Here is a 72089-nt window from a genome sequence, read left to right on the forward strand (position 1 = left end):
TGACACGTCTTCACAGCTAATCGCGATAATATTTAGCAGATGTGCTTGGTCGTAAAAGATGATTATGAGACTTGACTCTAACTACATTTCAGACATGGACGGGCACCATGGCAAACACATTACGAGAGTAATTGTAGTTTGCAGTATTTGGTATGACCTCATTTTCAAAATTAACGTTTTCCAAGGCATATACGTTGACATCTATTACGTCTCAGTTCCATCGAAGTTTCCTTTTACTCACAGATAGTATTTTTTAATATGGAATACTCTTCATTTATCCTAGATTCATAGAGTTTTGATTGCCTCTTGTCGCCTTCGTTTTATCTCTGCTCGTACAGGCCATGGTATCTGAACCAGGGGCAGATAATCCCACCAAGCTACATGATATAGTTTTGTGTTACAATATTTGAACTTGTAAATTGGGCTTTTGTATACAAAAAAATGAAACAACGGGCTTTCCCTTTACATGAGTACAAAATATGATTGTAAGCCTAGATAGAATTAACTTAAAGTAGGTCTCAGAGAATATGAATTCAAATGATCCATCACTGAGTATCACACCAACCTGAATAAGACCAGGCTTTGTACGTTTGAATCCAACAATATAAAACGACGTGGAATGTTTGTATATCTCAGCTATGGTTTTTGCTCTGTTAGACTTAGAAGTGGCTTCCAAAATTTCTCTCACTGGCTTTGTTGTTTCGCTTCTGCACGACATTATACAATGACGTTTCACGCTTTGTTTGTCATATTTTCACCCCAAACAAACGTTCTCAAGAACTCCAAACATAATTGAAAAAGTATACATCGTCTCTGACACTCATTGACAAATTGATAAAGATTGGTTCAAACTAAACGGCGATTAATCTTTTCTGTGACAATTTAGACACACCATTGGTCGGGAAATTTAATTTCCATATTAGATACATCTTTTAAAATTTTGGACATATCCGAGACCTTCAGGTATGATAAATGATAGGTATTTTAGGTGACCCGTTTTGAGTCGAAAAATAAAGGTATTTCATAAGTGTATGTCCTCTTCCCCTCCATACGATCTGTCGTTGTGGGATTTCTGAGAAGAAAACAGAAATAATTTAGATTAAGAACATTTGTTTTATATTGTTATGGATGTGGGTTCTTCTTTTTCTTTTCCATGTGCACGCACTTGTTTGGTTTATTGGTACTAGGTTTCCCTTTGTTCAGGCTCCCTATCCAACAGTTTTTCCATAAACACTAGCGAGTACTCCCCTCAGTAGGAATTATGCATTTTGGTTGGTTTCATTGCTTGTTTTAGTGATTTTGATATCTATGCCAGGGATAGTGCTTGTGTCCATTTTGTGTGTGTACAGAGACTAGTGATGCATTGTTGTGTTTCCTGCTCTTAACCCATACCTGTCTTGTATGGACTGGCTTGAAGGTTGTAATAGCTGTGGCGCTTTTTAATTGTAGTACTGAACTGTACAGGGTAGTACTGAATTGTACATGTAGAACTGAACTGTACAGATAGTACTGAATGATACAGGTAGTACTGAATGATACACATAGTACTGAATGGTACAGGTAGTACTGAATTGTACAGGGAGGTCCTGAATTGTACAGGTTAGTAGTGAATTGTACTAGGTAATACTAAATGGTACATGTAGTACTGAATTGTACAGGAAGTACTGAATAGCACAGTGTAGTACTGAATTGTACAGGGTAGTACTGAATGATACAGGTAGTACTGAATTGTACAGGCAGTGCTGAATTGTACATGTAGAACTGAATTGTACAGGTAGTTCTGATTTGTACAGGTATTACTGAGTTGTACAGGTAGTACTGGATCGTACATCCAGAACTGAAATGTATAGGTAGTTCTGTATTATACTGAATTGTACAGTTTGTACATTCCTGAATTTTAAAATACTTCTGGTAGCACGCTTCATTTTCAAATGCTCTTACTTTTTTAAAACTTTTTTTTGGGAGGGTGCTCTCCCCGGTTGATCTTTTCAGACCATTTGGGGAGGCACTCCCGTCTTACTTGCAATTGTGTATATGCTATATTTTTTAATGCTATCGTTTTTATTAGTTATGCCTTTCATAAGTGCAATGTTATATATATATATATATATATATATATATATATATATATATATATATATATATATATATATATATATATGGGTTATTTGTGTATTTTGTTTTGTTAAAACATGTTTTGTTTTTGTTTTTTAAGGGATGAAATGGTATTTATTCCAGGCATTCATCATCATACAGTAAAAACGTTTTGCTCATTTTTACATCTTTTATTCGCTTTTGTCTCTTATGGGCTCTTCTTCGTGTATCTATGTCTACTTTTTCTGTCGAAGTTGGTGGGTTTGGTTCAGTTGTTATTGTCTCTGTAGTTGTAGTTGACATCGTGAATTCTGAGCAATCGTCATAATCTTAAAAGTACTTATTTACCATGTCGTCTGTCCATTGGGCTGGTTGTGGTTTTAATTTTGGTTTTCCAGCTGTTTTGGTTTCTGTTGTAAATTTTGCTTTCTCTTTGCTTCGCTGCTTTTCTTCTGTTTCGTTTTTTCCCCTGGTTCCCTTGTTGTGTTTTTCCTTCTTCAAAACTGGCTGTGTTTGTTTCTTTTGTTTTTGTTGGATTGCGTCTGCTTTTGTTTTCTGTAATCCTGCTACTTGTTGTTGTGCTTTCTTCTGTTGATGTTGTTGCTGGATGTGTTTTTGTACTAAGTGATGTTGTTGTTTCTCTCCTTGTTGTTGTTTGGAGTTTGTAGTTTCTTGTTTTTTGTTTTGTTTTTGTCGCTCTGTCTCTTGTTTCTGTTTGTCTTGCTGTTGTTGGAGTTTATTTTGTCCATTTTGTTGCCTTTGTTGTTGCCCTTGTTCTACGTTTTTTTTTTCTTTCTACATGGTGTTGACGTTTCTGATCACCTTGCAGATGGTGTTGTTGTTATATTTGTCCTAGTGGTTGTTGTTGTTCTTCTTGTTGCCTTATAGTCGGGAAGATTTCAAGCGTAGCTGTGTAGGTTTGTTCTGTTCTCCTTTAGTGGGTTTCCGCCGAGGTTTTGGGGCATTTATGTGGGGTGTGCCCTGTCTCCCCGCATCTGCTTCACTTTCGGTGGTATATACATCCCGTGTACCAAGCTTTTGTCAGAAAACCGTGTAAGAAGAAAGCTCTTTTGATCCGTCTTAGGTTTGTTTTTTCGATTTCCAGTATTCTGATACCGTTGTATATGGACAATCCTGGAACCGTCGCCAATCTAGATTTTTCTACCGTTATTCCGAATTTATTTTCGAAACGGTTGTTGTTGTTGTTGTAGGTTTAACGCCATTTTTCAGCACAAGATAGGCTATACATGCCAGTATTAATGGTGGAGGAAGAACCCGGAAAAACCATGGAAAGAACCAACTCACGAGAAGCTACTGGCAAGCTTTCTGACATAACCACATTAGCCGAATCCGAGACTCGAACCAAAGCAGACAGAGGTGAGATAGCAGTGATCCGTAACGGTGAGCGCTTTAGACCACTCGGCCACTCGGGGCCCCTTTGAAACCGGCGACCGTTTCTTCTAGGGGTGTTGCCATGGGGATATCTGATAAATGGAGTTCCCCTGTCTGTTTCTTGATATTTTTAGAAGTAGTACTGGGTTTTTAACTTTTACCGTCTCTCCCTAAATATTTAGTTCTTCAAACTCTAATACCGGCAAGTTCCCTCTTGATCTTGTTATATATCCCTCTTCCTTTTCTGTTGACTGAGTAAATTTGTTGTAGAATGTCTGAGTTCCTGGTTTTTAGGGCTATAAGTACTGTGTACGTAACAGGTACTCTTTCTCTCGGTATGTGTCTCATATCCAATTCCTGGGTACCTTCCTGATAATAGCATTCAAGGTATAGGCCTTCTTCAGTCGCAATTCTTCTTGTTTTAAAATACTTTTCCAGTTTCCTTACTGCATTATGAGCCTCCGCCATGTTTTCTCGTTTTCCTTGCTCGTGAGTAGTATTCACTCCATGTTTTCTTGTTCTGTAGATTTGCATAAATTTTTGTATACATTTTATACTTTCGTATAAAATTCCATCGATTCTGAAATTCTGTCTTAAAAGTTACTTTCCTCCTGTTGACTTTCTGGCTGTCTGTTTTGTTCATGACATGGCAAGAAGTTGAGTAAAATCAATTATTTAAAATCGCGCTACTTTGCTTCTCAGTAATGAGTTGTTACCGGCAGTTACATTACCTGTTTTAGTGAGGAAGTGTCAACAGGAATAGTTCCGAGTCTCTTTCAGAGGTGTATTTTGAGTGGAAAGAGACAATAACTGTTCTGAATCAATGCTCTTTCTGTGTTCATTTTCTGTTGTTGTTTTGAAAACGTTACCGATTAGAAAAAGTCTTTATAAATAGAATATAAGGAATGAGCTTCTTAAATACGAAAAATGTATGGTTTCTGCAGATTTCGTTTGAAATATGTTTTCAACACCTTTCTGATCCAAGAAAAAATTGGTTTGCTGTAACATTATCACTGGCGTACAACCAATCGCAAACGGCCATTACGAATCGCATGTTTTCTATGATTATTTCCCTTTAGGTATTCAGACTTTGATGGTAGGCACAATCCTTCCTGGCTGTTTTTATTTTTCTTTCAAAGTGCCGGTCCGAAACCTATTTTTGTAAAATAGCTGCTCATTACACGAACTAATTGGATGTTCTTCTTAGATAAAGGCAAATGTATGTATGTATGTTATAACTCTCTATCCTTCCCTCTCTCTGTGAATATATATATATATATATATATATATATATATATATATATATATATATATATATATATATATATATAGAGAGAGAGAGAGAGAGAGAGAGAGAGAGAGAGAGAGAGAGAGGGACTTGAGAAGTTAAGAAGCTGTCGATGCATTCAGTCTTGTTTACCTGTACCATGGCATACCTGTATGTATGTATGTATGTATGTATGTATGTATGTATGTGATGTGATGTGATGTGATGTAATGTGATTTTTATTTTTAACGTAGTTTTAACATTTTTTCAGTCATATCACTACGATGTCTGCAGTGTGGCAGTTTATAGTGATATCTAACACTGGGGCATCATGCCGCAGACATGTAGCATGATGTCCCACCGAGTCAAATTATCCTGACACCAGGTCGACCAGTCCTAACACTAACCTCATAATGCTGAACGCCAAGCGAGGCAGCTGTTAGTATCATTTTTTAAGTCTCTGGTATGACTCGTCCGGGGATCGAACCCACGACCTCCCGCATCCGAGGCGGACGCTCTAACCACTAGGCCACCGGAGCGATTATGTATGTATGTATGTATGTATGTAGGTAGGTAGGTAGGTAGGTAGGTAGCTAGCTAGCTAGCTAGCTAGGTAGGTAGGTAGGTAGCTACGTAGGTAGGTAGGTAGGAAGGTAGGTAGGTGTGTGTGTGTAGGGGGTTGTGCCTGTGCATGTTTGTGTGCAAATCAACTCTTCGATGCGGTTATGAGTAATACATGTTGAACGACAATATCATAGCCAAAAATAAATATGTGCGATAAATTCTTTTTTGCTCTTCTGTAATGTAGGCATAACGGGTACATATAACAGTTTGCCAATAAACACCTTCATCAAACCTATTTTTCTATTTGAAGGAACGCCTTCTTTAAAAAAAAATTAAAAATAAATGCACCGGAGCTTAACATTTATTCTGTTAAACAGTGAACCTTCTAAAACGTATTCTTTACGACATAAGTCAAAATGGATTTTTAAAGGGGGGGGGGGGCTTAAGACATCCTTTATGACAGCAATCAAAGCAGGTTTTCAAAAGGGTGGCTTATTTATGACCTGGTACTTTTACACTGAATGCTTCTTGCTTGTGCATCATCAAAATGATTCGTATAGTTGCCTTGCATGCAAGCATCTGGCCGCATGCCTAGTAGTTGAAACAGTATAAAAAAAAACAATTACTCGATCAAACATTATTAAATTTAATAACATGTTTTGATCCCTTTTAACTGGTGGATCAGCTCTTGCAACCAAATGATTCTCAGAACTAACTTATATTCTTACTATACTCTGGTTGATTTTTATTAGTTTGGTAATAATTATAGATTTTTATTTGCCAGGTAATACTTATAGATTTTTATTAGCTTGGTCATATTTGTCTTACGTACTTTTCTGCACAACAGATACTGGATGACTCCATAACATAACAATTTGATGGATCAAATGGACATATTAGTAAGGTTTAACAGCAATAAAAATAGAAGCAAAAACGATGATTATTACAACAACAAGAAAAGTAACTACAACACCACTTACGTTTTCGCTTTTTCGCTTTATGTTTCTTACCGTATCACTTTCCACTTATTTTCTCTCGATAAGGAATTAGACCATGAAGGTTATACCAAAAGATTGTCATCTTTAAAGTGCAATTTATAGATCTGATTCTAAGAAAGAAAAGGATACCCGCATGTTTTATGAATGTATCCACGGGCGATAACCTGCTGGGTGTTTTTCAGGTAAGAAAGCAAGGATAAACATGTGTTTCTAAATCCACGAGCTACAGTCCTTTTGATCACCCATATCACTCACCTACACCTGTTGGATGATAAAAATTTGCCGCTCTCATTGGTCGCATTTAGTCAAATTTAGCCTTGACCAGACAAAATATTGTCTGTTTTACTGTTGGCCCCCGGGAGAACCCTGTCATCTCGACTCTTTGTCCCGGGCAGCACCTGGTGGATCTGAGAGAGAGAGAGAGAGAGAGAGAGAGAGAGAGAGAGAGAGAGAGATTTAAATTGACATTATTTCTGACAGTAACTGACTCTGATATAAAGGTAAAAAAATTGTAGGAAATTACAGCGTAAGATTTTCTTACTTTCTTACTTTTTTTCTTTTTATCTTACTGTGGTTTTGGTTGATCTCATTTGAATATATTTTGAATATACAGTTTAATAATAATCGGCCTAACTGTTGTTTGTCCTGAACATCTTTTTTTTTCTTCTGGAGAAATTATTTACGTATGCATCGAAAATATCAATAGCACTGATTTATGAGTTGGAAGTGTGTGTATATTTGTATGTCCCAAATTAAGTCATCGCTATGCTACATCCTATTATAGATATTATTGCTATAATAATAATAATAATAATAATAATAATAATAATAATAATAATAATAATAATAATGATAATAATAATGATGATGATAATAATAATAATAATAATAATAATAATAATAATAATAATAATATACTGCTTCATTATTACCCTTATCGGTGCAATGTTATTGATAAGTAATAGAAACAGCTGAATTATCAGGATTAGAGGTTGTAATTGCTCTTGCTGAGTGTATGATAACGGTAATGAATATAAAGACAAGAAAAAATAATGACCCTATTACCTACAAACATTGTGTTAAAGTCTGATAGTTCTGTTGATGTCATATTGACAAAGGGGGTGGGGTTGGTTTGGAGAAAAATGTTTATTATTTTTAAAGTTTCTCGTGAGAAATTGCACAATATTTGAACCAGGGAAGGTTCATATGTGTATCAAGATAAATGTATGTGTCGGATTGTTTGTTAATTTCTGTCACCTCTTTCGACTAGAAATCACAACTATTGTACGCCATAGTTAGAATTGGTCCCGACTAAATAAATTTTATTTCGCCACGTTTCTCAGCAGCGGCACAGATGCTGTTGATTTGTGTTGCGATAGGTCGTCTCTCACGTCCATTTGTCGCCGGTGCGAAACTCTGAGACACATCTCCTTGCGCATTGTCGTATCAGACTTAAATATGACAGGACAATAAATGAAATTTAATCTCCACGTACTTAACTGTTAGTATCCCTTAATCTACTCTTCAATCTAATGCTTGCCAATCTAAATTAAAACTGTGTCGCATTCAGACATAAGGAAGGATATTATCCAATCAAAAGACAGCAAACAGGCGCTGTCCCTTTTATCGATCGAGGGCGTGTCACGGAGGCACGCGACAAGCAAAGACGGTCACGCCTACAAAGAGAACTATTGACTCCGTAGTCTTTGTCTTCAAATCAAAGTACATGCTATTTGTCAATCTTTTATAATTGTGGATAGCTGATTGAAAAGGAAGTCGTCCCAGTTTTTCTTCATCCTCTCCAGTAGATATTACTCCTCGTGAGCGGCACTAGATAATCAGTGTTGGATAGATTACACGGAACGAAAGACTTCGCAGGTGACTTGGAAACTTACAAAACAAGAAGTGAAATTTATATATGCATAAAGACGGACACTTCGCACTGCTGTGAGTATAATTATATGATAATTCATTAAATGTCATGTAAATCATTTTTTAAGTACTTGATGGTTGCCTTTAAATAAAACAAAGAATTTATTCGTCGAAAAAATGTGGCATTTGCTTAGTATATAAATTATCTGAAGGACAACTTAAAATGATGGCCACGTCTCTTATATATTAAACTGTCAAATGTAATTTTGAAACACTGTGTCAATATTTATAAAAGAGATTTGTGTACCTCTAGTCAATGTCAACAATTGAACATACTCCCCAAAACACTCGAGTGCTTAATCCAATTCCGATGGAATACTCACTAATATGACAATGACACAGACGCTAAATGACAATCATGTTGCAATATATAGTTAGTGATTACCAATCAGCAACATCAATTAATGAAATTCGCATTTGCATATGTGTAATATCTGATTTGTTGATCAAAAACTTGTGACATTCCTGAAAGTACTCATTCAAAATCAAACGCATAATATAGTTGAATTGTTTCGTGGGATCGATACTGTATAAATCAATGTAAACTTATAACTGTCTATCCTTCCCTCTCTCTGTGAATATGAATATATGATCATATATATATATATATATATATATATATATATATATATATATATATATATATAGAGAGAGAGAGAGAGAGAGAGAGAGAGAGAGAGAGGGACTTGAGAAGTTAAGAAGCTGTCGATGCATTCAGTCTTGTGTTTACCTGTACCATGGCATACCTGTATATGAGAAGTTTCGCCCCTTTATCTCCATTTTATCAAAATGCTTACGTAGATTCGATTGAGTAAATATTTAGTCATACCGTTAAGCATAATATTTCATGCAATCAGTTTATTAAGAAATGACAGGGTAATTCATTTCGAAATTTAAGAGATTAAATATAGTTTTAACCCTTTTTTTCTCTAGGCTGGCAAATGCAACAAAAAAAGTTTGAATGACATATTTTAGATCGAAATAAAGGAGAATCTTCTCAAATATTTACTTAACGTCCAACATGAAATCTCGTACTAAATGCATAAATTTATAGGAAAAAAAATGTGCTTCCTTATCACGAAGGGATTTATAGTTTATATATTTATCTTTTATTTCCTCAAGTTATTCTCAAGCTAAAATGTAGTAGAAAATGTAACAGAAAACAAGTATTTTGTATTTTCTAGATAATAAGACGAGATAAGTTGATCAGTCATCTCGCAATTAGTAGGTTTTTTTTTTAATTGGTGCGCTTCTTCACAAATGTCTGTCAGTCTTTTTTGTTTCTCGGTAACTAAAATAATTTTAAAAAAATATAAAAAGATAAATAAGGTGGACAGAAAGAGTAAAAGTTATTTAGCAACAATACGAGATCCCAATAAAATTCTAAATGAAAAATATGAATGGTGTGTTCTATTTATGATAATATTATATATATAAAGCAAGAAACATTTGAAACATTATTTGTTTGATGACTTTTGCATTTTTTTAATAAAATTCATTTTCTACGCCTTGTTAATGCGATTTCTGAATCTACAAAATGGTTTTTTCTGATTAAGAAGGATGTTTTATGAATAATCTACTCGGTACTAATTCATTAATACACGTACGTAATGCATGGTAATTAACTAAGTAACTTTGTCACGGATATGTGTTTCTGTGTCAGTCATATAATACTTACTCACACAAGGCAGGCTGTATGAGATATTTTTTTAAATACTGAATTGTGATTATATATATATATATATATATATATATATATATATATATATATATATATATATATATATATATATATATATATATATATATATATATATATAATGGCCAACTCGGTTTGGAATTTCTTTCTGATTACCTGCATCACAAATGTTTCTCATTTATTTGCTACTCACGATTTAAAACAAAATAAATCGGTACCTTTTACTGCATTATTTTGGTCTCTGTTAGGTTTCTTAAATTGTATGCTAATCATATTAGTCAAAACACACACACACACACACACACACACACACACACACACATATATATATATATATATATATATATATATATATATATATATATATATATATATATATATATATATATATATATATATACATATATATATATATATATATATATATATATATATATATATATATATATATATATATATATATATATATATATATATATATATATATATATATATATATTGCAAGTACACCTATGTAATGTCACTCTTCATTATTGGAATAATGTAAACCATTATTAAACAGTCTTTGAGCATATAGGAAAAATACATGATATGACGATAATCTGTAAGATTCATTTCCATCTGATTTTCAATGTGGTTCAGCTATCACATATCTCACTCTTTCATTCATACGGGATTGTATACACTTCCCACGACACTTTTCATAGAAACATTCCGCAAATTGACTTGTATTTCACGGTGGATGTTGTTAAACAATAAAGTCTTTTGACTAGGTACAGCTAATGCTTAACTTTAAAGAAAGGCAGACAGTTTTCGACAAGTGTACGTGAACTTATTGAACTAGCTCTGTAAAATGTAGACATGCATGAGATTTGATCTAGCTTTATAAAATAGTACATGGCTAATTCTATCCTATCATTTTATTTTATTTGGTTTAACGATTGATTACTCGTAAAGTTCCTCTATATAAAAATCGTTCTTTTCTTATTTAGTAATTATATTCGTGTTTGTGTTTCATGCATTTAACTACAAATATTTTTCTAATTGGTAATATCACAATGTTTCTTTTTATTTTTAAACTCCGCTGTAGACACTTTACAGTTTCTCTTTGCTGTTTCTATCGTAAAGATTTTATACATTATTTTCTTGTCTTACATGTTATTATGCATTGCATCTTTATTTACCTGTTTGTTCTTCAGGTGAGGCAAAATATTGCATTTAAAGTTTGTTTTTTAGTTTTATTTCAAAATACATGTTACCGTATGTACTCGCTTATAATTCGATTTCTACTGCAAATTGCACAGACCCAGATCTGTCTGCGCATAACGCGCCGGCAGATCTCGGCCTGTGAATAATCAGTAGAACAAGTAACATAGATCCTCATCTGCAGGCGCATTGTGCTACATCAGATCAATGTCATTCTTGCATGCTGTTTGGCTCGACTTATAAGCGAGTATAACGGTATTTTCTTTCTCGTTTTCAAAATTAAGTAGACACTTCTTCATCTTGTATTAGTTATTTTCTTCAGGTTTCGTTAATTTTTAATCAAGTAATTGTATGTGTCTACTGGAGTAATAAAAACGCTAACAATAGAAACCAAAGGTAGGAACATCGAGGGCAGCGTTCGTGATAAAAAAACAACTAGGTTCCTTATCCTTTGTATAACACTATTAAAAATTGCAATTTAATACACCGACACACCAGGTGTTCCTGTACTTGAATCAGTTGCAATATGAATTAAGTGCTTGGAATGCTAATTTAATGTGCACCGTGTAATTTTTTTTTATGTTACGGATCAAAATCTTATTTTAAGTAAACCTATATAAGTCGTCTTACCAATCAAACCGTGAATATAAAAACACGCCAGGTGAAATTAGGTAGGAAAAGGTACTCTAGTACAAAAAATGATACAATTAAATTATAAACATGGCGATAAATAGATCGATATACAATTCGAATAATCTCATTTGAAATTGTTATTACTTTGTTGTTAAAGGAATTGAGCAATCATGTTGACTTTTTCTATGCATGTACTTAGTTGTCTGCAATGTAAAACTTTACAATTAACCCACAACACCGCCATCATATGCCACCGTTACCACCACTGATTTATCCTCATAATAATCACAAATATTCATGCTTCCTTTCTCCACAACAACAATAACAACAGCGAAAATTCAAAACTAAAAATATCGGCAGCATCAAGAAAAAGAACAACCACCACCACCACAACAACAACAACGACAATAATAATAATAATAATAATAATAATAATAATAATAATAATAATATTGCTCGAATAAACGGCATAACTCCAAATGGCTTTTTAAGTCTATACATGAAGGTTTCTCTAGCACGCGACCCTCAAAAGCATCAAATGACCATTTTGACCCGTAATACTTTGAGTTTTGTAAGACAACGTCAATAATAATAATAATAGTAATAATAATAATAATAATGAAGATGACGATGATGATGATAAGATACGTATGCATGTTGGTGGAGGATGATAATATAAATAACATACGTATGCATGGTCATCTGTCCGTCTGACAAGAAGGATATTCTCCTGATAACAATGTGGATGATGACAGTGATGATGAATAGGGGCCTATATTGTAAAATTAAATTTCCGTGTGTACAAAAATAATAACTTTATTATAACTGTCTCTTTATTTACAACCAATTATTATTTTAACCCGAAACAATACTGTAACAGTGAAATACATTTTATCGATCGGAAAGGCATTCTTTTTTATATAACTGTTTTACATTACTCATTTTATACAAACTAAAGTCCAACTTGGCAATGAAATGTACGATCTGATGAAGAAATATACAGATTAATCCCGACATGTACTTCGATTTTACCTTATCTAATTATAACCCATTATCTTCTACTCTACATGTAATCGGGGTACATATGATAAAATTATTTCATTTACTTGTAGTATATGGAAGTCGTTAATACCGTATAACGGTCAATCTTTGCACCTGTAGTCAGCATTTTCTTAGCAAACGCTGGGCCCGACTTGCTCATTTTGGCGGGGCTTCACTGGATTTACGCACGGGGCCCCCTGTGAGTAAGCCATTTGGAAATAAACTTTTTAACAAGTTTTGTATGATATTGAACTTAAAATTTTCTTCCATCTCTTTTGAATTACTTTCTCTTAGATACACGATTAAATAATGGCGATGACTTCAACTGCTCCAAATGTTATCGTGTGTAACTAGATTTCAAAAGTCAGATATATTCACAATTGTGTAACTCAAGCAATCCAATTTGTATACATGTTCTGATTTATTTCCATAACCAATCCAATCATATTATGATCTTACGTATGCTAGCTTGAAATATCAACTGATAATGATGGCAATTTTTGTGTCTAAAGTCTATGAAAGTGATGTACACGATTGTTAAAGTACACAGTTGTTAAATAAATCGAAAATTATTTCGTGAAATACATGTGAGAGATTTGTGTAATGTGGGAAGCAAACATAATACTATTTTCACGTCCTAAATCTTTTTGATTTTGATTGAAATGTTTAAAATGCAATCATGATTATCATCTTCGTCATTATCGCAATTCTTATTGCTGTTGCTGTTATTGTTTTTCTTCTTCTTCGTCTTCATCATCTTCTTCTTCTTATTATTATTATTATTATTATCACTATTATTACTATTATTATTATTACTATTACTATTATTATTATTATTATTATTATTATTATTATTAGCAGCAGCAGCAGCAGTAGCAGCAGCAGCAACAGCAGTAGTAGAAGTATCAATATCTTCATTAGCATCATTATCGTTATCATTATTGTCTCCGTCATCAACTTATTTGACGAACTCATTATTAACATCGAAATCTTCTTTATATTCTATTTGATGATCGCTTTGCCCTGGTGGCCGTTATTATCGTTTTGCATATTAGATGACAAGTTTGGTTGGTTAACTAAAGTTATTTATATTTGGGGAGCGCACATTTCTAGTGGGCTCCCTTTACTGTACTTGGCAATTATACCTGTTCCAGCGGACACTACTTGCCACGCGCCAATGACATCACATGACGTCACGTGATTTTCAAAATCTATTATGCCTTTATTGTTTTCTCTACTAGGAAGTGTCCTCCAGCAGTATTGTCTGGTAAAGTGAAGTGTCATCGACTTCGGTTTGGGTACATTAATCCACCATACGACATAATAATTCAACGTGTAAAAGGCAGTAATCGAATAATCATCCTTTTGAACCATCTATACGTTGTTATAGTCATCGTGATCATTGCATCCTTCATATTGTATTGTCCCCTTAATACACACGGTCTGCTGCTACTGCTGCTACTACTACTACTACCACTACACGTCATCATCATCATTCTCATTTGTTGTAATATTCGTCTTCCTATTATCATTACTGTGTAAAATAGTAGTAGTTGCTGTTATTGTTGAAATTCTTATAATTTTTGTTCCTGCTGCTTCTGGTATACTGTCACTTTGCTTATCTTATCAATGTGAACAAATTTATCAGCATTTGATAAATAAATATTACATCATTGTAACCTAAAACCAAAAGTAGGTTTTCTAACATGTAGGCTACTGAGTACATTTCAATACACAATCTTTCCGATAACCTTCTTTATAAATGGAGATACTTCACCATTAGTTTATCCGTCCTCGAGCAGAATTAGACATCAGCTGTATTTTTAGTCGTCTGCATTTTCATACTAAATCTGGCTTTGTCATATTAGTGATCACCTTACTCGCCCTTACTATCTTACCCTGATAGTAATACCAAGAATTCATACCTTTCTTGTTGCTGTGTGTTTGTTGAAGGTTTTTACGAGCACCTGTTGGGTGAAAATTACCCGGGGTACCCATTGTTCGCAATAGGTCTTCTAAGACCAGACCTTTGTCAGTATTTATCACACATTCCTCTTGAGACTCATGCAGCGGCAAGTAATAATGGCAGTTACTCTTTGTCGTTTAGATAAGTAGAAGTAAGACCTACCGGGCGGGGCCCCGAGTGGCCGAGTGGTCTAAAGCGCTCTCCGTTACGGATCACTGCCATTTCACCTCTGTCTGCGTGGGTTCGAGTCTCGGATTCGGCTAATGTGGGTATGTGAGAAAGCTTGCCAGTAGCTTCTCGTGGGTCGGTGGTTCTTTCCGGGGTTTTCCCGGGTTCTTCCTCCACCATTAATACTGGCCGCCATGTATAGCCTATCGTGTGCTGAAAAATGGCGTTAAAACCCTACAACAACTACAACAACCTACCGGGCCTTGTTGTGACTTACACTAACTTTTTTTTTCTTCTCTCCTTCCTTTCTCTCTTAAATTCACAGACCACACATACACACAAAGACACCCTCAGATATTATTGCCACCAATCAAAAGTTATACCGATATGGTAAAAAAAAGTCCTAGATTTGTACATTGTGGATTGTCAATCTTTTTTTTAAACTATTGTATTTTCATGTAACTTGTTGAAAAAACAAACAAGACAAAACATATTTATCTCCCTTGGCATATTAGTCGAAACCATTAATCCGTGCCTTAAACTCAGACTGGCAGCAAATACAGTGTTGTCTTCATTACTGGAAGAATTCCCATCTAGACGAAGCGATATCCACTAATGTGATCCAGTCAAGGAGCTTAATGTATAGCAAAAACAAAGGAGCACGGCACATGGAAAAACAAATATGTGCAAAATGAATAAAATACAACACCAAAATATATCCGATTTGCCACTTGTAATATTTGGGGGAGTTGGCAAAACCCTGGCATTTAGTTCATAAATTTGTAGAGCATCATGTATTGTGTTGGTTAACCCAAAACACTTTATTTTTGAAAGACCTTTGCTGATGTACCAAGAGCGAAAACTCGTTCTTGAACTCAATGTCAGTTTTACGATTTATTTATTCCTTAAACATTTTGACCACAAGTTGAAAGTCCCAAACTTTGACCGTCTGTAGCTATAAAAAGAATGAGTGTCATGGATTCCATTTTTGATTTTGTAGTGTTGAGACTGAGGTTGAAGTTCCTAGCTGATTGTGAGGTATTTAGGTTGAGGTTGAAGTTCCTAGCTGATTTTGAGGTGTTGTGACAGGCATAAGCTATATAGGCCGGTTGTGGGGCTATTAGTTTGTTTCGTGTATTTGTTTGCTTGCATGCCATTGCATAATTTTGAAACGAAACATCATGACCTTAACTAATAATAAAGAAGTGGACGAATGAAGGAGTGAGTACATAATGGAATAATTAATTGATGCTGCTCAATCTATTATGACAGTATTAGTATTACTAATAGTCCTTATACGATTTATACCGTGCACACACACACACACACGCACACACATACATGTATGTATACATACATACACACACACAAGCACACACACACACACACACACACACACACACACACACATATATATATATATATATATATATATATATATATATATATATATATATATATATATATATATATATATATATATATATATATATATATATATATATATATATATATATATATATATATATATATGTATGTATGTATGTATAAAGAGAGAGGGAGAATGCATAGTTTAAAATCAGCGTTCTCCACCGCATCCTGTCGTCATCCTAAAAATGAAGATTGCAGATCATTCGGTCTTTTTTGACTTGACCCAAGCGTATCTTTTGATAAAGTTAGAATCTTATAATTCTATCGCTGATCTAAGCACCATCCAGTTCTAACTATAACGTGGATCAAGGACGAATTGACAACTCATAAAATGGCAAACTCGCCGACAGAATTCGTCACAAGTCGGCGAGTTATGTCAAAAACCATAACCAAATTTAAAAGAACCCCAAAAACAACGAAATCAAACAATATTTGTTTCAATGTGTATTAATATAGTTGATCAATATGCAATAAAAACAAACATTACGAAAATAGAATGCGGATCATCACCTTGATACTCCCGCTTTATTCAATATTTCATTCATATTTCTGCTGGAAAGTGATTTCGGAAATGATCGTGTTAAAGAAAAGGAAGAACATTGTGTAAATGAATAATGATGCTGGAAAATATCTTTCGGGGAATTCGCGTGCCTCATCGTGTATAAACGGCCAAGTTGACAGTTGGCGAGTTTGTCGTTTTGCAAAATGTCACATCGTCTAGTTTGTGCGTTATCGGCAGGTTGCTTATTTGGCAACCTGTGCACATCTACAATTCTGAATGATAGACATGCCATATGAATTTACCGACTCAGCTTCAATTTCGTGCTGTGCACTTGATTTTGCAATTAAAAGCAAGAAGCGTTACCCAAGGTTTACGTTTATCGGGATTTCGACCAGTTGTTGCAGAAACTTTGCGATATCAGTAAAAGGGAAATAAATAATTGTCACAACTTAGAAAAATATAGATGCAAATTATTTAGTATAGTTGTAAAGCGCAGCTGTTGGACAAAACTTATCAACAATGTCAGATCAGTACCTGCTCCTCCCCCTTTTTCTCTCTCATATCTTTAATCTGAAATTACTATATTACAAATTAATACATTCCTGTAAGCTTCTTTCCATTCGCAATATAGATACAGTAGTACATAAATACCTAGGTACCTAAGTAAATAAATCTGTTCGAGATGGGTCATATATAAATCAAGACACAATCCAACAGCTTTTGTCATGACACTTATCAGTTAAAATTATCGCGATTATCAGTTAAATTATCGTTTCTATTTATCCTTATTGTATTGTTCAGGACACTGAACAGATGTATAATCGTGAGTAGTAAAAGGTTTAGTTACGCTGGAAGGGCTGGAAGGGGATTTACATTAGATACTAGTTTTTGGAACAATAAGCGAATTGCAGCAAAGCTGCGTGAAAAAGGTTGGTATACTTTCATATGCATACAAATAAAACATAAGATTACACTGGTAATAGTATAACAAGCTGAATTTTGGCGGAATTCGTGTGCTGTTTTGTTAACAAATGTAAAATACAACTTTCACACACGTCGGACTAAACTTTGGGTCATTAAATATACGGATAATCAATAGCAGAGACAAAAGCATGCAGAGCACAGCTGACTTACATTGTGTGACATCATACGCATGCTGTATACAGACTGGCACCGTTCGACGACACCGGGATTAGTTACACTAAAGGTAGTGCTCTTTCTAACAAAGCAAAGTTTTATTAGGGGTTACTCGACTTTCTAGGATAAACAGGATTACAATAATAAACTGTAAAAAAATTCAGTCTTTTTCACTAATTTGATATCAATATTTCAGAAGTGTTTGTTAATGTCAGCTGCTTTTTGAAGGAAAACAACAATTGGGCCTACCTTCGCTTGACCATTCTGCTTTGAATCAATGTTCTGAACTCGTATAGTCATACCTTGACCATTAAATGATCTGACTTTGCACAGTCATTTTACATGCTTTGATTTGTATATTTAAGTGTGATTTTACCCTGCACTTAATTAATGACAATCGATGACACCTGACATTTTTCTGACCTCTTCGTAGGGAAACGCGATCGGATCATCCTCGACGTTTTTCTTCATGTACAGAAAAAAACTAGGATGCAATTCACCACAATTGAGAACGATGTTCTGAACTATTTTGTCACATGAAATAATATGGCGGTGGAAAGAGAACCACAAAATCCATCGACCCGTCACATTTATGTGTTTTCCTGTAACTACATCCGAGATTATTTCACGATATGACGGAAATTACAAAGCCATGTTCCTATTGCAAAAACAAAAAGAAAAGAAACACACAAAAAACAAGAAAAACACGTCAAACGGGTATAGCATATGACATCGGGAACCGGCACCAGTTTGCTTTTAAGAAAGAAAAAAAAAAACTTATCTTAGCAAAAATATAAATCTCATTTCAAGATCCTACCCCTAATGTTTCTTTCAATCAGACGCTCGCCTAAGTCTAGAACACCGATGTATCTTTCGCCCTCTCCATCCTGGACTTACAATGGTTGTATTCAATGTACAATCGAATATCATAAAATTGTTATGTATCTTATTCTAAGTGTGAATGAAATGATCCACTCCAGATTAACTACGCTTAAGCTGACTACAACTTGTCAGTTCTGATATCCAGTAAATAATATTAACGAAACGATTTGACATTATTGTGTTCTGTGTATGCCTTCAAATGAAAAAATTCCATCGCGCTTGAAACTAAAAGAAAGACAAAAACAACTATACTAATGAAGAACTTTTACGAATATTACATAAAACGTGAAAATTATTCCCAGCCTGTAACAACATTCTCCCATTACCAGGTAACTGGCAACTTGTGTTCAGGTAATAAAATGCCTCCTAAAAGAAATTAAGACAAACTTTCCATCTTAACGTATTTTAGCAATACATCGTATATTGAACGATGTATCAAAAACGTTAATGAGGGATTGTTTTCATTCTTTGTGTAAAAAATGGTAATTTGTTCTTGTGATATCTACTAAATTAGATATTTCAGACGTCAAGGCCGACCAATGTATACTAAGAAAAATATAAAGATATATTCAATATGTGATTGTCCACTTTTTTGTCTTACCTTTGTTCACTTTCGGGCAATTACACTTTTTCGAATTTAAGTCGGTGAGCCTCAATATTTCGATGATGGATAATTTAATGTGTCTGATAAAATTTAATGTCAATCTGGGACATGTCAACGACACGTTTAGTTTCAGAGAGAGAGAAAGAGAGAGAGAATATGTGCGTATGTATATATATATATATATATATATATATATATATATATATATATATATATATATATATATATATATGTGTGTGTGTGTGTGTGTGTGTGTGAAGGGGAGGGGGCAGTGAGACTGCTGAACGAGTTCCAAACATTTATAGTGGGAAGAATTAATTCATGATGAAGGGACGATGAGGGGTTCATTCAGCCTGTGCAGTTATTTTAGTTTAGCGTAGTCAGTTAGTACCTAGATAAACATTTCAGTTCCAATCATACCAAAATATGAACATTGCGACCCGTTGAAAGGGCATGAACTAAAACGTCAGCAGAGTAAATTTACACATAAAAACCACCCACTTCTTTCATTTTTCATTCATTGATACTGTCACCCGGTACTATAAAGAAGGGGCTATGGGGAAAAATTTTCTTGCGCATATTTTCGCGATGTGTGGTGATGTTGATTAATTTGGCATTTTAATATGGTGTGTTTGCTCCTATTTCCCAAATCTTTCATCGATGCCAATCATAGCCATATAACGGGGCTTATTTCGCCTCTTAAGAAAACATATCAGCAAATGCTCTAGGAGATAGAATTACACCTAGGGTGGGCAGTATAACAATGTTCGTCAGTTGCAATCTAAGATTTGAATTCTGTTGATAAGTACGTTGTCAAATTGCTATAACATATTATGAGTTTGCTTGCTTGACCTGAGTCAATCTTTTCCACTTTTCAGATCGATTACAATAAAGGCTATTGACCGAGATGCTGTGACTCCTGCAGTTCATAAGAGAAAATCTATTTAAACTTTTCAGTTAATACTTTCGGGTCCACTGGGACTCTACAACATTTCGACGAGTGGTTAAAATGGTAAATATTGACCAGCCCCTGACTGACACATCCAATCTTCTGCGTGATATACTGAAGAGCAAGGAAAAGCGTCTACAAGACCTTTCAAACGCCAACAGCATGCCTGGCAGCACTTGTGGGCCTCCCAAAACCCCCACAGAGAACGGGTCTGAGGATATACATGGAGATGAAAAACATGATGGTGCATCTGATCACTCTGCAGATGAATTTGGTGATCAGAGTGATGGGGAGTCCAGTCTTCTGGGTCAGAGTCGGCTTGACGAGGCAGAGATGGACGAAGCAAGATCTGATGCAGAGAACGGATTCAGTGACATCAACTCTTCTCCATCATCAGATACAAAAGAGGCGAAAAGAGCGAGGGTAGAGAATATTATTACATCCATACAAGGGCAACCTTCCCAAGATACAATGGAGAGCTCATATGGATTCTCTGAGGTTAAGAGGCCTAAAAGGAAGCAATACCAACCCCAGCCTCACGTAACGAAACCGAGTGATCTTCATCAGCAGGAACAGCCGAGTCCAAAAATTAGACGCACAGACTGTAACAGCACGAGCAGCGTGGAAGACGAAATATGGCAGCTTCGCAGCCAACTTAACGCTGTCCAGAACTATATAAAACACTGCGATGAAACAACCAATAAGCAAATGAATGGCTACGGATGTATAGAAAATATTCAGAGATTACACCAGGCTTACTTTGCAAACCAGTCTCCAGGACAACCTCCAAGATTTTTGCACGACCGAATCTTTGATGACAAATCAGAATTGTATACCAAAGAAAAACACGAGTCTAGAATCAGTACTTCGAATATCAAGGTTCCAATTGTCAATGGCAAAGGGATTCATCACGAGGAGTCTGATTTACATATAGAAATCGACGACAAGGAATATGAAGAACTTACAAAATGCTTAAAAAGTCGAATTGGAGAGGCTGTGAGCTCTGCTATTGAAAAGGCGTTATCAAAATTCTTTCACAGGCGCTCTCAAAAAGTTCGTGACGAACCAAAAGTGACAGAAAACCAGAAAAGAAACGAAGACCCGAAAAAAGTTGTTATTGAAAAGAAACAGACCACTGACCATTCGTTAAAACACATTTTGCAGCTACCTGAAAGAACAAACGGTTTCAGACTTCCAGAACATCACAGTGCCTTTGATCTGCCGAAACTCGGTGGTCATGACTTCTCCCGGAATCCATTTCCACATCATCCCTCGATATCATTCCATCCCCCATTGTCCTATTACCTTCCATCTCATGTCCTAGCCCCTCCTGTGTACTCCTCTCCGGTCGAGCCTGAGCAGACGGAAGCACTAGCTTTAGTTGTGTCTCCCCCGAAGAAAAAGAGGACCAAGGTCACAGATACTCGTCTTTCTCCGCGGGCAGCGCGTGCCTTGCTTCAGGAGTCTTCTCTGGGTTCCCAGTCCGATCTAGAGAGAATGTCTAATGGAGAATATAGCTCGATGATCCCTGGGACAAGCGTCGCCATTCCGAACCCTGGTCTCCACCACTCTGATTTCATGAGCTTCTACAAGGAACAGTCGATGTTGAACCATTCCTTTGATCTGGATAGATGCACACCAAGCTCCTCCATCTCCCCTAATGAGGGCTTCCACTCGATGAAGAACGACATCTACGATGGGCTTGACGGTTTTGATTCACATCATAAACATTTGATATCCTTTTCATAAGTAGCAGTTGACCTTTGATATCGGGTATGGTACAGTGTTGTCTCAAATTTACTCCTTAGTCGATTTCTTTGATATCGGTTATGGTACAGTGTTATCTCTAATTTACTCCTTAGTCTATATCTGTGTTTCTTTCTGCACGTACATCAAGTCTCTCTCTCTCTCTCTCTCTCTCTCTCTCTCTCTCTCTCTCTCTCTCTCGTATGTATGCATGCATGCATGCATGCATGCATGTATGTATGTATGTATGTATGTATGTATGTATGTATGTATGTATGTATGTATGTATGTGCGTGCGTGCGTCCGTGTGTGTGAGTGAGTGTGTCTGTGTCTGTGTCTGTATGTGTCTGTCTGTCTCTGCATGTGTCTGTCTGTCTGTCTGTCATTCAAACCCGCCCTTCGTGTTGTATTTGACAAAGCCAGTGGTAATTGTTTTAAATTAACGGACAAAACTGGGAAAACCGTTCTTTTTTTCTGAACAAAAAATCTTTCATCGTGCCTTTGAAGATGAGGGTACTGATCAGTGTATTGCGTACCTTCGTATATTTCATGCTGATTACTCTAGTTTATTATGCGTTTCAATTACTCAGCACGATCAGCCATTATGCCTACAAATATTACGTGATAGACTCTCTTATATGAACCATAGTAAAAGCTAATTTCATTAATCTGGTTGACTAATCTACCTGACTTCTTAGAATAACAGTGGAAAATCAATGATACACGGCACGCTCTCAAGACCGGATGCCGGTTTCATATGTCACAACAATTGAATTTCTCATGGGACGCATGCCACTCGATGATACGTTTCATAAAGCAAGAGTCTCGGTTTCTCATTAGTTTCGCGTTTCATTATTCAAAAGACAACCCCACTCCCATAAAGAACACTGGGCTATTAAGAAAATTGGTTTATGAGTGATGAAAGATGGCAAGAAAAGCGACTGGAAACAATCCATAAACAGCGTTTTTCGAGTGATTGGCTCACCAGTGGGTTCCCTCTTAATGCCCAGTAGCGTTAATAGCTACTGTATAATTTAGTTCGATCGACTTTAACTAATTTATTTTCAATCTAATTCAATTTTCCCAAAAATCATCTCAAGGAAATATAATCTCTCTCTAGAATTGCTCATCTGTTTTATATGAAATCATAGACAAAGTGATTGAAAATTTTAGGAAGCAGGAATAAGAATGATTTATTTATAGATACTTATTCGGCAAAGTTTCATTCCTACAGTGTATTAATTTAATTTCTTGGATATGCCGCAGACGTACCATAGTCATATTTGTTGCTTTTCTTCATTTTTTTCAAACTTAAATATTCAGTTCAATTCTCTTATATATAATAGATACATATTTAAATTTTAGAATTTTTCATATTCTGTCAAAGAAAATGACTCAATTTGGGTTCCAAAAGGTGCCAGCGAAAGGCACGTTTTTCTTGTATTTTTAAGTTTAATAATGCAAAACCCCGCGACAAAAAGAGTAGATGAACAAATGAATTAAACAGTATTAAGGAGACCTAAATTTCGAATAGAATCAATAAAATTGTAACAAATCGAGAATTTCAGTATCAAGTGAAGAAACATTTCTTTCAGAACGTGTATCAAAGTGGTCTCGAATAGAAAATGCTTGAATGTTTTTGTTTTCTTAAACTTTGGCCCCGTTGAGGTAGCAGTTGTTTTCCTTAACCTTGTGTACACAGACACGTTGACTCCAATGCATCTGCGGAAGGCCAAGTTGATGTTCTTTTACGTGAGATATCCCAGTTCCGCCATCTTGAAAGTTTACTTCCCAGACGTCCAGTTCAACAAGAACAACACCGCGCAGCTAGTCAAATGGTTCAGCAACTTCCGGTACGTTTTAGTTTACTTGCTTCATTAGATTGCTTGATTCTTCTATAGCAGTTGTAAAAAGACTGACCTAAAATGTTTAGGATGAATTTAATAAACTTTTGCACAACATGTACATTACTTTTTGCTTCAATACTTTTTCGATATACACTAAACAACCGTAAATTGCACACTGCTGAGTCAGAACGTTTGGCTGCTCTACAGAGGTGGCGTGCATACGGAGATTTTGATTTGTATTAGAATAGTTTTTGGGACCAAAATAAATATAGCCAGGATAATGACTAAACTGGTTCCTTAAGGACTATCTAAAGGAAATTTCGTTGTATTGGTTAATTTTCATTATCTGCCATCTATCATTTCACTCTGTTGTTGAAGATAAGTAGGACAACTAACGCAAAACAGTTCAATGTCATAAAATATACAGAACGACAGACGGTTGCAGTTGACATAAATGACAAATGTCATATGGAGACTGTGTCTAGGAACCTGTTCGAGTCGTCTGCTTTCACAGAACCCGGATGTGTGACCTATGACATTCAAGGGATTCTTATCAGCCCATATTTAGGAGATGATCTTCTCACATTTAAGAGAAACCAAACCTAGTCTGAGAAAATTGCTTATTATCGATAATCATACGAGGTTAAATATCCAAATTCTAGCTATTAGAGTGTCATTGAAAGGGAAATTGGGCACTTAAGGAAACGGTATTCAGTCACTGATAAGTAAGAATTGATTCCAGACGGTTTAAAGGGATAATTAGTCTTTATTTTATGTGTAATTTTCCTGCAGTTATAAAGTTCTTCTTGTTTGGAAGAGTTTCTCGCCAATTCAGAAATTGTCCACCATTTTGAATGATAAATAGCATGTAAATTGATGCTTTCAATGTGGAAATTATAAATATTCCAACGACCATCTTCCTTTCAGCGCTATTATTGAAATTATCACAAATATAAATCATCTCTCTAGATGTCATTAAGCAGGATTGATTATCTCTGTGTGGTGAAGAAAGGGCTGATGTCATATTAAACGGGATGACAGATTTCAAGGGCGGATGTATTTTATAACGAGACGACAGAGTCAGAATAAATAGACATAACACGTCTGTACCTGTTTGGATGCTTACAGTTAAAAGATATGATTTCTCTAAGACAGGAAGAGAAGTGTGGTGGTGTGGCTATAGTCGTTCCAGACCAAATAATAGTCGTATCCCACTGAAAACACTAGGATTTTTCGGGATATAATAAAGAATTGACATTTATAGAGCTATCCATCTGATTTACCGACAGCTTGATGAATGCAGAGAGTAACAAAACTTTTACAACGCCATGTAGAGTAAAAGGACAAATAAGATAAATTTCAAAATGAGTTATACAATGTTATTCGCTTTCTAATTGGCCAAATTAATGAGTCGCGAAATGTACCATTAACTGATGCATGATATATATATATATATATATATATATATATATATATATATATATATATATATATATATATATATATATATATATATATATATATATATATATATGGTCGCACTTTATTATTTTCCCAGCTAAATGTTGCTGGAAGCAGATGTCATGTCTGTACATGCCAAAAACATATCATGATCTTTTCACGGATTGTTAGCATTCTCAACGAATGACCCCCATAGCCTGACGCATCGAGGACGTGCGAAAACCATGTTGTTTAAAGATGCAGTCAACGAAGTAGGTAAAGGTCTTGGGTTGATATTTCAGAAGGTCGTTGATGTTTAAACATTTGGCGAGAATACAATCTGAATAGTTTCTATCACTTATGATCTGTGTCAAAAGTGAGGTTTCGTTGTTGTCTAGTCCTTAAAACCTGTTACCCGCGCCGTGTATTATGGCATTCTTTTTCTATGACATCTGTTATTTAGCCCCAGTCACCAGCCGCTGCATATATAATTAGTTTTAAACCTGACATTCTTAACCATTCTCGTATATTTCGACTGAATAAATATAATTAAGACTAAAAACACCTTCTTTCTATTGTTCTGATTTTATTCAAAGTCATCTTATTGTTTCTATTTTTTTTTAAAAATTAATATTAAGCATGGATTTTATGACTCTTCTCAATGACTTTCCATTTATTTGATATGGAAGACTAACGAGAGAATTTTTTAGTTTCCACAATAATGTATATTTATATTGATTAAATGTAATGAAATTAATAGAACGAAATAAAGTGTGTTTTCACATTTCTTTTTGACATTCCTGTTTTCAAATGTTTGTAGAAAATAAACCTTCAAACAAGGAAAATTACGTTTGTGTTTAAAATCGTTTTATTTCTGCCATCCAAGAAGCCCCAAACCACAGATGTTCTTCTCAGTTTCGATATTTTTACGAGACTGTTTTATTAGTGGTGCCAATTTTTTTCTCTACGTCACATAACTAATCGTTAGAAATGTCAGATCAATTCCGAATGCGATAAAGATTTAGCAGATGTTTCACGTCTTCATTTATTCCTATTCTTTATCAGGTCAGATTAGACACAAGGTAATTAGCTTTGAATCTGTTTCATTAGCTTTACCCGTTACCAGGCGAAAGGATTTCTTGAAAGATTGTTTAATAGTGATTGATGCTACGGTGTTGTTGACTAAGCATGCGAACCTAAAAGAAGACAGGTAATTTACGCTATGGAGAACGTGTTCAAGGTGGGGTTATATAGTACTTAGTGTCAAGAGACTGAGATGGTGATATCACCGGAGAAAATTAAATCTTAATGAAAATGAGTTCGTATAGAATTCTACCTTAGACCCACGACAAGTCATGTCAGAGGAATCTGTCAGGCGAATCTCTGCAAGAAGGATTACCGAGTTTTCAGCGAATGGAGTTAAATTGTCAATAGTTCCGTCATCGTGTTCAAATATAGGTAATCGGGATAAAACAAACTGGAGAGAACGATCTCACTCTAATTAATTATCTTAGAAGCGATTCGATCTAAAAATATTTGTTTGCTCTTTGATTTAAGTTTGGCAATCTTCGCATTTCTACACTCTGCATCATGTTGTTTTTGTCAGTGTCTTTTGCCTGCAGAGACGAAATTATAAACTGGCCGATTAAAAATCCACACAGTTTCAATGGCATCATCTTTCCTTAGCGTGACATAGTACTGCTGAAAGAACTAAGACACCGCTCTCTATTATTTAATATTCTTATTGTAGACGAAACATTGTTGTGAAATATTGTATTCTTGCGGTTATGATCGTTAGGATTCGATTACTAGATGTTTCCTTCTATTCTTGAAAAATATGATTTTCCTATGATGTTTATTGTGAATTATTTCTTGGGTCACAGTGAACTATTATTAGTTTTAATTACAGAAGGTATGCTATGCTTCCTTTTCATAAAAATTGAGCCATTGTAAAAAGAAGGAACAAGACTTTTAAAAATTTAATAAACCTTTACAGCATGTGAGTATTTATCATGATCTATGATATTTGCAGAGTAAAACGTTTTGTCACGGAAATTAGCAATTTCGAGTAGCCGGATACTTCAGCAAGGCTTATACTGTATAATACGCTATATTATTTTTTAAAATTAAGAAATTGTGAAAGCGCCTGCAGCAACTTCTTCCGCCCATCTCTCTTTACTTTCACTTTAATATTAAATTCTGTTTACAGTAGTAAAGGACACAGTTCGCTATGAATTAGGTATACTTTATAATCGTCCTGGACAAGTAGTGGCTTATGCATGGGACAAAGTAGTGACTTAAAATGACTTTATGGGACAAGTATTTACTTAAAATGATTGCATGGGACAAGTATTGACTTAAAATGATTGCATGGGACAAGTATTGACTTAAAATGATTGAATATGATAAGTATTGGCTTAAAATGATTGTATGGGACAAGTATTTACTTAAAATGATTGTATAGGACAGGTATTGACTTAATATGATTGTATAGGACAAATATTGACTTAATATGATTGTATAGGACAAGTATTGACTTAATATGATTGTATGGGACAAGTATTTACTTAAAATTATTGTATAGGACAAGTATTGACTTAATATGATTGTATGGGACAAGTATTTACTTAAAATGATTGTATGGGACAAGTATTGACTTAAAATGATTGCATGGGACAAGTATTGACTTAATATAATTGTATGGGACAAGTATTTACTTAAAAGATTGCATGGGACAAGTATTGACTAACATATTACATTCATAAACTGATATTACAGTTTTTAGAATATCATTGTAATATTTTAAGAATATTACTATTTTTGCTAATACCGCCTGATTTGTATAAACCCAGAATTTACTTGATCATTGTAATATTCATTACAAGGTATAGCGTAGCAAGCTGTATCCAACTTCTGTATTTTAAAATAGGATATATATATTGTAATTAAAATGTAACCGGCTGTAAATATGACTCGGGAAAGACGGTGTTACAAAGCAACGGGCATGACTTTGTTTAATTGTAATTAATGCAAGTTCTAAGTGATATCACTAAGGCATTGATAAATCAAAGGTGTCTTGGTAGAGATTGAATAGTTGTAATGAGATGTGTAGCTATTTACTCCATCCTCAAAATCCGCTAGACGTTAACAAGGCAAGCCTGAAGAGCCTGAGGTGACCAAGCTTAGCTAACCGTTCAGTTTATTTCATTGTAGAAATGAGAACTAATTCATTCAAATGTACATGTCTAATGAAAAATGTGTCTAAACATCATGGGGTGTTATTCTAAAGTGATGTAATCTGACACAGATTTTTTTGTTGTTGCTGTCACTTCGTTATTTCTGTTCACTTTTCCATCCGACGTGTTCAAGTCTACAGTATTACGTATAGTTTGTAAAACTCTGGTCTTTGCTTTTCAGGGAATTCTTCTATATCCAGATGGAGAAGTACGCGCGACAGGCTTTGGCGGAAGGAATCAAGCACGCAGAGGAACTGGTGGTCACCCTAGATTCGGAACTATATAGAATCCTGAATCTTCATTACAATAGAAATAACCAAATAGAGGTGAGGTTTTCATTAGTAAAACGTACAATTACAAAATAAAATAAAAAATAATAAAATAAAAAATAAAATATAATTTTTTTAAAAAGAAGAAACAGAATAAATTAAACGTTTAGCAAGGTAAAAGGTTCAAAGAACATAATAGAAGGACCTAGGATAAACTTCAATATACAAAAAAATATGTTTGGTTAGATAATTCAGCTTATGAGAATGACGAACAATGGATCGCTCCAATTCAAATTTTGGGTAAAATTCTGTTGTGCATTACAGAATAGAAATATCAACAACTGAGATTATGCAAAAATTTCATGCAAATTGATTAAACAATATAGATTTATATATGGATGTATGCATCATTCAAGCACGTCAGGTATGTAACGTACGTACTCGCTTATAAGTCGAGTTTAACTGCAAACTAAACAGACCCAGATCTGCCGTCACATAATGAACCAGCAGATCTGGGTCTTTTCAGTTTGTTATGAGTAATCAGTACAACAAAACAACATAGACCCTTTAGTGCCGGTGCATTTACGAACTCAGATTCGGTCTTTGTTGCTAGCAGCTGGAGTCAAGTTATTGGCGAATTCGGTCTTTGTTGCTAGCAGCTGGAGTCAAGTTATTGGCGAACAGAATGAATTGTTTGGTATAATGCTTTCAATATATGCTGCGTTATTCTTTGCTTGTCGATTTTTTACTTGCTTAGGTATACAGTGTAAGAAACAAGGCTTAAGTATACAGAAGAGGAAACAAGGCTTAGGTGTACTGTGCTAGAGACAATGCTTGAGTGTATAGTCTTAGAGACAAGGCTTAAGTGCACATTATTATAGACAATGCTTAAGTATGCAGTGTTATGGAGACAAGTCTTGAGTGTACAGTGGTAGAGACAATTCTTAAGTGTACAGTGTTAGAGACAAGACTTAAGTATACAGTGGTAGAAACAAGGCTTAAGTGTGCAGTGCTAAAGACAATGCTTAAGTGTACATTGGAAAAGACAAGGTTTAAGTGTACAGTGGTAGAGACAATGCTTAAGTGTACAGTGTGAGAGACAAGGCTTAATTGTACAGTAGTAAAAACAAGGCTTAAGTGTACACTGCTAGAGACAATTCATAAGTGTACAGTGGTAGAGACAATAGTTAAGTGTACATTGGTAGAGGCAATTCTTAAGTGTACAGTGGTAGAAACAAGGGTTAAGTGTGCAGTGCTAAAGACAATGCTTAAGTATACAGTCTTAGAGACAAGGCTTAAGTGTTCAATGTTAGAAAAGATGGTTAAATATACAGTAGTAGATACAAGACTTAAGTGTACAGTGGTAGAGACAATGCTTAAGTGTACATTGGTAGAGGCAATTCTTAAGTGTACAGTGGTAGATACAAGGTTTAAGTGCACATTGAGAGAGATAATGTTTGAGTGTACAGTGGTAGAGAGAACGCTTAAGTGTACATTGGTAGAGATAATGCTTAAGTGTACAGTAATAGAGACAAGGCTTAAGTGTACAGTGGAAGAGACGAGGTTTAAGTGTACAAAGGTAGAGATATTGCTTAAGTGTATTCTTAGAGACAAGGCTTAAGTGTACAGTGGTAGAGACAAGGTTTAAGTGTACATTGTTAGAGATAATGCTTACGTATACAGTCGTAAATACAATACTTAAGATACAGTGTTTAAGACAATGTTTGAGTGTACAGTGTTAGAGAGAATGCTTAAGTGTACAGTGGTAGAGACAAAGTTCTTAGCATACTGGAAGTTTTCCTTTCAGTCAGTATATAGACGTTACTCATGTCATTGAAGTAATAAGCAGCTTGCAAACTCGTCAAATTATGCATCGTTCGTTTTTCTTAATCATCAAAATCAAACCAAAATGCTATAATCAAGAGATCGTTAACATTTATTTTTAATTCTAATGCATGTTTAAAAAAAGGGGGATGGGGTAGATAACTGTTGGCTTACTCTTCAGCTTATTTTTTGTTCAGCATCTATTGTTGTACGAGCTGTACGCACTCGAGGTTTCCCTCCATTACTTTTGCGAAACACTGATAAATATTTAATGATTGCACCGGAGTAGATTATCAATAATAAAAATTTCTGTTTAGATCGGAATGATGCAGAATTCTGTGTGTCAAAACAATGAGCTTTGGGTATAGATCAAAGATAAGGCATCTTCCAGAATGAGATGTGCTTTAAGATGTCTGTTCCGCTGTTATGGTTCCACCACAGTCCCAAAGATAATTTTACGACACACTTCCATAAAACATGCATCAATCATAGTTAGCGAAGAATCCATCAAACCGCTCTTTGAAAATGGTGTCTGCAAAAATCATAAATTAATTATTAATAACGTGCAACACTAAGAGATATTAAGAAACGACGTCCGCCCTTCTGATCGGCCGAGCTGTCAGGAACGACTTACGAGCGAAGAAGATACAATTAACTAATGCACATTTACTTCCAGATTATTAATATTGCCTCACATACTTCTGGGAATTGGATTTCAATTGTGAGAAAGTCGCCTAGTCGCCGTCAGAAAGGGTTTAGATATGGTGAAATCGCTTCTCTTCCTGACCAAATCTATTTTTCTTGTAGCAAGGGTCCCGTGGGACTCTGGACGATACATCAATGTTATTGTACCCAAATGAAGAAGGGCTGTTTCTCAGACATCTATTGTAGGGAGATAGGATCTCGAGGTAGCTCCATGAAAAAGCATCAAACAAGAGAAGAAAAGATTGTTCCCAACGCTAATGGGATTGGCAATTGGTACTGGAAAGATTGGGTGGTGTGCACAGGATGATGTAGTTAAAAAAAACAACTGAAATTGCGGGAATACGTACCTTGGGAATTTTAAAACAGAAAACAGAAAAGTAATGGCATCATAAATGTCACATATAGGAGACGCCTATCTTCGTCATTAGTCTTAATGCAGTCTTTAATTCAGAGATAATGTAGAGTTTCTTTTGTATCTGGAATCGAAAGCACCAGAAAAATGCAGAGTCTATCTTTTGTGCTTCAAAGAATTTTTCGATCCACACAAGTCATATCCCGTAGGAAATTAGAAGAAGAGTCAGAAAGAGCAGTGACATTATTTATCTACAATCAAACAAGAGTTAATAAGAAAATTTAATAATACAACGAGCAAAGAAGAACGAAAGCATATCGTCTTATCTCACGGGATATGGGACCAAAAGTGTTTAGATTCCTTTCGTTTCGGCAGCTTTACACTTACGTGACCGAATGCCAGTAGTGCGCTCGTATTAAAAAATGAAAAATGAAAACAGTTAGCAAGTTTTTGTCTATTTGATGTCGACATTAGCACGGTTTTAATAAAAAGGAAGGATAGTCAAAATGAGATTCCATATGAGACTGTAATGAATTGGATCTCATCGCGCTTCTTGAATTATATTTTCTGAATGTATGTTTGGCTGGAGACTTTGGAACAAAACGATTATTTGATTTTTATTGTATTTCGGGAACCACGAGAAACGAGTCAACAATAATTCCCCCGAACGAAATGTTATAAAAGCAGTTAAAAAAAAAAACTCGTATTAAAGCTAGTCAATATGTAAAATTTAGGCATAAGGAAAGAAACATCTCATAAATAAGACCTTTCAGTTTAGCATAGGTAGTAACACATATGATTACCTGTATTGAGAACCTCTTACTGAAATTCATAGACTCTATTTTTAGCATAATCAATTATACCTAAAAGTATGATAATACATATTCTTAACACTGGTCTTCTGACAAAAGTAGTTTGGACCATTCTGTTAATTTGATTCTAGCTACCGTCAAAACAGTATTGCGCCAATGCGGAAAACTATCGTCTACTGTAATCACCCGTGTAATTTGAGTATCAAGTAGTAAGAATATCAATTGACTTTCAGTTATTTTTCCAGGTACCTGACAATTTCCGTGTAGTGGTACAAACCACTCTCAGGGAATTCTTCAATGCTGTCAAGAATGGGAAAGACCAGGAACCTTCGTGGAAGAAGCCAGTTTACAAGGTGATCGCCCGTTTAGATGATGCACTTCCGGAATACTTTAAATCGCCTAACTGGATGGAGCAACTTGGAGACTCATAAATCCAAGGGTTTGCACGTCTATTTCTTGAAATGCATCAAACTGATCAAAGACTCGCGAGGAAATAATTTTTGCTTGTTAAAATTGCATTCCAATAATAGAAGACTTTTGTTTTACACGAGAAAGTGGACAATAATTGTTGAAGACGTTCGATATTATCAGATAAAGAAATACATATATAGAATATTTATCATATATAACCGTTGGTATAACATTCTTCTTATTTTGTGATTTTTTTTTGTTGTTGTTGCTGAAATTGCATGTACAGTGTACATAATATTTCTACAGTATTCTATTAGGTTCTTTGTTGCGACAGGTTTTAACTGTCTTCAGTCTCGTACTCTAGTAAAATGAGTGCAATTAATATTGTTAACTTCGAACCAGCAGCTTTAGTGGTTTTATTTTCCCCAAAGTGCAATTGACAAAATCCAGTATCAAACGAAAACCTACTGATATTTTAGCGATGTTAATAGTTTATTATTATTATTATTCAACGTATAATAGTTATGTGTACCATTTTTAATTACATGCCCTATTGCAATAGTGTTGCATTACAAACAACATCCTGTACAGATCTAATGGATGTTTAATTTGCTTTTAATTATTTTAAAAACACCCAAAGTCACGTAAAGTTTAAAAGATCTAAATGAAAACTTTGTCAGAAGTTAACTGTCTTTTTCTTTCTATGTGCCTCATTAGAGAATCCAAAAATTAGTATGTATGTATTTAGTCATAGTTTTCAAACGTTCGTTAAGGCACACATATTTTTGCAGAAATTAGTGAATGTTCGACCGATTCTTTTTTTTTTTTTGTTTTACTGTGAGATTTCAACATTTAAAGATTTCGCAGAGTAATTATCACTAGACGATGATGATGATGATGATGCTTATTATTATATTCATTATTATTATTATTATTATTATTATTATTATTATTATTATTATTATTATCCATTTTGTCTTGTCTGCGACGAATATGGGATAATAGGTCAGATAGCACAGTCTCAATGTCCCGTCAGCAAGGGACTATTTGTCGGCATTAGATTTCACTTGACAATTTTCAGAGGTTCACATTGTACAGACGTAAATTATAAGTATTTCTAAGTTCAGAGGTTAGATCTTTTGGCGTCACGAAAAGTGACATTTGAAAAGCTAAATTCCCTGCTTAATTCACATCCAGAATAGTTCACTATTTCCCTGTAATATAGATTCTTTAGGCCACTGAGTGCCTTTCGCACCCTTCCCTGTAAGACGCATTAAGTTAAGTTTTTATTTCAATTTTATTTAGTGTTGGTTCATTTTATCGTGGCCATAAGGTGACTGCCGTTCTTTCATATAACAACATCAACTACTATTACTACTACTACTACTACTACTACTGCTACTACTACTACTAATATTAAAACAGTGTCTTTTATCTTGAATAATTAATTTTTCCAGTATTTATTACTCATAACAAAAGGAAAATAATCACTCCCCTGTTCTTGAATTTTTATAACTTGTCGATATTTTTATACTCTTGATTATGCTAGAATCTACTTTCATATTCATCTACTCCATCTATTTCTTGTTTTCTTTTCATCTGTAATTTTACCATAACTCCATCACTAGGATTTTAATTAATGCAAATCACTATCGGACTCCATAGAAGGTACTTGATCAGTTCAGGTATTTGCATTGGATAGTTCACAAAGTCCTTCTAGCCTGCCTTGTTTGTTTTAGAAGTAAATTTATATTCCTAATAACTTGTATAAATTATTTCGGAAGAATTCATAAGATTAATTTTGACCATTTATATGAAAACGGATTTTGAGAAAATGACGGTAAGATAAAAGGAATGACCCGAGTAAACCAAATGTTTTTACTTACTGTCGGTCTAGCCCGGTGTAGCCTGTATGCAAGAATTATGGATACTGGTTTATTATTATCATGATCTCCATTATTATTATTATTATTATTATTACTAGTAGTAGTAGTAGTAGTAGCAGTAGTAGTAGTAGCAGTAGTAGTAGTAGTAGCAGTAGTAGTAGTCTTCGTATTAGTCCTCAAAACCAGACACTGTTTTATTTAGGCCGATTTATTAGAGGAGGGTCCGGTTTCCTGAAGTTTCACTTATTATTATTATTATTATTATGTTATCGACATTTTTCTAGTTGAGGTATATTAGTCATACAATACAATTGATTTTCAAGTGCCTTCGTATAAAACTCCCAGATAATTGTATCGCTAATTACTGATGATATTTGATGTTCTTTCTAATTTTAATGGAAAAGTGCATTATTTTGTTTAAATGTCTGTACATACTTATTTTTGTTTTTGTTGATGTATTTCATTTTCTAGTCAGTATTTGCCGGCATAAAATCGGAATGACTATTTTTAATTATTCGTAAGGAAGCTCTTTACTTGACAACATGTGTTTACGTGTGTTCATATACGGTAGACTGGCTGTCGAAATGAATGAAAGATAAACTCTATAAAGGAGGCAATAATTAAACATACATTTATCTAATAAGTAAATACATTATAAGAAAACTTCATGGATTAATGCCTCAAACTTTCCACATTCCACCTGCGGCAAAACAAATAAACAACAGTTTAAAAAATATATAAAATTGTAAACGAATATGCTTTACATAAAACGGGACAACAACGAAACATTTTGAAATTAATTCTTTCTTTTTATGATGGTATTATTTCACAGCGCTTTGTCGTTTTGTCCACGTTTTTATTTGAAGAGATGTTTCAGAAGAAAAGATAGATTGAGCGATTGATTTGTTTTTAACTGAACTTAAGTACATGAAAGGTTATTAAACACCGAGGCAAGTGGAGTAAGAGTCCTTGCCTAATATATACAAAGTTTTGTCCAAGCAAGATTCGAAGCTGCAACCGTCTGATTGTTTGCTTGGCATTCCAAACGCCGCTCCACTGTGGCTTTCAGAAGTGATGAAGTAATTTAAAACGTTTCGTTCCATTTTGTTCGTGTAGATTGAACATTCTTAATCTGTCATCGTATGTACATCTTACTGTGGACCATAGACATACACGTATCATACTTATATATCTTGACTAATTGCAATTATTTCGTGTTATATTTTTGTTTACCTTACTTTTGAAATTGATTTGTTCTATAAATGAATTATCGCAAAATAATATACACATGAAGTGAAATCCTATGTTTGACTAAGGCGATGTCCAGTCGCATTCTTTTTTAAAAAGTACAAAATATAAATATCAAAAAGTCATAACATTGTTGTTCTACAGAGTTCATATATTACACTATTTTACCTGTCTAAAACAATGTTTTTAATTATTTTAAAATAAATTGTGACCTATTCAGGACAAGAACTTAAGTTATCTTTGTAAATAAGAGAGAAGGGAGTGGGGCACCGTAACGTGCTTTTACGTTTTACTTTCTTGTTCATACTTGACGTTACCACCTGGATAGCTTAGACTGAAAGGTTGCCGTTAAAAAATCTAGTCAATGATTATCAGGTGAACACTTCAATTTTTGCACCTTATTTTTATTTTTTGTAATGTTTTCTTCATTTGTATAAAATGCTCACGATTTTTTGTTCAAATGTGCCATGATTTCATCGTTGCTGTCAGTTTCTTTCATATGATTTTAAGCCGAGTAGATTTTGCAAAAATATAAATATTTAAAAATAGTAAATATAAAATACAAAATGTAAATCAAAATATAATGTGACATAATCAAGTCTGATTTTCTTGTATCTAACTAATTTATGGATGCTAAAAAATATAAGCATTATATTATTAAGAATATTTTAAGCTAAGTTTGACCAATGATATCATCTCCTTCTGGTCAGCAACAATTATCTCTGACATGCTATCGGGGTTTCCAGGAATTTTACACATTAACTTACAGTACATGATTTTCACACAACACAACTTCTTTGTGTAATTTATTTTACACATATTATGCAGATATTATAATGTAATTTTACATTTGTAAAACATACGAAAATGTACTAACGTGATTTATTTTGACTCGGTACGGTAATTATGAAGAAAAACTTTCGACGAAGGCGACAGTTTGGAGCTGTTTGCAAATTTTTACTCATCAATGTCAGTATACTAATTTTTAAACCACATGATTCCTTTTGTATCTGTAACATAGAAATGAAACTTGTACTTGTATATTTTCTACAGGCACCTCAATTATACTGGTGTTACTTCTAGCTAAATATTGTTGCACGGTATCCATTGACCCCCATTTTAAGAAGAAGTAACGACTCAGATTTTTATACCATTTAAGTTTGTGTTGTCAATTAATTTTTAAAGACAATTGGAACATTTATTCCATGACGTACAGGGAATTTGAGTTTCTATTAATGCTAATTTCAAGTCAATTTTAAAAAGTTTACTTAAGAATAAGAATGAGAAACAGCTGAATATCCCGTGTATCGTAATACCAATTTTCACCTTCTAAAATATGTTTGAAGAGTCAGTTAAATAGCCCCAATGAATGGGTTCCTTGCTGCTCCATTGTTACCCCCCCCCCCTCCGGATTTCTAAAGCAGTGACTGGGGGCTTCAATAGGGAGTCGGACATGAAGTAGGTTCGATGGGTTTGGATACCGAACCCTGTAATATTTTTGTCCCCTTTTTAGTCCCCATGTATGACAATAGTACAATGCTGTTTAAATCTATAATTATCTTGTACAAGACATGAGATTTAGAATTGCAATGTAAATAGATTAGTTTACAATACTCATATTATTATTGGAAATCCACAACTTTTCGATTTGATTATCTTATATATTTGTCTATTTTACGTCCAGTTATATCCTAAATTAGCCGTGGTTTAGGCAACAGATTTTCGTATACATATTTTTATCAGAAAGTATTGTGTACTCCTTCTCTGGGGTATTTCTCCTTTACAGATCTGTATATGAATAGAACTTTTGAAATTTAGACGAATCACGTTATGTAAGATTTTTTCTTCAAATTTGTAAAAGCTAAGAGAAAAAAAATTATATCAGTGCAAAAGAAATAAAAAAATAAAGTATATAGTGTCGTTTGTTTTTAGACTCTTTTTGCTAAATTGAACAGGAGGTCACGCCTTAATGCATTTTCTAAATAGCAATAATGAAATCTGACAAGGCAAAAAGTCATGTTTGTTCCATCGAGAATGCACCCATTTGATTATTTAAAACACGTTTACTTCATTTTATTTTGCTGATGTATTGCAAATTAACAGGTGGCAGTTCTTTGTTTTGTTATCGTTGACCTTATATGTTTATTACACGTTTTTAATAATCGTCATCAAGTTTATATATCAATTATAACCGAGCAGCATGTCCTATTAGAGAGACAAAACAAGATTTGTTTAAAAAAAGATAATGAACAGGTGTTGTTCATATTGTATAGTAATGTCAATATTTATAACAATACGAATTTTAAAATTTTTGCAAAACATTTTTATTTCCTATTTCGGATCAGATTAACACAGGCACTCGTGACAGTTTCTTGCAGGTCAAATACGATCTGTGTCGTTCGATGCCCGATTAAAATTATGTCGTTAATTTCCATTGATACATTGCAGAGGAAGTATACAATATTTTACACCAGTCGAGTTTGTCGCACAGATTCGTAATGTAGGCCGACCGTCGTCATCTCGGTCACTTCAGCTGCACGTATATACATTTTATTTGTTGTTTACGTCCAAAATTTGTTGAAATTATTATAAAATAAGTACCATGTATAATACTGATGCGTAAATTGTATGTTACGCTGTATAAAGTAAGGTGGTGATTTTGGGTCATATGAAGCTCACGAAACTGCATTGCGTGATTATTTTTTTCTTCATTAGAGATAATTTTTTGGGGACGTGTTAGAAAGAACAGTCACCAGCCAAAGCATCATCCACTGGTACGTCTATTGAAAGAGTTCCATCTCAGGTTAGTCAAGTCAACTTTTCTTAAAATCACACACGAGAAAAACGTTAATCTAAATAAATAATGGCGTTCATTTCACCATGTTGGCCGCGTTATGCTTGCGCTGAGTAAATCGGTTTTTACACGAGTAATTAGTTTCGAAAAGTCATAACATACGATTTTGTATTAAAGTGTGAGGGGATGGGTGATCAAATCTTATGTTTTTCAACCCGAACAAAAAGAAAAATAAAGACAAAACAAAACAACCAAACAATCACCGATGAATATATTTCGAACTAATTCGATTTAAAAAAAACAGCAAATATAATTATTCTTCTATCGTGTGGATCGTATGATAATTCGCTAATTTGTTGCAGCCTCATATAGTCTAAAACCACTGGAGTTGAGTGCTATTCTTATTCTTTTAATAATGTAAAAATGTACAGTGTGGAAGAGGGAGGGGTCCAGTGCGTAAATCAGATGGTGGGGGGCTTAGTGTATTAATCATATATTTACATTCTAGTCTAAAACAAATCTTTATTCTGTTAAGTTTTGGGTTTGGAGGTGGCGGAGTCCATACATGACAAATAAACGAATAAATCGGGCTTTTCCTCGGATTGTTGTTAAATAACTGGTTGGAATTCTAACGTTAAAGGAAGGACACTTTGATGGGTAGACCTGCACTATGTCTTGTTGAGAAGCACGAGAATATTGTTTAGTTACAATGCGATGAGGAAGTTGCAGTTCATGTGGCTGTTCAAACGTACAAAGGAAATCATGTACACCGAGATCAAGTTTTCGTGTATTGATGCGTTTTTGGTTTACTTAGGCGTAAGCAAAGTAAACTTCTGTTACAGTTTTTCGTTGTGCATTTTCCCATGTCCGTCGTACTGTGTCTGTATACAGTTGCTATAAATACCACTTAATCAAATTACACACGACATGAGAACATTCCGAAATTAAGGTCTTTCCAGTTTGTTTAGTGGATACCCATACGTTATCCAATATGTCTGCCGTTACTAAAACTAGATCTTTTATTGAAACTACTTCTTCTCAAAAAGCGCTAAACAGAATATGACCAATATGGGAAAGAACCTTTTGTCACAATGGGCTTTCAAATTTGTTCAGATGCTGCCTGTACGTTGTCAAAACTTGTCGCCTCTGCAAAAATATTATTAAGGCAAACTATGAAACAACTTCTCGACGAAAACTGTTTGACAGAATTTTATAAATTGGAAAGAAATCAGCAGGATATAAAGGTCAACAAAATTGTATACAATGATGTTAATACATCGTCAAACACTGACACATTTACTAAAATATACAAGAAACATTAAGCGACTTCTTCTCAGAAGCTGTTGACCCAGTTCGATAGAGATAATGGCATTACCGATTTTCGATTTGTACAAATTGTACATACTTGCCATTAAATATAGCCGACATTACTCAATATGTAAATTCTATCCAATGACGTCTCCACGAAAACAACTCTTCATAATTCGCTCAAATTTGAAAGAACACATTCTGTGAAGAAGTATGTTTAATTTTGTACAAATGATGCTAATCTGTCATTATTTATGTCTGTCCTTACTAGAAGTAAACAAATATTTAAACAACTCTTTCTTATCTTTACAACTGCGTTACAGAATGCGAGCAACATTGTGAAAGGGCATTGTGATATGGAAGCCATTTTGTATTAGACAATTTATGCTAATATTTGAGACAATTGCATCAAATCGGCAGCTTTCGAACAGATTTCTACAAAAAGCATCCTGCTAACTCAGATTTCTTGGGAATCTATAAATAGTATTTGACTATTATGCAATTTTCCGAGATCATGACTATTTGGACCTTATGCTAAGTCGTGTACTCTAGCAAAAACGTTTTGCTCAGATGCGTGCACACCACTCGACCTGCATTCTTGCTATCGTAACAGAGGCGAAACTTACAATTTTCTTTTTTGATTGTACATTGTTGACAGGTATGTTAGGTACTTTGATATCGACGCGACTCTCCACTGTGCATGATTTATCTTTATGAAAATTTAATAAAGAAGAAAAATGAAGCACGAGCTATTTCTTTGTTTTTAAGGTTTAATATCTAGATAAAACCCATATTAGGGTCAAGACAACTTAAGACGTAGCATTTATAAAGCGCGTGCATATATTATCTTAGTATAAACACTTGTTCGAGAAGTAGTATTATGTACTAGTTAATAAAATTAATTTCCCAATGAGAACTGGACAATGGAAACAGTTGAATAAAGAGACAAGTTCAAATGTAACTTAAAGTAGATAACCGCTCTGATGGCCTAGTAGTTGGAACATCCGTCCGGATATGGGAGGTCCCGGGTTCTTACCCCGGCCCAGCCATACCAAGGACTTTCGGCTTGGTGTCTGGATAATGTGACTGGGTGGGACATCATGCTACATGTCTGCGGCATGATGCCCAGTGATATACATCACTATAAACTACCACACTGCAGACATCGTAGCGATATGACAATTTTTTATATATATAAAAAGCTATGTTAAAAACCCAAATCACACACACACACACACACACACACACACTTAATGTAGATTCAACTAGACATAAATAGTGTCCTTGTAGTACATACACAACCATGCTTGAGTATGTAAAGTTACATTATAATTTGTAATATACATTATTGCAGATAGGAAAATCTTTTCTTCCCGATGTCACTATTATAATCACTGCTGTTTCTACGAGTACCGACGTCATAACCACTTTAGTTATTACTTTGAATACCAATATTTCCACTGAAACCTTGTCTCCAACCAATGTAAACCTCATCCACGTTTACCATCACTATTCACGCTACTACTACTACTACTACTACTGCTGCTGCTGCTGCTGCTACAAGAGATTCTGCTGTCAGACTCGTAACAACCATACCTGTATATACTCGCTTATAAGGCGAGTCCAACTGCAAACATCACAGACACTGATCTGGGTTGGTGCAGTTTGCTAAGAGTAATTAGTAGAACAACATACACCCTGATCTTCAGGCGCATTATGTTATGGCAGATCAGGATCTTCGTTGTTTGCAGTCTGACTCTACTTATAAGCGAGTATATACAGTAATTCTTATGGTGCTTTAACTACTAGCGCCACTTTCGCTCAGAAATGGCAGTGTTGAAGGAATTGCGGTTGGTTCCGTGAGGCCTTTTTTTTTTGGTGAATGTTTTTCAAACAGTCAGTACATAGAATGTAATGAAGATTAATCATTTCTGTATCAGACTACCGCAATTATAGGTAAACAAAGGATTATTTATGCGTTGTTTCCGCTGTCTAGAAGAAATCGTTGATTTTAATTGGCTTTTCCGGTTTTTCTTCTCCCAGTTCCGGTTTATGTCAAAGTAGAGATAAATTATCATCTTGCGTTAAAAAGAAGCGAAGCTTATCAGGCGTTTTCTGTCAGTTTTTCTTAAATCTGATTTCTTCATGTATCTCGGAAGTCAAATCTCTTACATACTGGAAAAAAAAATATAACTCTCTCTTGTTGCCTGTAGTCCTTGGTGGAACTCTCTGGAAAATATACATACATATATGACGGTGCTTGCAGGAACTACAGTCAAATGTAGTATACCATCAGGCAGGCCCAGTCCGAGGATGTGCCGGGCCCAAGGCAGCATGCGGGGCCCAAAGCAACAAGCGATGAGTGGGGCCTCAAGCAAAACATTGCATTGCGGAGTTGATTTCATGAAAGCGTGCGGTCCAATGCAGTTTCCTCGTTCGCATTGCCTTAGGGCCGGGCTTGCCAACAGGCACGATCATTTGCTTCCGGAACTATGAGAAATAGTAGGTTTGGCAAGAGACCTGTTTATAGCAGTAGCTGCCTTCAGCAACTTTCAATTTATTCCAGAACAGGCAGGTTTGACAAGGAGTAAAAGTCATTAGTAATATCTGGTTGCTTACTTATTCTATTAATCATACAACCTAATGTGTGTTATTTCTACGTAAATATCATTAAGTTACAACGCCTTTATCGTCTAATAATGTCAAATGATGCTACTTGGTATAATTGAAAAAAACACGGATGGTAATTGTTTTAAAAAAGCCGAATTATTCGAATTAAAGTTCACCTTGTTTCTTTACCTTACTTCGGTACCTCTTGTCTACGTATACTGTTGCAAGAACCAACGGGTTCATCGTGAGGCAAAACTACAGGCTATTTTACCTTTGACCTTGTCGTAGTAGTATGCATTCACTTTTTATCGTGCGTCATACCACATCCAGTTTTCATATATATCTTCGAGAAGAGAAACAATTAACATCCCATGTATACAAAATAAAGGACCGAAGGGAAGGAACTCGCATTCACACTTTGAGAGTAAATGAAGACATAAAACATTTTGCCTGTAAAGTAAAATAATATACATTGTTCATTATATGTTTCTGTATTATTTTCCACTTGTGTTTTTCAAAATTAAAATTAATGGCCTCGCATGAAAAAATTTGACCCTATTATCAACGTTCCAATAAAAGACAAATAGTATCACATTAATCTTCCTAAAATGAAACCATTACAAGTCTCGGACTGAGTTCAATGAAATGGCGCAGTTTAGAAGGGAAGTAATACTAATGATGATGATGACGACGACGACGACGATGATGATGATGACGACGACGACGACGATGATGAAATGTATGCAAGACTAACTCTTGAAAATATTGTACTGGGAGTGTCATTCTCATCGTTTGACGAATCAAATTGAAACACGAATATTCGTGTTGTTCTTTTCATTTCTCTTTTTACCGAACAGTGTCCTGCTGTATGTCTAAAGCCACATAGTTTGTTTATAAGATTCATGTGCAAACTACCACCACCAGCACAAAAAACAACAACAACAACAACAATAATAATAATAATAACAGTACATATTATACACATATGACACACAAGAGAAAAAAAAAAAAAACGCATGATATTCAGCTGATAGGTCATATCCAGTGCGGAGTTCAGCCTTAAGGTTTTTCAATTTCCGTCTAGAGTACGAACCACTTCGCAAGGAAATCAGGATTTCAGAATGCTGCGCACAGACAGTATCTTGATTTGCATGATCCGGAAGACGCTTTGTGGCTACAGAACTCCCGGTTCATATAACTATGTTAATAAAGCAACGTTTTACATTTTTCCTCGTGACTTTGATGCAACGCCGAACTCTTAATACATTAATCAACAATACCAAAATCAACGTTTCTCTCAAGTGAGGCCGATAAATAAATGCAGACTCCAATATGGGAGAGGTTTAAAAACATCGGAAAAGACATTAAATAACGAAATGATACTTGACCGCAGAAACAGAGAGAGAGAGAGAGAGAGAGAGAGAGAGAGAGAGTTACAAAACAATTTGAATTCTTATTGATTATACCTGTAGGATTTTGCTTTGGGTGGAAAGAAGAAAATTGTCCCATTAACGGCCGTAGCAACCAGTGCGTGTGCTTTAATTGCCTTACACAAATATTGTATTGTTGTTTGCTGGACAAAGTTAGTTGCGGAGTAGAATTCATTCATTTATATTGCCTGTACCAGGTTTGTTTTTCCTTCAGAGAAAGAGTTGAGATATTATCTCCTTATCATTGCAAATCGTGTTATTATTTTTACTGTTCAGTCTTGTATCTGTTTTTATATGACGGGTCAAACGACTGCGTGAATCATCAAGAAGGTATTGAACGGAAAGCCAACGCACTTTTCCTCTTTAGTCAAGGTTGTTAGCATTATTTGCCATGATTAACACGTTTAATTGAGCCTAAATCTAGTGGTCGTAATGTCAACTATAACTCGTCTGCAGATGTTCTTTTAAATCAATCCCAAATCGTTGTTAGGCCATTAGGTAAAAATGGTTGATTATTTACAAACAATATAACATCGTTTCTTTTATTCGCACCGTTTAAGTGGTATGACAGTAATGACAATAAATCCAATCTCTGAAAAGAGAATAGAATTTTGCGGGAAGACAAGGAAAAGTCAATTACGTTAAAGTTTTTATGGTTCGAAATTGTCTTGTTAATAATACATGACATCTATTATATTTCCATTTACTTAATAGTTTTGATTTTAGAAAGGAAAGTTTTGTTCTTTCTGCTATTATTTTACAGACCTTTATTTATAACACTGCTGCTGCTGCTACTACTACCACCACTACTACTACTACTACTACTACTACTACTATTCGCCTCCTCCTAGTAGCGTAGCAAGAAAATTATGCCCCTCCCCTAACACAACCGTTTTAGGGGGGTCCTTCCCAATAAAACTTTGTTTGATGGGAATTTCAGGCCTTAACTACAGGGTTAGGTGTTTGGTAGCCATTGCCTCCTCCTCCTCCTCCTCCTCCTCCTCTTCCTGATGAAGCAGACTTTACTTCCACACATCCAAAACGCTGCAATTTCTTGGCACGATGGAAGAAGAAAAGGAAGATTGTACATTTTGTAAAGAATGTTATAACCTGGGTTTTACAGACAACCCAAATGAATTTAAAATGTTTAAACCTTAGTTTTGTATATATATATATATATATATATATATATATATATATATATATATATATATATATATATATATATATATATAACTTTTGGACAGTGTTGTTAAACTGTTAGTCATCCACTCCTCCATACTGGATATTTTTATATACATTACACCAAACAAAAAGGGAATGACATCGCCTGCCAAATGCATATAGAGAATGAAGAAACAAGTATGAGAATAACTAGAACATGGCATATTGAGTGTACGTTTTCAAATGTGCATCATCTTCTTACAAATACACAAGCAAGACTGAAAATTGTATAAAGGAGGTTGATGCCGTTATAAGCCTTGTACTGTTCCAATATTACTGGAATAAGGACGTCTCTAACTATTGGGTGACATCAACCATCTACCTATGAGTACAAAGGTGAAATGGCCATCTCGTAACAAGTACCTTCCTTAAGAATTTACATTTGGATATGTAAATATTTTTTAATTTACTATTTGACAATATAATGCTAAACAGTTATTGAATGAAAATGAATAACCAAGTATTTTCAAAATAGACATGACAAGCACTGCAAATTGTTTTCAAATCAGGATGTAAGACGTATTAATAATGCTATAGACTTATCGAAACATGTGCATATTTGAAGAAAGGAAATTTGAACTCTCAATCTGTCCTGTGTTCTGGTTGTGCAGACAATTCTTTTCCTAGTACTTAAGTAAGAAATGTTCCGCATCACTGCATCAGTTAATCCTGTATAGACGCTTCATATTTATCCATTACAATTGGTATAAAGTTGGCCCTTAATGATGGTATACAAGTGGATAAAATACAATATACTCATGTCGATATTATATCGATAATCACAGCGAAGGCATGTATACGACACTGACTTTGCGGTTATCAAAATACATGCGGTAAGATCAAAGCTAGCTCCCGGAAGTTACTAAGTAAATACTATAAGGTGGAATAGTATCGTTACTTTTGTACATGTCTGAACATCACAGAATCAAGGTCCGAGTGGATTCACCATAATCAGAGCTGTTTTTCATATTGACGTCAACCAAAAATTTCCATTATATCCCCTGAGGGAACATTTTCTCAATATCCCAAAGATAAGTGGGTTAAAGCTTGTGTAGGTGATGGGGGTGGGGTGGGGGTGTATTTTTTTTGGTAATAAAATTGACTTTTATGAAAGATTTATTTAGATATTGCCTGATTTAGTAGACAAAGTTTGGAGAGAGAACAAGGCTTTCTCTGGCCTCGAATTCAGTATAATCCTATTATAAATTTAAACATATCTGATCTTTTATTTTGAGGTAAGTCTTACACGTTTTTTGACTATATGTTGACATTTGCATTGTTAATTTATATCTTATGCTTTTAATTATTCAAAAGCTCATAACCATATAAATTTGTTCTTGTAATGGTTTTGGATCTAAAGATTGAATATGTATGTATGTATGTATATATATATATATATATATATATATATATATATATATATATATATATATATATATATATATATATATATATATATATATATATATATATATATATATATATATATATATATATATATATATATATATATATATATATATATATATATATATATATATATATATATATATATATATATCATTAATCAAAACAGATATTCTTTGACGAGTGTCTCACGCGGTCTACATATCTGTGACACATTCTGTAGTATTCCCAAACGCTTCGAAGTGGTTTGCGCCATAATAACATAATCGCCAATCTTTAGATTTACAGTCTTGTGGTCTGCATGTGATTTCTGACCAAAACAATAGTTCATATTTTGGCTGGATTATTTTTATAACACCATCGTCTTCAATATTCCCTTTAAATATTTTAGATCTTCCAGGCGGTCAATGGGTACATCATTATAACTAAGAGAATATTGGTACTGTCGTCTTCACTTTCAGCTGCTATTTATCTCCGGTGCGTATTTGTTTATTATAAACACACAACCTGAGCTTAAGTTAAAAGTCCTTCATCTACTATTGTTAATGAGGAGAAAACTTGAAGTAAGTTTATGACTGCTGCTCAATCCTGTATAATTCTTGTTTGATCTTATGTATTGTCATCATGTCTTTTGTAAATAAAACTGTTTAAACAATATATTGAGCACTGATATTTGATCTGCAAGGATAGTATATGGACAATCTATTTTCAGCCATGAGACAAAGAAATCCACCTATTTTGCTACCCTTACTTTTCTTATCGTAGTCTGGTTGTATAAGTCCGGTCGACTCAGTCATTGTGTCCACGCGCTAGAAACTACTTCTAAAAACGAAAAACCCTGTTGTTTTATGGCTGTGAGTGATGGAGTTGTTATAAAGTCAAACAAAAGCAAGAACAACATATATATAACACAAGAAAAAATTCACTCATAAAGCAACTTAAGATATCTTCAACTTTGATAACACACCTTTAAAAAACATTTTGAGACAGACAGACACACACACATTAGGTTGAGCTATTTGGTAATATTCTAGAAACTACACATATCATGGTGAATTGTATCCTATCTGTAACTTAGTAATGCAGGTAAACGGATTCAATTAGGTTTAAATACCTCGTGTGAAATTAATTGTGTACTTTTATCTAGGTTTAATGACGTAGACCTGAAAATTTACTAAGCTACAGATAGGTTAAAATTCGCGATGTTGTGTGGAACGAACTGTAACTGTTCCTGACATACAGGCAATTAACATCATTGGTCACAAAAATCCAAAATCTCTCAATCGCATCAGCAAAGCAGGGAAACATCCAGAAATGTGTTATGTCAGACCTGCGTTCTTCAAACTTTTTCAATTATCTCAACCAGCCTCAGCTGAATCAAACATTGCAACAACAAAAAAAATTCATGCACTTACCAATCAGAGTGGTTTATTCATCAGTCCAGATGCTATTCCACAAGATTTCCATGTAGCTTGTCACTGTACCAGCAATAGCAACACTTGTCATATTTCCAGAACAGAAACTATAAATTTCCATGAATATCGTGAATCAGAAAACCCCTTTACAGTCCTTTAACGCTTCGTTAAAGATGTGTACTTTATCGTACTGTTGCGTACCATTGAACCTTTTTCCAAATTAGAAGTGATGAAAGTTACAAGTTAACGGTATAAAATACATTAATTACTTATCGTTATTTTTATACGACATCCATCGATTAAATGTGACAGCATAGTAATAATACCAAATGAATTTATGTTTCTATTTTCTCATGCGTAGAGCTAGTGTACTCAGAGTCAAATATGCATTTCATTGCCCTCATGAACATACCCGTATTAATGCACGTTTACAAAAATAAAAGCGCGTGGCTCGAGACGCCATGATTAAATACTTGCAGCACCTAACAGTTAGAACTGTTTTCTTGATTTTTTTTTTGTTTCTTTTATAAGAGCATCATTTAGAGCTAGATTCTACTTCGATAATTATTTAGATCTTCATAAAAGAGCACAAAACCTGATCACCTTGATACGGAGTTAGAGTCAATTATAGTACCTGATGAATACTGTGTTTCGAATCTGCTAACTATATTTAAAAAGTGCAGGGTTATTTTGATTTAAATGGAACAAATTGGGTGAGCAAAATAATCTATGTTGGTTTTTGTTCCAGGTCAAGGAAACCCCAGTCGCGGGGTTACATATTTATCTTCTCTCTCGGCAGAGTCTCGTGGGGAGATAAATCATGTAACCACGCGATTGGGTTGTCCTTGTCTCGGTACAAACCCCAGAATAGATTCTCTTACTCCTCCTCTCTTTGATACTAATTTGCTACTTGACAATTTATTTATGAGGTAATCAGTAAAAATGGAAGGTAAGAAAAAGTGTAGTAAAGAAATTGCCATTTTCTTACTCCATGACAGATTATATGCCATAGTATGCCATGCCTGGCAATCACAAGTCAAGTGTCTTTACCAAAAGACCATTACGACATCAAAGGCTTCCTGTAGGTCTAAATATGCAACAAATGCATAGGCTTCATCATCTAGATCATATTATAAGATTCACTGCAAATTATAAGGAACGTTTCTGTTGTTTATTTAGAAAGGAATTTTATTTCCAGGACTGTATCTATTAATGATGGTTAAACTTTTTCAAATAGCTTTTGTACAAAACTGGATTCAGACTGTAACTTATTAGGATCTTTTCATTCTCTGACGACCTTTCTTGTTTGGTACTATTATGTTTCTTCCCCAATTTTGATGAAAAATGCTAAATAGAGAGAACGGCATTAAGCCATTTTTTCACAGCTTGTAAATAGTATCACCACCATCGACAACGGCTTCATTCTGTATCATGCAACATCCTGGCACTTTCTGAATTTTGATAGAGATGTTAGTTTCAGTTCACTCAGACTAACTGCCTGTTCAAAACTGAGGGTTACTACGTTGTTGGGATATGTTGCTGTTAAAAAAATACTTTTGTTACGTGTATTATTTGATTTGAATACGTAAGGATTCTATCTCGTTTTATTTATTTTATTGACACTGATGTCCCTAAAATATCTGCAAATCCATTTGAAATGGATTTTTTTTAAAATCAGAATACCGTATGTTGTACCATTATGCTGATCTTGTGGACAAATTTACAAGTCTTTTATTTGTAGCGTTGAACTAGTCGCCTAAACAATATAATGTCACATTCTGCTCTTCTTCTGAACCGTGAAAAGATATTCCCTGCTCTAAAGCGGAGCATTTTGATACGCACGTGTGCAGCTCTTATGTTCAGACTTTCTTGTATTTTTAAATCGCGAAGTTCTCCATCATCAATCCACAGGTCTAGTTTTCTTGGTTCATGCTGTCGCTCACGAGCCCTCCTAACCAAACTATATTGCGGTACTGTTTCTAAGTACAGTTGGGCCTCTTGCTTTAAATACACGACCGTATTATTAAGACGTTGGTTTAAACAGTATTTATTTACAGAAGTCATCGAGGAGAGTCCATTCCATTGAACAAGGGATGTAAAGGATTCAACCAACATTATTGTTCTGTCCTTTGCAGTACCAATGCTAAGTTTGTTTCTAGTGCTGAGTAAACTGGTTAATCCAGTTGTAACTGACAAGCCTTGCTTGTATCAGAAAGTCGATTCCATTGAAAAAGAATTCCCTGATGTATTTCCAGCTTGTGCAGTTACCAGAGCTATGGCAAAGAAAGCTCTTGAGAATGATGTTGATAAGGAAAGTGTTCCTTTACCTGACACATGTATTGGTCAGGCTTTTGATGAGGTTACTTTCACTCCGTGTTTGGATCAATCAGAAGGTATTGATCACAGTGATCCTCTTTTAACGACTCATTCGCTTTTTTCTAATCAGGGTGATTAACGACAATTACTTGACGTTGAACAGGAAAAAGATCCCGAGATCTCCTGTTTGTTTCAAAGGGTCATTAGTGAAACTGAAGACACTGAAGTACCTGTCTGTTATTTCATTAAAAATGGAATTCTTATGAGCAAATAGAGACCTCCCAAGGTACCTGCTGATGACGAATGGTCAGTGAACTAACAAATTATAGTTCCAAAACCTTACAGACAGGAAATACTTAGTTTGGCCCATGAAACTCAACTAGCTGGTCATTTAGGGATCAATTAAACTTATCACAAGATCTTAACTCACTTCTATTCGCCAAAAATCAAAAGTGATGTTGGTAAATACAGTTGATCTTGTCATACCTGTCAAATGGTAGGAAAACCAAATCATAAGATTCCCAAGGCTCATCTGCAACCTATGCCTGCCTTTGACGAACCATTCAGTAGAATTCTGGTAGATTGTGTTGGTCCCTTACCTAAGACCAATTCACGTAACCAATACCTGTTGATCATTATATGTGCGTCGACAAGGTTTCCAGAGGCAATTCCCATGAGGAATATAAAATCTAAAACAATAGTAAAAGATTTATAAAGTGTTTATTCTATTTGGCCTTCCCAAGTCCGTACAGTCTGATCAAGGCTCAAATTTCATGTCTGGAATTTTTCAGCAAGTTATGTACGAAGTAGACATGCAACAATTCAAATCTTCTGCCTATCATCCTGAGAGCCAAGGGGCGTTAGCATGATTCCACCAGACTCTGAAACATATGATTCGATTATATTGTTTTGATACGGGTAAAGATTGGGCTGAAGGCATTCGTTTACTATTGTTTGCTGTTAGGGAATCTGTTCACGAATCTTTAGGTTTCAGTCCCTTTGAACTAGTTTTTGGACACACTGTGCGTGTACCATTGAAGAATAAAAACTTCTTTCTAATGAAGATTCTGAAATTATAATTCTTGATTATGTTTCTAATTTTAAATACAAGTTGTCAAAGGCTTGTGAGGTCGCAAGAGCAAATCTACACTCTACTCAATCCAAAATGAAGTCAAGATATGATAAAAACTTGAAGGAAAGGAGCTTTCAGCCTGGTGATAGAGCCCTGGACCTACACATTTGACAGGATAATAAGTGATTTAAATTACATCATAAATACTCCTGGGAGTAAACAAAAGCAGCTCTGTCACATTAACATGCTAAAAGAGTATATTGAAAGAGACATCCAGGTTAAACATGCAATTAATTTAGTTGTACATGTCCCACACAGTGAAGATTTAAATGAAGGATTATCTTCAGATTCTACTGACATTGGAGTGAAAAATTTTCAAAATTTAAAAAAAGTATGAAAGATCTGGACCAGAAACGTTCACATTAGCAAGAGCAAGAAAGAAATTAACTGAAACAGTTAATAGTTGAATATGAGCACTTATTTCCAGATGTTCCTACAAGCACAAACAAAATTTTCCATGACGTTGAAATTGTAAATTCCAAACCTGTCAAACAATACCCGTACAGGATGAACCCTCTCAAGCAGGAATACTTGAAAAAGGAAATTCAATATTTTCTGGAGAATGATTTTATTGAGCCCAGTAAAAGTGATTGGAGTTTACCTTGCATACTTGTTCCAAAACCAGATTAAACTCTCCGTATGTGTACTGATTGTAGGAAGGTGAATAGTGTGAGAAAAACAGATTCATTCCCATTACCAAGAATCGATGACTATATTATGTCACCAAATTTGACCTTCTGAAAGGATTTTGGCAGATTTCACTAACGGAAAGAGCAAAGGAAATTTCGGCATTCGTGACTCCAGATGGACTTTACCAATATAAAGTAATGCCGTTTGGGATGAAAGGGTCGCCAAGTACATTTCAACGCCTCATGAATATGATAACCTCTGGTCTAGACAATTGTGATGCTTACATCGATGATGTCATCATCTTTAAAGACACCTGAAAAGAACATTTAGCAACAATTCGGAATTTCTTTGACCGACTCACAGATGCATGTTTGATAATTAATTTGTCTAAAAGGGAGTTCTCCCGTGCTAGTGTAACATTTCTAGGACACATCGTGGGGCATGGACAAGTTAAACTTATAGATGCTAAGGTCAAGGCTATCTCTGAATTTCCCATGCCTGTTAATAAAAAGCAACTGATGCGAGTTTTGGATATGGCCGGATACTATCGAAAATGTTGTTCCAATTTTTCCATAATTGCTGAACCCCTGAAAAAATTATTGAGTAAGAAAAACAAGTTCGTTTGGACTGAAAAATGTCAGGAGGATTTTGACAAGTTGAAAACCATACTTAAAAGCGCTCCAGTTCTTACAGTTCCAAATTTCAGCCAATCTTTCAAACTGTCTGTTGATGCAGGTGATGTTGGGGTTGGAGCAGTTTCGATTCAAGAAGATGAAAGTGGTATTCATCATCCAGTGTGCTATTTATCCAAGAAATTAAATAAGCACCAAAAGGATTTATTCACCAATCGAGACGGAATATTTGGCTTTGATATTGGCATTACAACAATTTGAAGTTTACCTTAGTTTAGCTCTTTCCTCGATTATTGTATTTAGTGACCACAACCCCTTACTTTCATCGGCAAGATGAAAAATAAAAATCAGAGACTATCAAGGTTGAGTTTGTTATTACAGGAATATAGCCTTGACATCAGGCACATAAGGGAAAAGATAATTTAATAGCAGATGCACATTCCCGTGTATACAAATGTATTGTTTCATGTCCCTGTTTGTAATTCATAAGAGTACTTCTTATGTTTTTCTTAAAACTCATGTATAATTAATAATGGTAAAAAGAAAGCTTTATCATATAAATCTTTCTTTTTATGGGGAAGGCGTTACATATATCTTATTTAATATATAATTATTTCAATTTAATTTTTGTCAGTTCTTTTTTAAAAACAATAGTTTTCATTACACGACATTTTAATGTAAATTTATTCACTATAGATACCTCTGTTTTTAGAAAATAGTTTGACCTTGACTGTTAGTTTATAAACACCAGGTGTCGATCTAAATCCTGACCTTGTTTCAGAATTTGTTAGCAACCTTCGTAAACAAGTTCTATTTTATTTTAAAATGATTGGTTGTTTCCAACGGGATCTTGTCTTTAAGATATAAACAATTGTTTTATAATTTTTATTTCTTCGAGTAAAAATGATTGGTTTTCAATTTACATGGATTCAAAAGGATTCATTCTGTTATTTTTCTGGAAAATACGTGTGATCATGTAATAACGTGTAATAAGGACAGTTTTTTAAAAAATAAAAATGTATTCAGCTATCAGTAACCGGAGTGATAATTCTTATTTCTACAAGGAACTGTAGACTTCAGTACTACATATTGTAGCATACGTCATCGTCTTCCATCTTGGATTCTTCGTCGAGATTCGAACGTGAAATCAGTTTGTTATTAGGACTACTAATATTTTATTCTCGGATTATTTTGAATTATTTTTGGATTTGAGTCTATAAAACCGTAAGTTCATATTTTTTCTTCATTTTTACAGAATTTTTCCAGGGAAATAAATTATTGTATTGTTGTTTTCACTCTTTCTTGTGTTACTGTTTTTTCGAGCCTAAACAAGTGACATAAGAAGGAAAAATCAAAGACAGTGAAAAGCCATCGTCGACCAGCATTTTATCAATGATGACAAAATACCGTTGGGAGAATGTGGGATCACTGGCATTAATTCGTCACTCTTTTTAATATACTGAAGAATTGTTTGAAGCTCTAAAAGGTTTGTACAAGATGGGCACCGTGTTTATTTACAGACGACAGAAACAGGCTTGGTGTAAAATCCTCAAGATAATAGAAGTATAGATTATATGCTGTCAACAGTTGATGGGTGCTGTTAAAAGTTGATGTGTGCTGTCAGCAGTTGATGGTGCTGTCAACAGTTGATGTGTGCTGTCAACAGTTGATTGGCACTGTCAGCAGTTGATGGATGCTGTCAACAGTTGATGGGTACTGTCGGCAGTCGATTTGATTTATAAAATATACTCTTCTGAAGTCTCACAGTTTTTCCACGGAAATGTACCCATATTGCCACGACAACGTTGTGATTTAGAAAGCCATACTTAACCCATGGCAATATCCATGTCTTGTTTTCTTTGAGAGAATAAAGTAGCTTATAAATGAAAGCTGTATTGTATATTTGTATATTTACAAAAGGCCTTTGATAACGTGTAGAGAGTTCAACTCTGGTAAAATTGGATTCATTCTGGCGTGTCAGGAAACTGTTTCAATATATGAAAATATGTATGACGAAACCAAAAATATGTATGACGAAACTAAAAATATGTATGACGAAACTAAAAAATATGTATGACGAAACTAAAAAAGATGTATGACGAAACTAAAAATATGTATGACGAAACTAAAATATGTAAAATATGACGAAACTAAAAATATGTAAAATATGTATGGCGAAACTAAAAATATGTATGACGAAACTAAATCGTATGCGCAAATTAATAATAAATTATTTGGGTTTTCTACGTTGTCGAAAGCTAAGCATCTTGGTGAAAATAAGTCAGCTCTTTCTTTGGTTTTCTCTATTTTGCGAATGATGTTAAATGAGGAGAACGAATGTAATGAGAGTATTTAATAAAATAACGATGACAATCTAATGGTAAAATAAAGGATTCACTGTATGCAGATAATCAAATTTTTACTTCAGATATCACTCAAGTTCTTTAAATGTATATGACATTGTTTTGACAGTTATTGCAATTAAGTGGAAAATGAATGCAAATCTAAAAAAGAACAAAGTCATGATATTGGGTGATTATAGGAGTTCAAACAAACATCTTTTTGCCTTTATTAGTACACCTTGAAATAGTTTATTCTAGAAACGGTATGTTTTACACATCCTCCTCTACCCCCCGGCAAAACAACATTAGATAATAATGATAAAAATAAAGAACAGTACAAATTTGCGAGTGTGTCTTATGTAGGTATTAACTGTATGAGGAAATTTTTTAATGACGTAAGCAATGTCTTGAATTAAAACAGATCCTATATTTGAAGCCAATTAAAAATGTTAACGGGTACACAGTGAAATCTGTTTTGTTACACCCAGTCATACATTACGAGTAGAGGTGGGAAGATGGTTTCGTACAGATGTCATTGAAAGACTATACATAATTTGAACGTTTGAGGGTGACTTGTTTTATGGCTTGTTTGAGTGTAAAATGATTTTAAGGCAAAGAAAACGATTTATTATCACCTTAAGGTAATAACCATACGTGGTGATGCAGATTCGTAGAATTCCCAATTATCAAATATTAATGCACATTAACTCTGATATTGATCTCTGTCTAACGTTTATATGAAGAAGATGTCACTCAGCTAACTTCATTCGAGTAAGCCTTTGTACCTTATATGAACATGTATGATGTCTTTAAAAATGTGGGAAAAATATTACTTTATGGTTTTATTTCACTCACGTGCTAATTAGTGATTACTTTGTATATTGTTTCTCATCTGAGTAGAAAATGTAAATTAAGAGTGTTTGATGTAGTAATTTTCCTTCATCACATTCGCAACTCGAAACTTACGACAAAGACGCCTAGTGGAAGCGCCAGGTGAGGACGAAAACGAGTGAATAACTTATATGCATCGGATCCGCTGGCTCATTGTTCCTACCTGCCCTTACCAACACTAGTTCTTATGGCCCATTGCCCTTACCTGCCCGTGCCAACACTAGTTCTTCTGGCCCAATGCCCTTACCTGCCCGTACCAACACTAGTTCTTATGGCCCATTACCCTTACCTGCCCCTGCCAACACTAGTTCTTCTGGCCCATTTTTGCGATGGCAGATATAGGTATGTGCAACTTAGAGTTAGACTCGACTTCCAAATTGTACAGACAGGTGTAATTTCGGAAAAATCTGACCTAATTTCTAGATTTTTCAATAGTGTTTACAGTAACAGTATTTGAAAACTTCAGCGAAATTTATGAGGAGATAACAAATTATGCAGACTTTTCACCGATGGCTTGAATATAAAAGAGCTAACAAAAAGACAGTACATTTCCAGATTAATTGCAGAGGAAGAGCATTAATTAATTGAAGTAAATAAATTATTTGTTTTCTCATTTACTTTTTCTTGCCAATTATAAAGTGCATGTCTGAACATTACCACAAAAGTATGAATGGGATATGAAAAAAGCAATATTATACTTGTTGGTTGAGAATCAAAAGCTTGTACCCGATGGTCAATCGACGGTTGTAATGAATTTTTAACAACATCTGCTTGAAAGTTTTGTTGGAATAAAATATTTGTGTTCAATCAAAGATGTTAATTACGACAAAATAATGCTAACAGTCCTGACTTAAAGAAAATGTGTTAGAGATCCATTTAATAAGTGATTGGCCATGCATCTTGTTTCCTTTAATGTTAAAAGAGATACAAAGAGTATATATTATTGATATTCAAGCGATGTCTTCGTGTCGCCAAAGAATATTTTTCATCATTGTCTCAAGGTGAAATAATCCACTTACTGGCAGAAATGAAGGGCAAACATGACTCCTTCAATAACACTGGCCAGTCATTTTTAATACGATTTCTTCAAAACGCGATCAAAGCTCGTGCACTCAGCGCCACGATCAATCACACGACAACAGTCCTCTTCAGTTCGAAGAGTGTTATAATCCATCTTAGTCTACATTTATATATCTAGTTTCTTCATATGTCTCTTTTTCTATGATATCTAACTATGTTCGACAATGAGGGGAAATTTTGTATTGCCATGTCATATAAAGAACTCTGACAATTGTTTTGCATTTGTATGACAAAATTTAGCCGCGCCATCTTATTCTTAAAAAATACAGTTCCTCACATGAACGAATAAATACATGAACCATTCAATCTATGCATTAACTGATAGATGGACGATTGAACTGCATCGCAATACTGAGATGAAACATATCAACGACTTTACATGTATTCCAGTAAAACAAACATTTCTTCCAAGCTATATTTTTCATACATTCATAGTGGCCCTTTTATTATTATCATCAGAAAAAATTGCTTCAAACTTATTTTGCCTGAAAATTAGTAGATTATTTCTTTCTTCGAGAGAGTACAGCTATTCCATGTAATTTATCTGTCTGCTTTCCAATTTCTTTTGCACTGAAGTGCTGATCTAAAAGACATTTTTCTAAAACCTACACTGACCACGTACACTCCCACTTTCATTCAAGGGGCCCCGAGTGGCCGAGTGGTCTAAAGCGCTCTTCGTTACGGATCACTGCCATCTCACCTATGTCTGCGGCGGTTCGAGTCTAAGATTCAGCCAATGTGGGCATGTGAGAAAGCTTGCCAGTAGCTTCTCGTGGGTCGTTGGTTCTTTCCGGGGTTTTCCGGGTTCTTCCTCCACCATTAATACTGGCCGCCATGTATAGCCCTATCGTGCTGAAAAATGGCGTTAAACCCCACAACAACAACAACAACTTTCATTCAAGTGTCCTTCAACAAGAACCCTCTTTGTGTGAACATACACATAAAACGAAAAAATGTATGGAAAATACTTTCTAATTTGTTCATAGCAATACCTACATTAAAATTTCTATAATTATACCTGGACAATTTGATAACATTCTTATATTAAAGATACTGCAGTCAAGCAATCTATATATCCACCGTTATTGACGACGATTGCATCATAAGTCATTTCGTATTAGTCTCCCTTGTGCTCAAAGCCGGTGTCCGAGTCGTGTTTTGTGTATTAGTTCAGGCATATGTATACGCACGGATATTGTGGGATATTTACAATGTGACAGTGGCATATGGAGCTAAAGTGCCGCCCGGGGCGGAGATCCAACAGTGTGGCTTTATCATTAGTCTGTACAACTGGTGTGTTTTTATTATTAGTCTGTACAACCGGTGTGTTTTTATCATGAGATTGTACTGCCGGTGCGGTTTTATTATTAGTCTAAATAGACGGTGTGGTTTTATAATTATTAGTCTAAACAGCCAGTGTGGTTTTATTATATATTCGTTTGTATAGCCATTGTATTTTTTATAAGACTGTACAACCGGTGTGGTTTTATTATTATTGGTCTGTACAGCCAGTGCGGTTTTATTTTTAGTCTAAACAGTCAGTGTGGTTTTATTATTAGTATGTACAGCCGGTGTAGTTTTTATTAGGCTGTACAGCTAGTGTGGTTTTATTATTAGTCTGAACAGCCAGTGTGATTGCATTAGTAGTCTTTACAACGCGTGGTTTTATTATTAGTCTGTACAGCCAGTTGGCTTGTATAGACTAATACTAAAACCAAACTGGCTATACATACTAATAATTAATTAAACCACACTGGCTGTAAACACTACTAATGCGGTCACACTGGCTAGTACAGGCTAATAATAAAACCAGTCTGTACAGCTAGTTTGGTTTTATTATTAGCCTGTACTAGCCAGTGTGACCGCATTAGTAGTCTTTACAGCCAGTGTGGTTTAATTATTAGTATGTATAGCCAGTTTGGTTTTAGTATTAGTCTATACAAGCCAGTGTGACCGCATTAGTAATCTTTACAGCCAGTGAGATTTTATTATTAGTCTGTACAAGCCAGTGTGACCGCATTAGTAGTCTTTACAGCCAGTGCGGTGTTATTATTAGTCTCTACGGCCAGTGTGATTTTATTATTAGTCTGTACAGCCAGTGTGTTTTTATTAGTTGTCTCTACAGCCGTTTTGGTTTTATTATTAATTTGTAGTACGGTTTTATTATTAGTCTGTACAGCCAGTTTGGTTTTATTATTAGTCTGTACAAACCAGTGTGACCGCATTATTAGTCTTTACAGCCAGTGTGGTTTTATTATTAGTATGTACAGCCAGTGTGGTTTTATTAGTTGTCTTTACAGCCAGTATGGCTTTATTATTAGTATGTACAGCCAGTGTGTTTTATTAGTTGTCTGAACAGCCGTTTTGGTTTTATTATAAGTCTGTAGTAAGGTTTTATTATTAGTCTGTACAGCCAGTGTGGTTTTATTATTAGTTTGTACAGCCAGTGTGATTGTATTAGTAGTCTTTACAGCCAGTGTGGCTTTCTTGTTAGTATGTACAGACAGTATTTCTTTTTAAAAAAAAGTATTAGTCTCTACAGCCATTATGATTGTTTTAGTAATCTTTACAACCAGTGTTTTTTATATTAGTCTGTACAGCCAGTGTGGTTTAATTATTAGTCTGTAGAGCCAGTGTGCTTTTATTAGTTGTCTGTACATCCGGTTTGGGCTTCTTATTAGTCTGTACTGACAGTACGGTTTTATTATTAGTCTGTACAGCCAGTGCGGCTTTATTATTAGTCTCTACAGCCAGCGGGATTTTATTATTAATCTGTACAGCCAGTGTTGTTTTATTAGTAGTCTATTGAGCCAATGTGTTTTTATTATTAGTCTTTACAAGATGTGTTTTATTATTATTATTTTGTAGGACACACGGTACCAATGATATGGAAAAATGGGAACCAGCCTGGAAATAGGTAAACATACAATAAGGTATATATGGGCTTGGCTGACCAGGATTGATTAATAATGTAAGTTATGTTTTATGAAAAATAATCTTTTGAGAGCTTATCCTAGTTGTAAGTGAAGAAAAATAGAGACATTGTTTTATTGATGGAATTTCAGTCCTTTCACATTCCTTAGTTTGGAACACTCATTACTAAAATTAGCACCTGACTTTTGGCACAGAATTGAAAGCACATGTTTCAAACACATGCAGATCCCGACAATGCCGCGGCTCTTATCCTTTCCTCAACACAGAAGCTGACATCCAGGTTTCATCTATACTGATAAATATAGGTTTGATCATTAGCACTCAAAAAGTTTAAGTTATTGAATTGTTAATATCATGGTGTTTGTATAAGTTTACTATGGGAACTGAATTAGTGTCGTGAGTCCTATAGACAGCCACAACAATACAGTGACTCCACATACGCAAGTACAATTAACTTTACTATAAATGCAATCATATGGTCCTATTTGTTGATAACAAGCAAAATTAATAATTTTTGTAAACCACAGAGTGACTATCAGTGGGATATTAAACACATTTTCAGATCAAACAACTGTTGCCAAAGGAAAAAAAGGAGCAATTGACTTCTTTTTATTTTTTAAATTCTTCGAAATAAAACTATTAACGCTTATTAGGTAGTGTGCTCTGTTGTGGATTATAATCATTACTAACATAATTCTCATACAGAGACTGGAATCCGTGGTTATGTTTTGATAACGATGCTAGGTTTAGTTCTCCAGCTAGGGCAACGGTGGTTTCTGTGTTTGATAAATAAACTGGAAGTCTATTCGGCTGACTTCGATAAAATGACATAAAACTCCATCAGTTTGTGAAAGCAATTGACATTATTGGTCAAACACACTCTTGACTCTATCAATGTGTTGTTTATATTAGAGATTACGGTTATTAAGAATTCAGTAATAAAACCTCAACAGTGCTTTGAGTCATTTTTATATTGATTAGTATATTACTATGGACTCTTTCCGTTGGTATAAGTGCCATGTCGATAGGAAATTCCGCTATGTTTCTACAGAGCTGTTAAGGACTTCACGAAGACACATGACTCTACAATTAAATGCATATTTAAACAAATAGATGCTTTAAATAAAAGAAAGATCGTGCTGTTTAGATACAATATTCTCATCGCACGTGTTGGTTATATTAGACTAAAGATCGACGTTGTGTCGCTTTTGATACTCATCAATTTCATTTCTTTCTACAAACAATTACATGATATAATAATTGAAGTATAGCGAAAAATTTAATCAGAACTAAAACACTGTGATAAAAAAATAAAGAAATCATCTTGGCAAATACAAACACCAGTATATACAAACAATAATAGATGAAGACATATATATGACATATACATAGGAAGATTAATTATTGGAAGGCATTAATATTATCATTATATAAGTATGACCCCATGTACTATTATATAGAGATACGAGATAAAGTGGCATGCATTATTGTCATGCATTGAGTTTTAGCTGGTGACGTATATTTTTCTGATCAATAAAGCCATTTATTACGGAACGTAAAAATCAAATAAATATGTTTTACCATGGTAACCTATATGCAGGTTCCGTAGAATATGTATACATCTGCATTTAATTTATGGTTTTTACCGACAAAGAGATCGGCGTTATTGATATATCATTCTCTGATGAGGAATGCTTTTCCCCCCTCGGCATAAGCTATGGCCTAATCTCGTGGGGAAGACAAGATCAGCCGATAATCAAAAGAAAATAATTTTGTACATACAAATAATCATAACAAAATGTCCATAAACATGCAGTAAGACTATAATGTCACATTTTATCTATGCTGTAAAATCTAACCCTAGACTTCACAATACTCACATCAGATCCACTATTAAAGTCTGGTATAGTATGCGGAATTTTCGAGTTATAAAAGCTTTTGTTGTAGAACGAAGCTTTACATTGCACGAAAAGGCATGGAGTAACATTAGGCATGGTTTTCAGTTACACTTGCTGGTAATCTTTAAGCAAGATAATATTGTATTTGCAACTCGTCTTTTGGATTAAATAACACACTTGTAGACTTAGAGTTAACTTGTCAGACAGGAAAATCCCCAAACAAGAATCTGAAACTTGGCACGGGAGGATATGTAACATAAATAGGACGCAAAAAGTCTGTATGAACGCTACTCGCACATCTAAGTAAGAATCGTATCGCGTTTTGTGAGGAATAGCAACCCATTCGTCTAGCCATGTTTTACCAAACATCTGCAAATAAAAGCTTTCAAATATATGCACAAGACTTTGTGGTTCTAATGCTTGGTTGGACGTTAGTACAGGCCGTAATTGATAGGAGAAAACTATATTTTTCCTTCTTATTTTAATAGATTATGTGTGATGCGTAATGATGTCTGTAGAAAATTTGTTTTTAACGTACCGTTATTTCACTTCATCTTGAATGCGCGCAGGCCAAACTACTGTTTAGTTTCAAATATATACGTAACGTCATAAAAAAGTTTGGTTTGCTTTGGCATCATACCATTCTGACATTCCAATCAAATAAAGCAAGTCAAAACTATTGGTTTTAAAAATCACATTTACCGCAACCAAAGGGATAAACCATTTCCAATCAAACGGTGCTAAGCATTTTTTCCCCTTTCTGTCATGATTCGAGTATTGCATGATGTGGCGTACGGTTTATATAAATTATCTTGCTCAGATGTATTGCAGAATCAACAATCGGCAACCATGATGACGTCAGGCATCGTTTCATACAGACATTATTTATATATTTCGAACCGAAGGTAACAACATATGACTTTGTGACAATAACCACAAATCGCCATTCCTTGCTGTAGGCGTACGCGTTATCAGTCAGCTTTGGCTGATTGTTAGGCTAAATAGTGAGAAGTGAAATATCACTAACTAGAGCAGGAAATTATTATTATTGATGTGCGTTCACTAAATATCTTTATACAAATGATATAATTTATTTTAATTTTGTGTGTTAAATATTGGATCTAGCTATATATATATATATATATATATATATATATATATATATATATATATATATATATATATATATATATATATATATATATATATATATATGTTCTGTTTCTAACAGTGCCTCATTAGCAGCTGAAATATACAATAATAAGGCAAAGAGCATTTAATGATCCTTTCTTAAATTTCTGAATTTGAGAAAAACGTCTCTCTTATTACTCCCGACATGATATCGTGCTTTTTCTCTCCATATATGCTCTGTTTAAATTTCTTGTCTCTATCTTTTATAATATTAGGTGGGCGTTTATCTTTGCCAGCTTTTCATGTGTTGATCTTGATTTATCGCCGAATCGTCGATTAATGTAGGGCACGGCACAGGTAAGATTCACACTCGCTGGCCTCGGGCACGCGACAGACTCGCGTGCCTAAAAAGCACATCGGCACAGAAGTTTGACACAACAAAAGACCGGCCTGGAGGCGTACGCTGGAATCGTGGATAAACATGCTGAACATATTTCTCCAAATTAAGTTGAAAAAAGAAAATTTGATTTGCTGAATACTAGTAATGTTGACAGCAATTAAAAATCGTTTTCTATTCGATAGAGCATTAATTATCAACTTCTCAAATAACAGAAACGAAGAGCAAATTTTGGCACTTGAATGCTTTGTCAGTATTATACATCTTGCCCTCATTCAAGTATCGCCCGTCTGGATATTTTGCTTAACCAGATGGCCTCTGCCATTTTAATGATTTGAGTGGGAAGGATAGATAGCTTAGTCCCGTATGAATTTGATCGTATGAACAGCGATAAATGTCATATAGATCTTACAGGTAGAAATATTCATGTTTCATGTATCAACACCTTTCTTGCACGATTGATCTTCTCTTTCCTTTTATTTCACTATATCTTGATCTTTGTATTTGTCTTCCTGTCCCTTCATCTTTGTCTTCGTCTTCGTGTCTCTTCAACTTTGTCACTGTCTTTCTATCTGCATCGTGACTCATCAAGAAAATGAAATGTTAGTGTAGTTAGGCCGAAAATAGCTGTCTGCTTCAATACATTTGACGGTTCATTTGTGTTCTAAAATGCCAAATTGAATGACTAAAAGACAAATTTTTTCTCAACTATACTCACTGAAATTGGAATCGGTTATTGGTGTTTTATATGCTCATGAAACTTTCGACACATCCAAATGTAGATTCTAAGAGATTTTTGAATAGGCATTGGAGGGAATTCTTTACAAGAGTCATCGCTTACAGAAACGCATTGGTTGTGACATAGTCCTTGTAAACCGACTTTATATATATAAAATCAAACAGGTTAGAGCAAGAGGTTTCAATTGCCTATCTCTCGTGAACCAGCGACCTGACCCATCCCGCCTTTACGTTTCAAAAGGAACAGAGGTTTAACTATTATCTGCGTCTGAATAGTGCTGTCGTGCTCTATCGAATATCAGAAGTGAAGTTTATAAACCTATTGAACCACACCTGAATACGTATTCTCAGAAAAAAATGAATGATACAAATATAAAGTCAACGAGAGCAATCACGTACACAAAACTACTCATAATTATGTTTTTTAGACAGCTAAAATAAATAAATAAATAAAACAGCTAAAATAAATAAAATGTATTCAAACAGTATGTATGTTTTGGAGTTTAACGGCACGTCAGCACAATACTGGCCATATGGTACCAATTAAAAATAGATTATCAAACTGGGAAAGTTAACAATTGCAACAACAACAACAACAACAAAAACTTAAGCGAGATAAACGCTTCCATATACCGTTGTTACTCGCTTATATGTTTGATTCAATAGACCTAGATTTGCCCTCATATAAAGCGTTGGCAGACCTTGGTATATGCAGTTTGTTATGCGCAACGAGTATAACAAACACCATAGACCAAGAAGCATTGTCTACAGGCAGGTGAAGTTATGTGCTGTTTAGTTGGACTCGACGTATATGTATATATATAGACGGTGAATGTAAAATAAAATAAATTCTACAAGCTAAAAGATAGAAGGTAAAGATGTTAAATTCTGTAAAATGTTCATAACATAAAATATACAAGTATAATAAAGACAATCATTAAAATATACAGGTAAAATATACACAGTCCATAAGTATACAGGTAAAGTATACACAATCATTAAAATATTGGACCAAAATGTGTTATACAAGTCACATTCCTTAAACAAAAACCACGATTTTCTCGTGCGGAAAATTATCATAAAGTTCTTAAACTGAATTCATACAAAAAACGTTTGTCTCAAGGATGGAAATTGATACAATCAAAAACAGTGTTCCACTGTCGGTAGACATTGGCAGAGTATATACTCATGTCGATGTTTACCATTGAAGACGTATGCATGATTCATGCATGGGTACCACATACGCACTTGGCTTAATACTTTATATCTGCCATTTTGGTCTATATGAGAAGTGGAGCCAGTTTCAAATGATGAGGTGGCAGGGGCCAGTTTCGTAAATTGGCCCCTGGCAAATTTCTTAACGTAAGGCTATGGTATGACCTTTTCAGCTATTATTGTTTACTATTGGAAGATATGTATATATTTGTGAACTAATAGTTTCGGGCTTGTGTTGTTCTTGAAACTGATGCCAGGCATGTATACCTTCCATAGTTACTCTGCAGTATGTTGATAGTGAAATACCAATAGTCGGCTAGGAAGAAGAGCTAGCCTCCCGAAGCAGTAAACACATGGGTTTGGGGCAAGTAGAATATCTTTAAAAAAACGGCTTGGATGACAACTATTTTCAGTTGCATCAGCCTGTTTAGTACACACTGTTTTGCAGAACTGTCATCTAGGAAAAGGGCTTGTGTTTGCACTGTGAGCATCACATGGTGTCAAAAATGACCTTTGGACATGAAAATTGCAGGTAGAAATTTTTGGGTTGGGGTGCATAGACTTCTTCTGCTATGAACTGCCATTGATTTCTTTGGTCAAGTGGATAATATTCTTATGCTTTGTTTTAATATAGGTATCTAAAAATATGGACCTTTTTGACCTCACATGTGTATTTGATTTTTTATGATTTTTTTATACTAGGTCGCTGATTGCGGCATTGCATTTGAACATAAAAACTGGCCCCTGCCCCCCCCCCCCCCCCAGTTGGATGTTACGAAGCTTTGTAGTTTTCATTCCAAATAGCTCGCGTGATATACAGAATGTACCGATTGTGTCTTTAGCCTACTTATTCTCTCTGTAAATGTGGACCTCCTCTCCTGTTCCCCATGCTGCTTGCGATTGAGTATCCGTTCCTTCGCTCATAAAAGTATAGAATAGAAATTTCGGGAAGGATTATAATTCGTCTATATATATATATATATATATATATATATATATATATATATATATATATATATATATATATATATATGAGATATGGTTTCAAAGAATATTTCTTTTTGGACCAACTTTCTGTCATCGTCAGCAAAATCAATCGCAAATACAAAGAATCTATGTAATAAATATAAATAATACATTAGAAACACAATATAGCCATTAAACTCCCAGGGATTAATTGAAGTTAGCGCCTCAGGGAGAATATAGAAGCCGAATAATGCAAGTACTGTTTTGCCGTCAAGATATGACGAATCGGAAGAAAAAAATTCTTCACACAAATATTGAGGAGTAATTGTGGGAAGGCGATTATTAAGTCACACAGATGAGTTTTATTAAATATACATTTCTACAAATGACGAAGAGCAATTGATTTGTTCTGAGCTGTTTTAATCGTTTCAAAAGATAATCTTTCCCACCAGGAGTGGAAGTAATAGGAGATACACAGTCTAGCCAGTACCATACATATTTCTAACAAAACGTCTGTAGCTGAACCAGTCTGTCGACATTTTCTTAAATGAGACGAACAGAAGGAACTAGTCTAAGTCCTAAATCAGCCATTTTTCTTCTCGGAATCTAGGCAAGTTAATGTGTTAAAAGGAAAGCAACGTGTGTTACCTGATACAGTAGAAACAAGATTTATGGCTATTTTTTTATACAATAATAAACATCTGATTATTTTCCATATAAAACATTCGAATGGGCTGGGCAGAAGGCATAATCAGTATCTCTCCTCTTCAAATTACAATAAATACATGAATTCAGAATATTCCATATATTCGACAGTTATTTGACGGCATAACTCAATAGAGAATCGTTAAAAGTTAAACTTTTGACTCCTGGTACCGGGTTTGAAATTGTTTTAAAACAATGGGATTTAAAAATTTTGAGAAAATAAACAAAATTTAAAAAATAAATTTAAAAAACACGCAGCATAAAATGGTCTCTTGAGAGATTTTCAACAGTAACTTTGTATTGCTGTTCAAAAGGAGTTCTTTAGGAATACAAAAACGCACCTTACTGACTTCTAGATATCATGATTATATTCTTATTGCAAAATGTTACGCCACTTTCTAGAAGAATTTATAACATTCTTTATTATCATACTGAGATTATTTACACAGAAGTTGCTTTCATGACATGTAAGTTTTTATATTCAACAATTTTCTGTCATCTGTTTAATAGAACATTTTAAATTTTTTTATTATATATTCGTAAAAGTTAACAAAGTACACAATAAGCTAAAACATGTTAATTCGATGGAAAAATCAGCCAGCTTATTAGACATTTTGATTTCATATTATGCTTTGGTAAGGACACAAATACATACAGGTTATCTATACCTTTTCTCGATATGTGTGCTTTGGCCACTTCGAGTTTGATAGCGATAGGACATGGGATTTTGTGAGACCTCATGGGACGATTGTAATCCGATCTCCTTCCGCCATCAAACGATACGTGATACAAGCGCACAGATCAAGTATGGTACGGATAGCGTATATATTATCTACCCCAAATACTTACTTCGTAATAATTGTACATATTGTTATTCATGGACGCCCGCAGCACAGGTCAATTGGGTCACGTGACCCCCTGGAAATCATACTGCAAATTATATATATATATATATATATATATATATATATATATATATATTCCGACAAGTTTAATCATGCAAATGAAGTTCAAAATATGTCAACCTTAGTTTCAGCCTGCTTACGCACGGAACTACGCAACTAACTTTCTCAGCCCTGACTGACTGACCCTCCCCCCGCCTTGCAAAAAATCCTGCGGGCCCCCATATTGTATTGTACATGTGCGTTGATCCCATCCATGTACTTCCTTCGTGGCACCGTTGTTTTGTGACGTCATCATTTACAGAGAGCCAAATGTACATCATCCTCACCTATGATATAAAGTTTCAGATCGGCCGGGGGGGGGGGGGCTGGAGTAGCCTTTATTATAAATTATATAATGATGAGTATATAAATACAATTTCGCGACCTATTATATCATCTCTGACATTACTATTGTACAAAAGTCTTTACGTGGACTTGATGGTTATGACAATGTCAAACAATGTTTTTTGTTTCAATTTGTTCTTTTGAAACGAAGTTTAGAACATATTCAGTACTGTTTTCGTCGCTGAGAAGTCTCACAGTAGCGTTCAGTGTTGTCATGATTGAAGGCACGAGGAGCAAGATTCATCATGGTTGTTGCAATTTCAAAGAAAAGGACATACGTTTATCACGGTTTCAACATTCAAATTGTTTAATCATGAACCCTTGTAGAAATATTTCCTCCCAGAATACTGTATCGGATTGGAAATTTGCTGTTCCACTCACACGGTACTAGAATACAAACAATGGTTATTGGCCAAACATTGACATGATTGATTTGAAATCCAAAGTTTCAAGCTAGGTTATAAAGTCTGCGTCGTATCCGCTTCAGCATAACCTTAAATGCTTTGAATCAATCACAAAATGCAACATATACAACAACATATACATATTAAGATAAATGCAGATACGCCCAAAACCACCTTGTTACAACCATTCATTGAGGACAAGTAAAAAACCATATCAAATGGTACCTCTTTTTGATATAGCGATAACACTTTTCCCCATAGCATTATATATAGATAATGTTCTCAAGGTACACAAGCAATAATAATAATAATAATAATAATAATAATATGATAATAATAGTCATCATTGTCATTATCATCATCATCATCATTTTGAGAGGATGACATATTTTGTCACGAAAGACATCTGCAAAGTGGTAATCGACGTATTAACATGTTATATAAAAATATAACTTATACACACTCATACCTACTCATACACACACTTGCACATTTTGAAAATGGTTTAATATATATAATTATAGCGGTTCATGTAAGAAACATATACTATACAAAAGTACGCGAATTTCAATACTCACAATATCTCCTGAAAAAATGATACAATTCTGTATGCGCGGGTGTGTTTGTGTGTGTGTGATATATAATTCCAGTAGATCACTAAAGAATTTCTTAGTAGCAAGGGAATTTGAAAATCATAAGCTAATATTTACAAATTGACGTCTAACAATTACGTCTTTATATTTTGTTTGAAAATATTTTTTCTTAATTTCTTTGAAAAACATTTACTGTGAGTAAACAATGAGAAATTAAGGATAAGAAAAGAAGTTAGCTGCTTATATAGTTCATCTCTTTTAAATATACAAACAATCGAAAACCCAGAGATGGATTATATTATATCATTGAATAATGTGTGTGTGTGTGTGTGTGTGATTTTTATTTTTAACATAGCTTTAACAATTTTTCAGTCATATCGCTACGATGTCTGCAGTGTGAGAGTTTATAGCAGTGGTGGGCAAACTACGGACCGCGGGCCGCATGCGGCCCGCCAAGGGTTTTGATGCGGCCTAGGAACAAGTCATCATTCGCACTGACTCTGTTTATGTTACTCTGTTTATCAAATAAATGTGCTTCTTTTGATGTTTAAGTTTAAGTTTTCAAATATTAACAACATATTAACAACTGAAAATTAATTAGATGTTATTTAGAAGAACATTTTGTTTTTGCTGTTTCAAATATTAATTATTTTACTTAATGAACTAAGCGGCCTGCAACAAGGTGTAAATTTGTGTATGCGGCACTTGCACTGGAAAGTTTGCCCACCTCTGGTTTATAGTGATGTCTAGCACTTGGGCATCATGCCGCAGACATGTAGCATGATGCCTACCCAATCACATTATCCTGACACCAGGCCGACCAGTCCTAACATTAGCCTCTTAATGCTGAGTGCTTAGCGAGGCAGCTGTTAGGACCATTTTTATGTCTTTGGTATTACTCGGCCGGGGTTCGAACCAGCGGGACGGACGCTCTAACCACTAGTCTACCGGAGCGGTCTCATTGAATAATAGTTAAAATGTTGAATAATACAATAATAAGTTTACAATTAGTTCTTTAAATATTTTACTATGTCCGGCTTCAATTGCATTTGTAAAAACTATTTCCCATCTTACGTAGTCCTTCTATGGGAATACAACTTCTCATCTAATTGGTGGAAATTAAATGAAGATAACATTTAAACATACATTTGATAGGGCATTTACGTTTAAGTCGTCTATTTAACATACATTTGATAAGGAAGTTACGTTTAAGTCGTCTATTTAACATACATTATTATTCTATACTTCCTTTTTGCTACAAGCTTCTCCAATATCTATTTTCTTTCATCTTCATTCCAATCTTTGAAAAATGTTTTTGTTTGGGTCATTACTAACTTGGAGTTCTCTTCTGCTTGAATTTTATTTGCATTTTTTATACCTCTGTATTTGGTATTCTCTGTAAGTGTGGTATTGAAATTATCACGGTTGATTTCGTTGTCGCGTTTTGCTTTACTCGCTATATCATAAATTTTATTTAATTCATATATGGCAAGGTTAAAGTCTGATAGCATTTTAAAACTTTACTGTATACTAGTATTTCATCGAAAGTTTTATCAACAAACCATAGTATACTTGGACTCCACACAAGCCAGAGGAATAACAAATTATGTTACAATCCCACTATTCCGAAACTAGCATCCGATTTATCGGTCCAACCCGACGCCGTTGCTATGATAACCGTAACCATTTCAAAAGTTGTGTGTTTTTTTGTACTTTCTTCTAACCGATCTATATTTGTTCGATCTCTTTTATCAATCAATTTAATTTCATTGATCTTATGCAACCTAACATTGATATAATTATCGGAAGGCGGTAATGATGGTGATGTGTACGACTGATTTGTTCTGTCCCATTTAGATGTAAGAAATAGATAGCTTAGACTTAGAAGTATATATAATTTATCGTGGTTTCGGTGTGCTTCTTTACACGAGGCTAAGACATAATATAAATGCAGCCCAAAAGTAATTACTGATGTTTCTAGAACTAGCAACTACTGCAAATCGTGCCAAGAGGAATATGTACAATTAGAGGAAAAGTGGTATGAAATAAAAAAAAAATAGATAGCTCTATAACGGCTACATGATTCAAAATATAGCGCAGCCACGAAAACCTCTATATATGATAGCAAGAAGTAGAATTTTAAATGAATTGAATCAAAACATTTAGTCTACTACATTTTTTTAAATTTTTTTTTTGGGCACCAGACATTTGCCCCCCCCCCCCACCTAGCCAAAGAATAAAAGTGTTTTTATGTTTCACTGAGTCCCCCAGATATATTGCTTTGTTTTTCAATTTAAACAGAATTTTGATCAAAAATTTTAAATGAATTTTTGACGGGGTATTTATTTCCTAGTGTATTCTATAGGA

At 34.6% G+C, this 72089-nt stretch overlaps 1 protein-coding gene across 2 annotated transcripts; it reads left to right on the forward strand.

Annotated features, from left to right (window-relative positions):
- Window positions 1-8023: 8023 nt before the first annotated feature.
- On the forward strand, window positions 8024-38154 carry LOC149808115 (uncharacterized). 2 transcript variants are annotated; one of them, XM_089973528.1, is made up of 5 exons: window positions 8024-8262; window positions 20474-22199; window positions 23910-24064; window positions 28916-29060; window positions 32942-38154. In XM_089973528.1, the coding sequence occupies exons 2-5, from the start codon at window positions 20526-20528 to the stop codon at window positions 33125-33127; spliced, it is 2160 nt and encodes a 719-aa protein (XP_089829654.1). In that variant the 5' UTR covers window positions 8024-8262; window positions 20474-20525; the 3' UTR covers window positions 33128-38154. The 2 variants fall into 2 exon arrangements, with proteins under 2 accessions (XP_089829654.1, XP_089829648.1); XM_089973522.1 differs by having other exon boundaries at window positions 8025-8262; window positions 20395-22199.
- The last annotated feature ends 33935 nt before the right edge of the window (window positions 38155-72089 follow it).

Source organism: Sinohyriopsis cumingii, chromosome 1, assembly GCF_028554795.1.
Source record: "Sinohyriopsis cumingii isolate HCF-2022 chromosome 1, ASM2855479v2, whole genome shotgun sequence".
NCBI lineage: Eukaryota > Metazoa > Mollusca > Bivalvia > Unionida > Unionidae > Sinohyriopsis > Sinohyriopsis cumingii.

What these genes read in the sequence shown, in the direction of transcription:
- LOC149808115 (XM_089973528.1), top strand. Translation starts at nt 20,526, where the DNA reads ATGGTAAATATTGACCAGCCCCTGACTGACACATCCAATCTTCTGCGT. An exon ending in ATTCACATCATAAACATTTG is followed by an intron (nt 22,200 to 23,909) that starts ATATCCTTTTCA and finishes AACCTTGTGTAC; the next exon opens with ACAGACACGTTGACTCCAAT. An exon ending in ATAGAAATAACCAAATAGAG is followed by an intron (nt 29,061 to 32,941) that starts GTGAGGTTTTCA and finishes TTATTTTTCCAG; the next exon opens with GTACCTGACAATTTCCGTGT.